This window comes from Ziziphus jujuba, chromosome 4 (assembly GCF_031755915.1).
Source record: "Ziziphus jujuba cultivar Dongzao chromosome 4, ASM3175591v1".
Lineage (NCBI taxonomy): Eukaryota > Viridiplantae > Streptophyta > Magnoliopsida > Rosales > Rhamnaceae > Ziziphus > Ziziphus jujuba.
This window is the reverse complement of record NC_083382.1, coordinates 8,618,233-8,690,321: the sequence shown is the minus strand read 5'-3', so window position 1 is coordinate 8,690,321 and position 72,089 is coordinate 8,618,233. Positions and strand designations below refer to the sequence as shown.

Here is a 72,089-nt window from a genome sequence, read left to right as displayed (position 1 = left end):
GTGAAGCGAAGAAATGTCCAAGGTCCAAAAGGAGTTTCACTCGATGCCCCTTTGTAGATTTATTCGCCTGACATTGAGCATTTTCATTTCGATGGCATCAGCAACCACCTCGACCTCCACACAAAGGGTTTCATTCCCTATGCTTCATTTTCTTCTATTGGATTTAAAGCTTTTTCCAATTTCTCTTTTCTATTAACCTCCACACAAAGGGTTTCAATCCCTATGCTCCATTTTCTTCTATTGGATATGAAGTTTTTTCCAATTTCTCTTTTCTATTTTTGTAATTTCTTTTGATATGAGGTTAGGATTTGAGGTTGCTTTGTTTGCTTTAAATTGTTTATAATTTATTGATTTTAGTATTCATTCATAAACTTCTTTAACTGAGTATTTTTTGGAGTAAGAGAGTAAACTAGTTTCCTTGTCTATTTAAAGTGTGGTATCTTGGGGACGATAAGTGGATTGGTGTACATGATGGTAATCTTACACGACTAATGATGATGTTGGTACAGCAACCCTTTTGAATTAAAAGTACCTCTTTTCTTTTCAAGTTCAAAAGTGCCCTTTTGACGGTTTTGTTGGTTGTATAGTATATTTTTGCTATCAAAATTTGATAGGTAAGGTATATTGAATTTAAAATTTAATATATTTAAAATAAGTTATAAATTTTAAAAGATTTAATAATTTTTGGTAAAATTTTATAAATTTAATAAAATTTTTAAAATTAATATTGAATTCTATATTAATAATTTTTTTTTTTAATTTTATTATTGAAACCGTTTCAAATCTATTAAAAATTCATTATTTTTAAAAATTTTTTAAAATTATGATTTTTTAAATATCATTAGATTTTAAAAAAATTCTACAAAATCTTAATTAATGATTCATTTGATATAACGGATGAAAATAAAATTTTAATCTATAGAATTTTACATAATAGATTTTTTTTTAAAATAACTTTTATTAAAAAATTAATTAGTATTTAGTTATAAATAAAAAAAATTACATTAAATGCTCAATAAAGTTCTACATAAACTAAAAAATAACATTAAATACTTATTTAGTTTCCATATAAATTAAAAATAAAAACTTTTTTAAAAAAGCACAAAACTTTAGATTCTTCTAAATCAATTTAAAAAAACTGGTTTTTTTATCAACTTAATTTTTATCAAATATTTTTATTTTTTAACAAAATATTTTTGGTCTCCAAATAGAATTTTTAACCTAAAAAAAAACTCAGTCAAGTAGACACTAAATATACTTATAGGTTTTAATAAATTTTTATAAAATTCACTAAAATTTAAATTAAATATCATTAAATTTATATATATATATTTTTTTAAATCTAAATTCAATACCTCTAAATTTATAAATACCTTTAATTCTAAACTAAATACATCTTCTTTATTTTTTTATTTTTTTATTTTTTTAAAAAGATAAAATATCATGCACTTTATTATCTTTTTTCGTCAGAGAATACACAAATAAACTTGAAAGACCCATTTAGGGATCAAAATACCAAAACATTCAAAAATTAAAATACCCATATATGCATAGCTAGAAGGAAAATACGCCAATTATCCGTTACACATAGATTCAGAGCCTATCTATTATCTTATGAAGGCTACATCCATATGCAGTATAGAAGGCCGCTTTGATTTTCTTCTTGTTCTTCTTTTCTTTTCTTTTTTTTTTTTTGGTTTTTTGTTTTCTGGATGCTTCCCATGCCCTTCGTTGGAAAATGTTGAAACGTTTATTACGATGACAAACTTTGGCTATCAAGTTTAGTTTCGATAAGGATTCTTTTAGTCTTTTTCTTTATTTATTCATTTATTTATTTGTTAATCTTTTTGAATATCCATTTCCATACTCAACCCACACCGGACCCCTTACAATTTCATCGAGAAGTTGTTGAAAAATACTGGTCGTCTCTTTCGATCAGATAGGGAGGTGCTATAGTGAGTGTTTGGGGCCTTCTGTTGTGGGTCGAACACTCAGGAGAGCAGGGGGAAGTGCTATAGTTTGTGGTAAGGCATCCATACATTTTATTTTTATTTTTCTGGGTGGATTCACTGTGTTTTTACTATTGATTGGTTTGAAATCATTATCTTTTTCTGATTTTTTTTTATTTATTTTAAATCTTCGTTTTTGGTGTGGTGGATTCCTGTGGAGGAGAACAAAATTTGAAGTAATAGATGGCTAATATCATATAATAACTGTTGAAAAACTTTTGTTTGGTGGGTTAGTTGATCTGAAAATGAGTCCAGTAGGTTTTAATTTGTTAAAACGATGGATATAATTGATGATGGAGTAGAAGATTTGTTGCAGATATACTGTATAATTTTGCTTTCTGGGTGTATAGAGGTTAAGGAAGAGATTTTAGGTTAGTTTTCTTAATAAAAAATTTAAAAAAAAAAAAAAAAAAAGTGTTCGATGGTTGAGATTGGGTTTCTTATTTGGTTAGGTTAGTAAAAAACTTTTATGCCTTATCTTCTGATTGAAGTAAAAAAGTGTTAAATCTTTTGCTTCTTTTATTTGAATTTTCATAATTTCTTTTGGATGTGTTTTGATTTTGCTTATCTCATTTTTTCCAGTTAAAGCCCCAATTTTCCATTTGCTTCAAGCAACCACAATCTAGGAACCATCTTTACTGTGTCACTCTGTGTATCCGGAACAATGGAACTAGCTGATCAACTCAACAGAGTCCAAGGCATAGTCCAAGCTGGCCTCACCCAAGTCCCTCCCCAGTACATCCAACCCCCCCAAAACCGACCCATCCGTGCTCCTCTATCACCATCCATAACTGTTCCTGCAATTGACCTTTTCGGTTTTGACCCGGACCGTAGGGATTCAGTTCGAGAATCTATTGGGCATGCTTGCAGAGAATGGGGTGCCTTCCATGTCACTGGCCATGGAATCCCCATTGAGTTGCTTAGGCGCGTTAAGGAAATAGGCCTCACCTTCTTTAACAACAGCTCCATTGCCGAGAAGCTCAAGTATGCTTGCGAGCCCAACTCTGCAGCCTCTGAGGGCTACGGAAGCCAAATGCTGGAGCGTGATGACACCATTCTTGACTGGAGGGACTATTTTGATCATCATACCCTGCCTCTTTCTCGTCGCAACCCTTCAAGGTGGCCCCACTCACCAGCAGATTACCGGCAGGTGATCGCCGAGTACAGTGATCGAATGGGCTCACTGGCAAAAGACATTCTGGGGTTGGTTTCGGAGAGCCTAGGGCTTCAAACTCGGTGCATTGAGGATGCGGTTGGAGAGTTCTATCAGAACATTACTACTAGCTACTACCCACCTTGCCCTCAGCCAGAGCTTACAGTGGGTTTGCAAGCGCATTCGGATTTCGGTGCAATTACTTTGTTGATCCAGGATGATGTAGGGGGCCTTGAGGTTCTGAAGGATGGAGAATGGGTGCTTGTGCAGCCATTAGGTGATGATGCCATTGTTGTTCTTTTGGCTGATCAAACCGAGGTATTTTTTATTTTCTCACTACAATGGTTTATATATTAGCATCTCTCTGATTTTATTCTCTTTTGTTGTGTGCATTGTACAAAGCCATTGAATTATATGAAATACGAAACAGAGGGAGATGAGGATTGTAAAGAAAGTGTGAGGTTGAGATGTTAAATTTCTAGTATTTCACATGGCTAAAATTATGAAATCATCATATTTACTGGTGCCTATCTTCTTTTGAAACATGATCTGGTTTTAAAAGATATTCTCAAATAAGTGATGGGAAAATTCTTTGATCAGCTGAATTTTCTCTCTGTTAATCTGAACTTGTTTTAACTAAGAAATAGATTACTAGTGACCCCAATAGAACTGTGTTTTGTTAAGACTAGTTACATGTATTAGGTGACCAATTGGATAATAATGATAAGCATAAATTCCAGAACTTTATTTGTCTTCGGCTCTCAGTGATGTTAATATGGTAAGTTAGCTACATTATTTATTCCTGGAATATCATACCTCTGTCCGGCATGTTGTGCCTCTGTTGGTGGTAGCTGGGCTTTAGAAGATTTTGTTTCCAATTTGCTAGTTATTTAAATTATGGCATATGAGAAGATTAAGCAATTTGACCATATTTGCACTGGTTAGGTATTTAATTAGTGTCGGTGCAATTGATCTTGAGATCTTAAAACCAATTGCTTTTTGACGTCTTACTCTGTTTGTGTTGGGACGTATTGCACTATGCTTGCCTGTATGATTTATGTCATGTGTTAGGCCATTGGTTCACAAAGAATATTATCTCTTATACCACCAAGCCAGTAAGCGGTCAATTGTTTGATGCCATTGATGACCACCATTAGTAGAAACTTTCTACCATATAAGGGGCTTTACCCATCTTGTGTTCTGCTGCCGACATTTTTTTGTTCTCATGATTTAATTGATGACTGATTAAATACGATATCTACAATCATGGTAAAATATGAACTAAGCAGCATGATTGATTGCACTGCACAAGTAGTTTCCTTATATTACATCACATTACTGATTGGGTGATTCTGAGGGCTGGTATGATATTTAATTCATCTACTATGAAATCTTCTTTCTTTTCAATCCTGAACTTGAGCAACCTATATGATCATCATAGGTTTTTGGTCTTTTTGTAGTTTCATTTGTATTTCTCTCCTGAGAATTGTTTGATAAATGTAGCTTACATTGGAACAATCAGAGTCTATGATATGATTTTCCTTGTTGTCAAATAACCGATTATCATATTTTCCTTCAGATACTAACCAATGGGAAGTACCGGAGTGCTCAACATAGGGCCGTGACAAATTCCACTCGAGCACGGCTTTCTGTGGCTACTTTTCATGACCCAGCAAAGACAAGGAGAGTATCTCCATGTTCGGATCTTATTGATGATTCTTCTCCTTGTATGTACCGTGAGGTTTTATATGGGGACTATGTATCCTCATGGTATACAAAGGGTCCAGAAGGAAAACGCAACATTGATGCACTTTTGCTCCAGCCTTAGATTGTTCAAAATCTCCAGTCCTATCTTTCTTGGGTTATTCTAATTTTTCTTCACCATCAAATTTTTTTCCAATGGAATCACAGAGCTTTTTCTGGACTCTGTGTGAGAGACTATAGTTTCAACTCTCCTATCCATACTTCTTCCTTTCTCTAGAGGCAGTGGACAAACAAGTCTGATTCTTTTAACAAATTAATTCACAGTGGTGTAGATGAATTTATTTAATTTTCTTTATTTTTTTGGGTAAATAAATTTATATATTTTTCTTGCTTCACTTTTTTCTAGACCAATTCAGATTTCAGATCAGCTGGTAGTGGTTGACGTGATGTAACATCTGGCTACTCTGTGCCAACCTAGCCTTGTCATTGGCATGATTTACATCCATTGGAATGCTTTACTGTTTTGGTGTTTATGTATGTGAGATTGAACGTGCAATTTCTTAGCTGTGGTGTGATATTGTGGAGTCACTGAGAGAATTTTTTACAGATTTTCATGAAATTATGTAGAGATTTGTTCATGATATTATATGTTTGCGGTTTTCCATTAATTAGTAAATCGCTCCAAATAATTCTACCATTTCAACCTCTTTTTTATTACCCAAAAAAAAAAAAAAAAAAAAAAAGGGAGAAGAAGTTATTTTTCTCATTTTCTACTAAATGATGTTCGCGGCGCCAACATCGTATGACTCGTTATCGTGGTGGACTAGGCAATATGTAATCTACTCCAATCCTTCCAAAACTATCTAAATAAATCAATGCTTTTTTCTTTTGTGGTCTTTAAAAACCTTGCTAGTTGAATAATTTAGATTATTTAATTTTAAAGTAAATTTCCAAAAGATAAAAACCTTCTTATTTTCCAATTAATTTTCATTTTACCTATAGGTTGGTGGATTAATAGAAACAAAAAGTTGAATGGGGTAGAGCAGGGGAAAAATGTCTGTAATAATTGGAATATTGACCATACCATTTTATAGAAATATTGGCGGAGATCTTGATAAATCCAGAAAATCTGGAAAAATTAAGAGGACAACATATATTTTATAAAATTACTAATTACAACCTTTTAAAAATGCTAGAACAGTCCCCTTTTTTCTTTTTTTTCTTTTTAGTTTTGCCAAAAAAATGATAAAATAGTTGATAATGCATCATTTCAATTATAGTTTATATATAAAGAACATATACATTACTAATCTATAAAAATTTTGGCTCATTTAGCTGTAGACTCTGAAATTGTTTATTATAAGTATTTTTGAACATGTTTTTATCCAAAAGTTTCCTAATCTATATGTATGATTTGGGTTAATGAATATTTATCTATTTCTAATATATCAGAAACCGTCCCGAGCCAAAAAAAAGTCTGGTCAACCCATCAGAGACCAGAACATGGCCCAAGACGAGCTCAACAAAGTCCCTCCTCGGTACAGCACCGACCCAACTGTTCTCCTTCAGCACCACCATCCAAAACCGTTCTGTTAATTGACTTATTGGATTTGGACCCGAACCATCGAGATTCGGTTCGAGAAGCTATCGGGCTTGCTTGCAGAGACTGGAGAGCATTCCATGTCACCGGCCATGGAGTCCCGGTGGAGTTGCTTCGGCGAATCAAGGAAATGGGCCTCACGTTTTTCAAAGATAGAGCCCAATGGCTGACAAGCTCACGTACTCTTGCAATCCCCAGTCAGCGTCCTCAGAGGGCTATGGAAGCTGAATGCTAGAGCGGGATGACAGCGTTCTCGACTGGAGGGACTATTTTTACCGCCACACTCTTTCCCTCTCTCGCCGCGATCCTTCCAGGTGGCCCCACTTCCCGGCGGATTACCGGCAGGTGGTGGCTGAGTACAGTGATCGGATTGGATCACTGTCTAGAGATGTTTTGGGTTTGGTGTCTGAGAGCCTGGGTCTTCCCACTATCTGCATTGAGGAGGCTGTTGGGGAGTTGTACCAGAATATAACCACTAGTTACTCTCCTCCCTGCCTGCAGCCAGAGCTTACGCTGGGTCTGCAACCCAAAAATTCGGATGTTGGTGTCATTACTCTGTTGCTCCAAGAAGACGTTGGGGGTTCTTTTGGCTGATCAAATTGAGTTTTTTTTTTTTTTTTTTTTTGTCGATTTATTTATAAGTGACTCTGCTTTTATTCATCATATTCACTTTTGGATATCTTCTAATGAAACACGATTTGGGTTTAAAAGAACATCCTCGATTTGAGCGAGCAAAATCAACATTGAGCTGAATGTTGTTTCTGTTGCTTCGGACTTGTTTCAATAAAGAAATAAATCGCTAAATGGCCTTAATAAAGCTTGTGTTTTGTTAAGACTGATTACTTGTATAAGAAGATTCCATTGGATGAATCGTGATAAGCATATTTCCTTGAGTCATATTCCTCTTAGGCTCTCATGATGTTAATATATACTAAAGTAGCTACATTATAGTATCAAGTCCTGGGATTTCAAGCCTTGTTTGACCAGTTGTGCCTCTGTTGGCAGTAGTTGGGCTTTAGTATATCCCTTTCCTATCTGCTAGTTGTGCGAATTGTGGATATGGTTGTTAAGGAGCTTAAAATTTGTGGTGGGGGATAAGAAGATTAAGCAATTTGACTGCAGTTGCTTTGGCTAGGTATTCTTTTATTACCGGTGCAATTAGTTTTTGGGTTTACTGTTTGGGTAAGCCGACCATCTTAAAACAAACTGCTTTAATAGTATCTTTTTTTCTCATTGTTTGACTAAGAATATTCTCTCTTTTTTGCCAATGAGTAGCAACCAATTGTGTGATGCCATTCATGAACACTATTACTAAAAACTTTCACCTATCTGTCGTATAAGTGGGGTTTTACTGATCTTGTGTTCAGCTGCCAATATTTCTTTGTTCTCGTTATTTGATTGGTAAGTATCTACAATTTAAGGTAGCATATGAGCTAGGCAGTGTCATTTTTTAAACTGCGAAAGTATTGTTGCCTTATTTGCATCACATTACTGAATGGCATATCTGAAGGCTAGATGATTTTGAATTCATCTACCATGAAATCCTTTTACTTTCCTTCAAACAGATAGGAAAAATGCATTCCTGAACTTGAACCATCGATAAGATCTTCATAGGTTCTTGGTCATTTTATAGTTTCATTTGCAGTTCTCTCCTGAAAATTGTCTCATTGATTGTTGTTATATTATTTAACATGTTCTCTAATAATAGATTGTTATATCTTCATTTATTAGATTATAACCAATGGGAAGTACAGGAGTTCTCAACATAGGGCTCTAACAAATTCCTCTCGAGCCCGACTTTCCATGGCTACATTTCCTGATCCAGCCAAGGCAAGGAGAGTATCACCCTGTTCACAACCTATCAATGATTCATCTCCTTCTAGATACCGTGAAGCTGTTTATGGAGAATATCTAACTTAACGGCATAAGGGCCCAGAGGGAAAGGGTAGTATTAATGCACTCTTCCTTTCTGGTATTATCCTAAATTCTAATGTACTAACTTTTTTTGTGTTAAACGGAAGCACAAAGCTTTTTCTGGAGATGGTTTGTGGGAGACTACAGTTTCACCTCTCTTATCCATACTTACTTTTTTTTGAGACAGTGGATGCACAAATCTGATCCTTTTACCAAAAATATTTGTTTTTCCTTACTTTACACATTTTTTAACACCATTCGGATTCTTGATCAACGACTTAATATTTTGGATTAGAGCACAAATTTGTGGAAAGGTATTAGTTGTTGACTTGATGTTTTGCATGTGGCTATATTATGTGCTAACACAGCCTTGTCATTGGGAAAGACATACATATTTTGGTCGTTATGTACATGTGAGATTGAAACTGAAGATTTATTCGTTGGCATTATATCCATATTTTGGTAGTTTGGTGTTGTGATTTGGATTTCAGAAAGATAAATCTTCACAGATTGTCATGAAACTGTGTAAATATTTACAATGGTTTCAGGATTTTCATGAAATCTTTATTATTATGCCGTTAATTTATAAATCAACTCCAAATAAGTACCACTTACTTGTAGGGCTTGAGGATGACCGAAATTGGTTGGGAATGTTCTGATCACTGGTTAAGACATGAGACAGGTTTCCAATTATGTAAGTTCAACAAGTTGCCTTCAAAGTTCAAAGTAGAGAGTTCAAAGATAACATATAATTACTCCCTTTAATTTTTTTTTTTAAAAGTTTAATATTCTTTTATGTTTACAATAACCTATACACAAAAAAACAGATTCTTAATCCCCCCTTTAATTTTTGTTAAAAAGTTGGAATATTCTTTTATGTTTACAATAACCTATACACAGATAAACAGATTCTTGATATATTTTATAAATTATCTTTAAAAATATGTATATATAATTTATAAATTGTTTGATATAGTTTGTCTTCAATGCCTTTATTTTTACGTGGTGATAGATTCCAGATAGAAAGTCTAAATTTTTTGTCCTAACTAGGTGCATTAAATAAGTTATCTTTCTTATTTTAATATTTATAAATTAGAGAAAATATATCATTGTTTAACAATGATTAAATAGTTTTTTTTTTTTCTTTTTGGGTAAAAATGATTAAAATGGTAGTTCTATACATTACAATTTGTTGAACCCAAAAAAATCTGACATATTTTATGAGACATAAAATTTGAGTTATATACTTTCTATGGCACTCATGCAAAATGATAATATTTTTAAAATTTAATTTTGATTTTTCTTCTTCTAAGTTTGTAAGTAACAAGTAATTTGATATAAGCCTCTGAGGCACAAATTAATCGACCTTAACTAATAAATTTGAGGTGTACAAATAATATTAAAGGTATCAATTTGTTTATCAACATTTGGATGCTGAAAGTTACTTATCCATATTTAATTTATTTAGCTTTTCAACTGTTCATATATTACAGCATTAATTGGTAAACAATCTTAGTGTTTATAGTATCAGCATTACTCTTATCCTCGGTAAAATTCTTGCCCAACAGAAAAGAGAGAATTTTAAATACTTTTATTTTATTATCAAATTTTTGTTTATATAAAACAAAAATGTCCTGATCATGTTGTTAGTTTGAATTGCATTATGTTTTGACATTTGTCATTTTATTAGTTTGAATTGCATTATGTTTTGACATTTGGAATTGAATTGTAAAGAAGGCCCTAAGCATTTGGTTGTCGTTTCTTATATTTGTCTTGCTCTGCTTGCCCTCTACCGCTACCTTATGCATTCATTTCATCTTTTTCTTTCCGACTTTTAATCTCATATGAATTATGGGTTTTGGGATATTCTTTGTTTGTTCTTTTTCTGTTTTATATCATTTTTATTCATTTTACAACCAAGAATTAAAAAAATAAAAATAAAAAGACTGCTGATTATGGAATTTTTGTTTGCAAGTAACATGTTAAACAAATTGAATAGAAAAGAAATAATAATATTAGATTTTTATCAAATTCATTTATCAAAGACTAAATAATCAGACAAAAGTTTGATATGATATTTTTCCATACTCCACTTGTTTTTTTCATGAAATTCATCTATCTTGAGCAACTAGCATATCCTTTCATTGCATATATATATATATATATATATAAATTTTATATTTTTTTTAATTATTCCAGAATTGTTAAAGGAAGATTTCTCTTGCTACTCCATGTAGGTTCACTTTAATTTAGTATTTAAATTTTCAAGGTATAAAACTTCATAGGTAAAAATATCTTCTTTTCTTTTTCTTTTTTTTTTTTTTTTGGGGGGGGAATCAAAGGTAAAGATATCTAGGTGTACCAACTAATAGCTAGAATATATATTTCAAATGCTAATATATAATAGCTAAGAGTTAGTAGTAATAGTAGCAGCAGCAGCAACTGAAAATCGTGGTACAGACAGTATCAAATTCTTCAACAAAACATTAAACAATTGAAGCAAATTGCAAATCTTTTGGTCTCTACTATTTTACATAGTTTTGTTGGTTAAAAACCAGCAACTTACAAGTTTCGCCCTTCTTTATTCTCCATACTGTTCGGCCTCTCATATGATTGGTTGAGATAGAAATCGAATAAGTGCAATTATACATACCAAATTTGACCATTAAATTTGAAGTTTTTTGTTTTTGTGTTTTTTTTTTTTTTTTTTTTTTGGTGGATTGGATGGAAGACCCTTTAAATTTGAAGTTGATAATTGTATGATATGTGCTGATAACATATGTATATATATATATATATATATAGATATATATACAAGAAATTTACACGAAATCAAACAGCAGATGATGGATGATTAGTAGAAAAACCGTATATTTGACTGAATATATTTTTTCAAGTTCAACTGTTTAAACCAATTTTTATAATATTCAACCACAAAATTATTTTATAATTTGGACAAAGCTTATAATTAAATTATAGGTAAGAATTTTCCATACTACTAATTCAATAATATTTATGCCAAGTAATATGGTATTCAAAGTGCAACGTGTATTTAACTAAAAATATTTATATATTATAATCCTTTCTTTCTTTCTTTTTAATCAAATTCCAAAGATAGAAATACAGAACATTGTTTAATTGCAAATTTCAATGCTTTTACCAACTAAAACATGACGTTTCCCTAAATTGATACACACAATAAAAGAAAAGAAAAATGAAAATTGACGTCAGTAGTAGAAAGTTTCGTCCATGATTTTTTTTTTTTTTCTTTTTAAGTTTGGTTACTTATGTTCCATATTAAGGCCGATGTATAAAAAATATTTTTAAAATCACCAATCAAAGAACTTAAATAAAAGATAGGGTTTGATAACTATGGAAAAATAAAAATAAATAAATTAAAAAAAAAATCAAATCGGAAAGACCATTGCAATGATCTTGGCAAAAATAAAAAAATAAAAAAATAAAAAAATAATCCATAAAATTCAGAAGAAGAGAGTCCAAATACAACCTTTAGTATTTGGCCCATTAGCCGTCACGAATCCCAAATAGTTTCGCTGCCCCCAAAAATAATTAAAAAAAATAATATTTGAAAATTATAAATAAAAAATCTGAAACGCAGTGAAGTGGATTTCGTTTTTCATTTTCAACGTAGAAAAATACTGTATCTGACTCTCTCTCTCTCTCTCTCTCCTCAGCTGTTACTCTTTCTTTCTCTCTCATTGGCTTCTTCCATTTCAATCATCACCATCAATTTTCGGTTTCTGATACACAGAAAAAAGAACCAAAAATACGTAGATACGCTGTCGGATTGGTGGGAATACATATATATATAGATATATCATTTTTTGGCAAACAGTCTTCTCTCAGTCTGATTTGGCGTCCAATTAGATACAGAGAGTGATGAAGAGGTACAGAAATGGCGAAATCTGGGATTTCGAGCACGAAATGCCGGTGGTGGCCGTAGGCAGCAGGGATGTCATTTTGGGATTGGATGGTGGAACAACCTCCACCGTCTGCATTTGCATGCCAATGATCCCCTTTTCCGACCCTCTTCCCGAGCCCCCTCCGGTTCTCGCTCGTGCTGTCGCCGGTTGTTCCAACCACAATAGCGTCGGCGGTAATTTTTTCTGTTTTTTTTTTTTTTTTTTTTAAATCAAAGTTCGAATTTTTGGCATCCTCTTGCTAGTTTGAGTATTCGTTTGGTTATTTCATTCTTTGTGGGCAAAATGGAAATCATAAGCAAAGAAACTATGCACTAGAAACCGCTGAAGGAAAACTGGAAAATTGTTTTAATTACTTGTAATTATGTAATCTTTTGTTGGTATTTAAGTGTTTGCAGTGTTATATATAGAGTGGGTTTCTTTTCTTATTTGTGATTGCGGTGTTATATATATAGTTGGTTTCTTTTCTTAATAGTTTGCTTTTGTAAAGCTGACACCTACTTGGAATTTTTTTTTTTTTTTTGGGTGGTTATTTTCATGAAATTTCAGAATTATTGATTTGTTATCTTTAATTTTTACGTTTTTGATGAACCTATTGTCTTCCTTGATATTTATGTCTGTTGGTTGGTGGGTAAAAAGACTTTGGATACCCTTAAAAATCTTTGCAACTTTGATATAAATCTAGCTTTCAGGTACATTTTCTATCTGGATCATTTAGACCTTTTGAAATGTTAGTGCTTTTAAGTTAGCATCTGAACGGTTGATATCTTTTTCGTATTTTCAATTTTTTCTCTTAAAAATTAATTTCCTCAATGAAAGATGATGTGATTTATTCTTCTTACAGCAGTATATTTTAGGAAAATTATCAAAACTCAAAAGCACGTGAAGTTAGTAATTCTGAAATGATGGTGTCATTTTTCCTCTCAATGTAGAAGCTGCTGCTAGGGAAACATTGGAGCTAGTTATGGCAGATGCGCTTTCAAAATCAGGTTCAAACCGATATGCAGTTCGAGCTGTTTGTCTAGCTGTATCTGGAGTTAACCATCCAACGGATCAACAGAGAATATTAAATTGGCTTAGGTACTATATTTGCTTTTATATTGATGCTTACTATGTGTGTGTGTGTGTGTATTTATCTTTTTCAATAAGATACCTACTTACATTGGCTTCTCAAAATCAAATATGTAAAAGTAAAGTGTTCTCCTTGAATTTCAATTTTTTTTTTTTTTTTTTTTGACAAATTGCTTCTTTTGGTACTTTACTCGAATATAAGGAGACTTTTGGATAAAGAAATTACATGTGTCCGTTCTTTATTACTTTCTAGAGTTGTTCACACGCATTCTTGATATGGTGGATGATTCTATTTATAAATTAGTTTTAATGCTTGTAGATTGATAATGCACTGATCTTACTTGTATTTCTCAATTGTTCAAAGTTCATGATTGGATGTCTTTTGAATTTTTTCTTGTGATCGTGTCGCTTAATTTTTAACCCCAAGTTATTCAAATGTCAAATCAAGAACACGACGTGTAACATAAAAAAATATAAAACAAGAAGGTGTCACAAGGGTGACAAGGTTGTCTATAAGCTTATGGAAATAAGTGTTGTAATGATCTTTGATCTTTCTAAGTTATGCAATGAAGTTGGAAGTACAAGAATGTCTTATTAAGTGGTTTTTGTGCTTTGGCTATCATCAAGTGGAAATAAGGAAGCTCTCAAAATGGACTGTTAAGCAGGGGTTAAAATTTACCACTTGCTAAACCTTAGTTATAGAAAACTAGAAATTTCAAGATAATTGTATCCTTGCTCGTATTATAACATCTTCTGAATTTGTTTGCTTCTTTAGTTCAGTGAATGTGGTTTTAGAGTCAATAATGGCATGGAAAAAAAGTACATGACCACCTTTTTTCTGTTCAGCAATATATAGTCAATATTTAGTTATATATGTTCTCCCTTGATATTAACAGGGATATATTCCCCAGCCACGTAGGGCTATATGTTCAAAATGATGCTGTGGCAGCTCTAGCAAGTGGGACTTTGGGAAAGCTTCACGGATGTGTTTTAATTGCTGGCACAGGGACTATTGCATATGGATTCACAGAAGATGGTAGAGAAGCAAGGGCTGCTGGTGCAGGGCCTGTCTTAGGTGACTGGGGAAGGTACTGGGTTATAATCTTGCGTTTTAGCTTTTATTATATCTTAATTATGCCAAAATATGTAATTAAGGTTGATTGTATTTACTTGGTATGCTACTAGTATATCGAGCAACTCTTGCAACATAAAAAAATTTCGGTGATGCAAATTTGTGATGAGTGGAATCATCTTACAAAGATGCATAAATGGAATGGAAAAGAATCTGACTGGATTCTCATAAAATATTATAATATTATTTTGTTTGCTGAAAAAAATATTTTAATGGAAATTCTTGGGGCTAATAAAACATTTTGGTTTAATTTCAAAGGAATTCCTACTGGTTCAGCACGCAAAGCATTGATTTTTTCCGTGACCTTTTGGGTTTTTATATGAAACCATTCATGATAAAAGTTTTGTTGATCTGCTTATCAGGGATTGAGATTATTTTTTCCTATTTCTGGATGTTTTGAATGAAGGGATGTTTCTTACTTGCAGTGGATATGGAATAGCAGCTCAGGCATTAACTGCAGTGATAAAGGCCTATGATGGTCGTGGTCCACTTACGCTACTTACATCTAGTATTTTAAAAAGGCTTGGCCTGTCTTCTCCAGATGAACTCATCGGGTATATATATCTGAAACTTATATTGTCATCATCACTTATGTGGGTGAAGTTACTAGTTGTCAGTTTGGCATCTTACAGTTGCAGCCAAACTTTATGCAGTTTTTGGAGAGAATAAATGACAAGGTTTGTTCCATTGATCAATCCCTTGGATGTCCTTGGTTAAGGAATGCAGATGTGATTGAAAATTGTATAATAATTAAGAGATTAGATAGAGTAGTCTGCTTCTTGTTGTTCTAATTTTATTATATTTCTGATTAATATCATGAATGTAATGTATTTATGAAAGCACATCCTGAAAGTGGAAGTACTCCTTATCTGGTATTATATTTATCCAAGTCTGCTGAGAATTGAAATCCATGTATTTTCCTTATATTAACATTTGCATGTCTTTTTGTCATTTGATATTTGAAATATGATTTTATCTAGAGTGAGTTTGTGTTGTTTTTTGTTTTTGAGGAATATTCTTGAGGAACTTTATATGAGAGCCTGGTGATCTGTACTTTTGAACAATGATTTACATGATGAGTTAGCTTTGATAAGAGATTTATGGATGTCATACTTGGTTACTGAGTCAGTCATATTTGGTTACTGAGTCTGTACTTCTTTTTGTATAGGTGGACCTATGCTGATCCATCTTGGGCTCGCATTGCAGCACTTGTCCCAGTCGTCATATCTTGTGCAGAGGCTGGTGATGAGGTTGCAAACAGGATTTTGTATGATTCAGTCCTGGAGTTGGCTTCAAGTGTGAAAGCTGTTGTTCAAAGACTTGGCTTGTGTGGTGAAGGTGTGGCATACATCTAGCATGAAAAATACGCTGAGCTTTCCTTGTTGCATTTGTTACAAATTTTTATGGCTAAGAAACAGTGTTTTTTTCTGCAAAAAAGTATAAACAAAATGTTGAATAAAAGAAAATAAAATGCTTGCTAAAAACAAAAATGAAAAGTACTATAGTTTTGTAGGTGCAGTTCAGTGTGCATGTATAATTCTCTGAGATTATGTGTGCAGGGCTGTCACACTCTTCATTCAATTAAATTGAGTTTTAAGTCATGATATTTATGGCTTTTTGTTTCCTTTGCCTGTAACTAACAAATACGAATGGATGGATTAAGGTGAAAGTGCATTTTAAGTGATCATACAACATAACCATGTAAAGACATGGTGTATATAGAATGGTTATATATTTTGCCTACCCACTCTTGGATTCCATTATTGTTTGTGTCATGAATCTGAATAAGTTCTAATGTTTTATTGCAATAAAGAAAATTCTACCCTGGAGTTTATACTTTCAAATGTACCACAATTTGTGTTGAATACGCCTTTATTTTGATCATTATATGGATTCTTTCTTTTTGCAGATGGAAATGGTAAATTTCCCCTTGTCATGGTTGGTGGTGTTCTTGAAGCAAATAGGAGGTGGGATATTGGTAAAGAAGTAATAAAGTGCATCTCCAAGGACTACCCTGGGGCACTTGCAATCCGACCTAAGGTAAACATATTTCATTTTGGTGGAGTAATATTTATCTTAATTAACGAGTAATGACCATGTTGTATTTCTAGTGGCAACTGCTTGTATTAACACTTAAATTCTATTTCATTTAGCATGGTTGGCAACATGAGCTGAAGAAAAAGAAAGCTAGGAATGTTTTAAACTACCTTTAGCTGCATATTTGATGATACTTGGTTTAATGTTACCTAGTGGTATAGGTGGCATAACAAGAATACTTTAATTGGGAACATTGATTATTCCCCACTCAAAGACCATGAAGGATCTAATCCTTTTCCATGAAATGTTTTTGAAAAATTTTCAAAAAAGCATTTGATTTGTTGTTTGAATATTTTTTAATGGAGAATCTTCTTTTAAATTTAGCATTTTCATCATTTTTCTTTAAAATAATTGTAATATTCTGTTAAATTCTGTATAAACAGAAAATACAATGTTTCACACGCGTAACCCTTCCCACGGCTCAACAAAGATATTTGACAAAGGTTGCTTTAACAAGTAATTTTAGTTCCCGTAGATTCCAATAACGTTGAATTATTCATGTACCATTGGATAGACCAGTAAAATTTTAAGGGCAGATTATTTTTCAAAAAACGTTTTGTGAACACACACATTCAGCACTAATGTTTGTTTTAAAGGTCATATTTATCTCTAGCTATGCATGTATTATACGTATGATATCATTTTGTGTATTGTATTGATTACAACTTCTGTATATTGGTTTTCTTGAATCAACAACAGGTGGAGCCTGCAGTGGGGGCAGCATTGTTAGCTTGGAATTTTTTCATGAAAGAATCTCTCAAGAAAGCTTTAAAAAGCTGACCATTCTTCTATAAATTTCATCAACTGTATAGCAGACAACCAACAAAGCGAAAGGGAAACAAGCAGGTTGAAATTAAAAGTAATTATCAATATTCTTATTCACATAATATTAGGTAATTGTTCTATGTGAGTGCTTGTTAGGCTCATTTTTTCAGATGACTTTAGTAGTTGATTTCAAAATGCTGTGTTAGCTTCACGTCGTAAAAGGTCTTCTTGTTCATAGTGATGTGAATGACACGGTTTGGTATTATGATAAAAGCCCCCACACCCCCCCCCCCCCCCCCCCCCCCCCCCCCCCAAACTCCTTCTGGTGTGGTTGCATAGGTTAATAAAAATATATCTTGCTACCGATCTGTGAGTTAAAAATAAATATTAAAAAAAGAAAAGGAAAAAAAGAGAAGTGGTGTAGGTTTCATGGCCTAGTGCCAATGTCTCAAAAGTAAATCTTTTGCTTAATAGCTTGAGTTGCGAAAAGTTGGTACGGTTTCTGCTTTTGCGCTTATTGAGGAAGTCACTTTTGGTTGATTTTGGTTATAAGTGTTTCTTTGATCTGTAGGTTAAAAACATTTCCTGAAAATGATTCAAACACTATCGGAATCAGCTTTTGAGTTCAAAAGCCATGCCAGCCTAACAATGTTTAGCATAAGCCGAAAGTGCTTCCAAATCTAAAAATTATTTATCCCACCAAATGAATAAAAAAATAATAATAGTAATAAATAAATAAATAAAACATCAAATAAAAGGAGCATTCATTACCAAATACACAAAGACAAATTAAATTTATCAAAATTTGGGTATTATTTTTCCATTCAAATTTAATTTGAAAATTCCTTTTGAGACAATCCAGATGAAATTGACCATTGATGTTTAATACCATGTCCATAAAAACAACAAATTGTTTTCTCAATTTTATGGATACGTACTCACTAACATGTTATATTTTACTTCTTTGCAAAACATATATTTTATTAATTTGTTCTACGCTAATTTCACTCCATGATCACATTCTTTTTCAATAAACAGTTTATAACTTGTATCTAAAATTTGTTGGCTTCGAGAGTCTGCCTTATTGCAAAACTGATATGGTTCTGTGGTATGCTAAACATATAATAGCAAAGTGAAGGAACATAAACATTCATATACATTATTCACAGGGTCAGTTTGTCCCATACCTTTATCACTTGAACCCTCTAAAGGACAATTAACATTAGAAAGAAATATTACGATTGCACCTCAAACTTCTCGAAAAACACGGAAACCAAAGCATATTGCCAAGAAACTTTCCTTTATCAAATTGTCATGTTGTAGAACCGAAAGCTTTTCTACTAGAAACAAGCACAAAACCATACTTAGGAAAAAGGTTTAGATAGAGATGGTGTACAAATTCTGTTAAAACTTTCTATTTATGGTTAGCAGGCTGACATTTGAAGCAGAAGCCTTGTAACCGCTGCTCACAAGAATAATCCATCACCATTTTTGTACATTTTCCCCTGTTACCAACTATAAGAAGCCCCTCTCAGTCCCACCCTTTCCATCACACCATAACCAAAACAACCTCATACAGAAACTGAAGCTCAGCAAGCAGTTGAAATTCTCCAACTGATATCGAAGATGAAGAACGTTGCCATAGCCGTGTTTGTAGCTCTAGCCATGGTTGCTTTCATGGTTGAACCGGGACAAGCCATTCCTTGCCCTCAGGTGGAATCCTACCTCTCTCCTTGCGTTCCATACCTCACTAATGGTGGAACACCAACACAAGCATGTTGCACCGGTGTTTCCAACATCCAAAAGAACACTCCAACTGTGGCTGACAGGCAAGGAGCTTGCCAATGTATCAAAGACGCTGCTTCTCGTCTACCTAAGATTGATGAAGCTGCGGCCACCAATCTCCCAACTGCTTGTAATGTCAAAATCGGTGTTCCCATCTCCAAGAGCATCAATTGCAAAGAGTAAGCTAGTTACTTTATGCTTTTTTAGAGTTTTTCATTTGAATTGCTTGCTTTTCTTTCTTTCTTTCTTTTATTTTTTTTATTTTTTATTTTAATAATCTTATTGAATTCTGGTTTGGTTTTGGATCAGTGTGAAATGAAAGATGAGCAATTAATGGAGCAAAGGAATAAAGGGAGGAGAAGAGGGTGTGTTGCTATATGATCTCCTCGGCGGCTATGTCTACCTTGAGAGTCAATTAGTGTATTGGTTCTCCTGTGAGAGAACCATCATATATTCTGAGTCTCGGTTCACCCTGTATTCTCTGCTATCATTTTGTCTTTAATAAAATAAGAGCTTCGTATATTAAGTATTTTCTAGTTACTTGGTTTTCTTCATCATTCTGAAAACATGGTTCAGAAATATGATTGAGGAAGAAATTTCTAAATTTGAGTTTTAATCAAATGGTGGTACTTTTAATCCACAAGGACGTGAAGAATTCCAACAATATTCTCGCTAGGTAGCAAAATGATAAAATAAATAGTAGACAGTGGAAGAGTAAGCGAGCTCTTGAAACAAAAAAATAAATAAATAAATAAAAAGGATTAAAAAAAAAAAAAAAAAGTAAGCAGAATTGAAAGCATTAAGGTAACACTTGAATTTAAAAGAAGATGTTAAAATTACTGGAATTGGATTGTAAACCAGTTTGGAATTAAGCAATGATGATGAAATGTAAAGTGAGAAGAGCACTATAAAACAACATACAGAACAAAATTGAGTGTTGTGAAGTTCAAAAGAAACTTCAAAACTGAGAGTTATTTTGCCAAAATTGGCTTTTGAAAATTAAAAATAAATAAATGAATAAAATAAAATAGGGAAATGTATCAAATCATATCTGTTTTTGGTTTCAATAAAAAAAATAAAAATGATAAACACAAAGTTGATGGCATTATCAAAAGCGCTTTAATCTTTATTATTAGAAGAATTTTAAAAGTATGTTTAATTTATGAAATAAATATAAAAGTAAAATATTTATTGCATAGATTTAATTTTTTTTTATATTTGATAAATGATTAAATTTGACAATATCTATAGGAATAAATATATTTATATTTAAAAAATAATAATTTAATTTTTTTAAATTTTAATTTGGATAAATTTTTAAATATTCTTATCATATTTAAATTTATATTTATTAATCACATACTAAAAATATATAAACAAATATAAAATTTAATTTTTAATTAATTTTGATCAAATTTGAACAATTTTGAAAAAAAAAATTCATAAAGATTAAATTTTGATTTTAAATTAATATTTTTATCAAATATATAAATAAAAATTATTATATTTTTTCTAATTTTTTATTTTTATAAATAATTATTCTTATTTTTCGAGAAATTATTATTCATATACCAAACAAACAAAGCGTAAAACATTTCATTATATACGTTGGTCATTAATCAAACTTGACATATAAAATTCTGGAATTTACATATTTATGCGAGCATAACTCCTTTCTTTCACAAATAAGTGGGAACCACATAGAGGGTTCAGGAAAATTTGCTCAGATTGTTCGTGATTAATACTCATTCATAAAAATTAAAAATTAAAAATTAAAAAAAATTTGGCCCTTTCTTATTTGCTCATGCTTATTCCCTTGGCTTGGGTGGGACTCATGATTCATTGATCGGTCAATTGGCATAATCATTACAGCTTTCTTTGTATTCGGTCATATTATTCTCATGTTCTTTTTTTTTTTTTTTTTTTTTTTTTTCGCCTCTCTGAAATGACCTTACTTACTTGTTGGACCATAATGTATCTGAAATATCTTTTTGGTTTTAGCTTTTGACTTTTCTTCATCTTACAATAGTTAATTACACAATTAATTTTATATTTAGGCACTTAATCTTATCCATTCACCTTTGAAGTGAAGAGACCTATTTCTTGATTAGCAATATTCTCTCGGGCCACGTAATTACATATCTATCTTGAAAAGGATAGGGATGTAAATCAATTTCAACAATTTTTTTTCTTTTTTTTTGGTTCAAAGATAGACATATTATTATCTACAGTACCCTAAAATTCACACTTAGAAGGATATAACTATATATATATATATGAATTTTGAAAAAATTTAAACTATACATTTATATAGGACTTTAAGTTCAATAACTTTTTAATATAAACTTTGTAATGTAATTAGGTTTAATCAATTCTTTTCACAAATAGTACAGTGATAAAATTATTAACTCTTTATGCAAACATTTGTATAAATTGATTTTTATCATAATGAATTTTAATGAAATTATACAATTTAAAGAAAAAATGTTTCTTTTGTATATGATATGTCACACATTCTCAATTCATATGATTAAGATGGTGAAAAGTTTAGTTCAATTTGATTAACAAAGAATACAAAAATAATAATAATAATAATTTGATTAACAAATATTGTATGTTATATACTATATGCATTATAAAGACATGTTTACTAAATTAGAATGGCATGGAATAGATTTAAATTGAGAGTTTGTTTTTCTTTCTTTCTTTCTTTCTTCATTATTATTATTATTATTATTATTATTATTGGTAATTTTTCTGTCCTTATTTGTTTCTTTTCGACTTCAGGGTGGTGAATTCGAACTCTCTATATGTTTTTTAAAAGAACAGTCCGTATGGAAACATGAATAAATTGAAGTTATGCTATAATAGCCAATTAAATTACTAAATTTTTGATAATTGTAGTGGTTCTCATTAAATGCTCTAAATAATAATTGTGATTCGAATTCTAATAAATAAATTCTGCCATACCTGCTGTTCAATAAATAATGGAAGAGTACTGGAGGTTTTTTGTCAGCAAATTGTACTACCTGGAGTTATTATTATTATTATTATTATTATTATTTTGTTTTTTTGGGGCTGACTATCTGGCGTTTTATTTTTTTAATTTTTTTTGGGGGTAAAACTGACCATCTGGAGTTATTATACGTAGTACGTACACTGGCCATGATGACTATTACATTTACTTTCATTTAATTTCACACATCACTTTTATCTCAAAGTTTATAAAAACTGAGTTTTCAAGGCTGCAAAATTAAAAAAATACAAACAAAAGCTGTCAATGGAGAGATTAATTAATCAATTAATATTAGTTCACCCCCACAACTTTAATATTGCAGCCCTTAAAATATTCTAGAAAAGAACTAATCCATGATTAGTCCAACTCAAATTAATCAAAACACACATAAGAAAACCATTTGCAGTCAAAAATTATTTTATTTATTTGTAATATTAATTGTTATTTTCTTATATATATAGAAATTTTATGGTGTGGACGGTCCGTATAAAAACTGTAGTATTAGTGATGATTTTTTATAATATTAACGATGATTTTTTAAAAAATTGTCACCAATACTATGAAAACTGTCAACAATATCCGCATGAGTATCGTCCGCACTATATACGGACTATATATATATATATATGAACACACACTTGCAATTCTTTAAGGCAAAAAAGTTGTAACGCCTTTGACATCATCTACCTGGTACAAACAAAGCACAACAAGGGCCATCACAAGAGGATCAAACCGATTAGGAAATGGCATGATAGGGATATATACAAAAGCTGTTATTCCCTTTAACATTTCTGGTAGCTGAATGGCATTAATTTTGAAGATAAAAACCCAAAACCTTTTGTAACAATAATCCCATCACCATTTTTGGACATATTTCATATTCGCAACTCTAAAGACATCTTAATATCCATTCCTTCCAAACCACAAAATAAAAAACACAAGCTCATCAACAAGCAGGAAATACCCCGACTAGCTAACTTAAACAATTAAACATGAAGTGTGTTTTCATGGCGGTAATTATGGGTTTAGCATGGTGGCTTTCATGGATGAACCGGGCGACCCATTCCATGCACCGAGGTGAACTCGTTCCTTGCACCCTGAGTTCCATACCTCACCCGCACAAGAATGTTGCACTGGGGTTTCCAACCTCCTAAAGAACACTCCCACTGCCAGTGATAGACAAGGAGCTTGGCTATGTATCAAGGATGCTGCTTCTTATCTAACAAAGATTAATGAAACTGCAACTTCTAATCTTGCAGTTGCTTGTAAGCTCCAGATCAATGTTCCCATCTCTAAGAAAACCAGTTGTTCTTCTTCGTTTCTCTTCCTTTAATTTTTTTTCTTTTTTTTTTTTTTTTTTGGGGAACACATTTTGACTTCTTTTTGTTATTTTTCTTATTTGGAGCAGTGTGACATGAAATAAAGGGAATTTGGAGAAACGAATAAAGGGAGGGAGGAGATGATATGGTGCTTGCTAACTCCTTAGCAACTATGTTTATGTAGCTTATACTTGAAAGGTCTTTTTTAGTACTATCTATATCATATATTTGGTGTCTATTCACCTACTTTTTTCATCATTTGGCATTCAATAAAATTAGAGTTTGTTATATTATCTATATGCTGGTTTTGTTAATTTCTCTTCACCACCCATGCTCTGCTTTGGGTTTTGTTCTCACTTCTCTACCTATATTTTGGTAAATATTACATTATAGTTGTATATATCTAGAAATTAATTACTCTATATAGTTACAAGTTCATTCAACCAATTAACATAAGTTTATAAGTAAATAGTTAGAGAGAACACTCTTTTTAACACCGATTGCTAGAAAGTATTGTTTTTGACATGAAAAATTATAAGATAATATGATTGATATAGATTTATTGAATCTTATAACTTTTCTATTACTTATACCTTTTTGAAACAAAAATGATATAGAGCTTTAGTAACCGCAAGTCTTGTGTTTGAAATTTGATAGCCCCTATTTCCTTTTGCTTTTGCTTCCATAAAACTTATGCAATGGAAGAAGCTTTTCAATTTTCATCATCTTCAAAGTAGAGCCATTAAAAAAGGTCTGGCCATCTTTTTTTTTTTTTAACTGAAAATGATACCATGACAAATACATAATATTTGTAATTAATTATAAGATTTATTGTAGTGGTATGATTATTTTCGAAGAAAATTAAATTTTACTTGTCAATGGGGAAGAAAAAAAGAAGAAATTTATACAATTTAAAGCTGATGGGCAGTAAACGAATTATCTAATTCATAGTGAAAATTTTGGTATGTAAATTTGACACTGTACTTTAGGGCTCAATAATTGCTGGACGCATTCTTCAATGTCTATCTCTCTGCTCTTCACTGTCTCTAAAAGTGTAAAATCAAAACAGAACCCCAAAAAAACAAAAAAAGGTAATTACATGATTAACATTTGGGGTTTAGGAATTAACTAGTATTTTTAATTTCTACATGGTTACGTATAAATATTTTATCTCCCTCCTCTTCCTGTCTCCTAGCAACTTCTATAGTGCTTATGATAGGTATTTATCTTTTTTGATTTTATTTTTATTTTCTAATTTTTTTAAGAATAAACACCATAGGTTGCATCATGAGTGGTGTGATATCATTTTCACTCTTAGATTTGCTTGATATATATATATATATATATATATATTTATAATTTATTTATTTGATTTTTTTGAACCTTTAAATATTTATTGTTTTAAAAAATGAAATTAAAACAAATATTTTATTAAAAAATCATAGAATAAATTTTTATTAGATTTTTTAAGAAACTGTAGAAAACAAATGAAGAAACAAAAAATGTTACCAAAACCACCACTAAAAAATAAAAATTGCAACAACATTTCCCACAAATTTTTCAGAGGATAAATGTCTAACAAAGGTAAAACACACACACACACCCAAAAAAAATAAAATTGACACTTCAATCAGATTCATTTTTGGTAAGAATAATAAGGAAAAGAAAAAGACATTGAGACAATTAAAGCGCTAGACAAGGAAAGAAAGAATTTAGTATGGATAATTACAGAAGTCAGGTAGATAATAAAAGCACAAATTTAGGGCAAAAAAGATGTCCTAGATTATAATTGAAGCTTTTTTTATTTTTTATTTTTAAATTTATATAATAATTTATTTAAATTTAATTTTTTATTGGTGATTCTGACAGCCATCCCCCTAAGAAGAATACCCCACACCTCAGCCTTTCCTCTCCATCTCTTACTAAAAATAAATTAAATAAAATAATAAATAAAATAATAAAAAAAGGCCAACCCTGCAATAATTACCACTCTATTAATTGACGGTGGACCAAACAGACCCTTCGACGAAGACCAATAGAATCTCTCTCTCTCTCTCTCTCTCTCCTTCTACATTTCTCTTTCTCACACGCACACGCACACACACACACACACACACATACACACACTCTTTGAGCTCAGCTCCGCAAGCAAAGCTCCATTACCCATTACCATAGCAGTCAAATCCCCAAAACCCACAAAGACTACCTTCCAAAAAAAATGTCACTTTCTATTCACTGAGCTAAGCTTCACTTTGTTCTCTCTCTCTCTCTCTCTCTCTCTCTCTCTCTCTCTTTCTTTCTCTCTTTCTCAAATTTGCTTCTGCAGCTACTGTTCCTTGGTAAAGGGTTTCTGTGTTTGAGATCTGGGATTCTAGGGTTTCTTATTTGAAGCTTTTGGAGTGAATATTGGAGTTTTTGGAACTTCAAGTTTGGATTTTTTTTTTTTTTTTGGAGGGTAAAGTTTGGTTTTAGGGTTTGAATGTGGTTTGTTCTTGATGGGATTTAGGGTTGGGTTGAAGAGGATCTGGTTCGTATGAGGGTTAGAGGGGTTGTTTTCTGTATTGGTACTGGTTTTGGATGATTTTCTCCGAGGGTGTGGCGGATATTTCTGGTTTTTGAGCTGGGGGGGGGTGGGTGGGTTGGCTTGCTTTCTACGGCATTTGATGGTACGGAGAAGACTGGTGAATAATGGACGGTGTGATTTTGATCAATGTGGTTTGAGGAGTAGGGAGAGGCTCTTTTTATTCGAATCTTTTGTGTGGAGTTGATTGTTGAGCTCGGGCGGATTTCAGTAGCTGTTGAAATTTGTTTGGTATTTTTTTTTCTTTCTTTTTAAAGAATGAGACTCTCGTCTTCGTCGTCCTCATCGGGGTTTAATCATCAGCCTCAGGAAGGTAAGGTCTTTGTTGTCCCACATTTGATTCAACTTTGACTTAAATTGGTATTTTTATGTGAGGCATTGGGTAGTCGTCTTTGGTTCTTATGTGGGTTTCTCGAAAGCAATTTTATCTTTTTAAGTGTGCAAGTTTGCGTGCGTTTTGTGATGGGTTATTTAAAGCATTTGGTGTTAAGGTGACTAAACTGTCATTTTGCATTTCCATTTCTTGTTTGGGTTTGTGGTTTTATGTACGTTCAAGGAGTTCGTTTAATGTAAGTTCGAGTGATATTTTATGCAACTGCTATGCATGCGGGCGCATCTGTGTTATTAGGCCAAAGTTTGGAATGATTGAACCCATTTTCTGTTTATTCAAAATGATTGGGAATTTTGAGGTAGTTGAACCTAGAGTATAAATATTTCAGGCATTTATTATTTCACTCTACTTTGTGGCGTGAATTTTGTTGACGAGTTATATCTCCTTCTGATGAATACAAGTCTGATGCTGTGATTGTTTTATGTAATCTTATTAATGCAATCATGGGAACTATTTCAGGGGAGAAGAAATGTTTAAATTCCGAGTTGTGGCATGCATGTGCGGGCCCTCTTGTGTCTCTGCCTCCTGTTGGAAGTCGTGTTGTCTACTTTCCTCAGGGTCACAGTGAGCAGGTTAGTACAACTGGATGATTATGGCTCTGGTTTTTGGAGTTATAATTTGTTGCTCAATACTACTAGGAGAGAATATATGTATAAAGGCCTGTAGATAATAGAATTGGAATGTCATGCTTTTGTTCTAAAGGATAGTTCGCCACATGGTCATCTACTTGTTAATGTGATTTATGGTTATACATAGCCTAACTTTATCTTGTAGACTACTAGGAGCAGCTAGAATCTGGACAGCATAATGTATGAACTTTTCTTATTGAATAAAACTTTAGTGTCCTTGCAGTAGTACTTGTTTATTTTGCAAAGAAGTTCGTAGAATTATAGATTTTACTAAATACTTATCTGGGTATAGACCATCTTCAAAGAATTGTTAACAAGCATTTTCTCCATTCCATAAACGGCTTACTCCTCGAACATGATTAGGTAGATTAGGCATGCAAACTTAATATCTCATAAATTTGTTCTCAAAGTGTTAATTTGGTGCTTCTAGTATTGTGTACAACCATGAAAGCAAATGTTCTTGATTGGACGGTTGAAGCTCCTAATATGTAGATTTTCCATTAGGCTGGGCCATATTTTCTGATATGGCTAATTCTTATATACTTTTAGTGATTGTTATTTCCCGTGCAGGTTGCTGCTTCAACCAACAAGGAAGTAGATGCTCATATTCCAAATTACCCAAACTTGCCCCCACAGCTTATATGCCAGCTTCACAATGTCACTATGCATGTGAGTCTGATTCATTTTGCATCTGCTTTGAGCTTTTTGTGGGCTCCTATGACTTTTAGTTCTGTAATAAACAGGCAGACGTGGAGACAGATGAAGTATATGCTCAAATGACCCTTCAGCCACTGAGTCCGGTAAATAATTTTGCTTTGCTTGGTATCATGAGTTCACTTGTAGTTCTTCATGTCTTGACAGTATTTTCCTTTTAGCAAGAGCAAAAGGATGTATACCTCCTCCCTGCAGAATTGGGTACTCCCAGCAAGCAGCCAACCAATTATTTCTGCAAAACATTGACTGCAAGTGATACTAGCACTCATGGAGGATTCTCTGTTCCTCGCCGTGCAGCTGAAAAAGTCTTTCCACCTCTTGTAGGTCACATTTTGAATTGTGTCATAGTGTTCTGTGAGCTACAAACAAACTTGGTTTCACTCATCACACTTTATTTTCATCCTTCATTCAGGATTACACAATGCAGCCCCCAGCTCAGGAGCTAATTGCAAGAGATCTTCATGATAATGAATGGAAATTCAGACATATATTTCGAGGTGGATTTATTGTTGAGCAAATTTATTCATTTGCCCCTTTTCGGTGACTACGCTTTACCATACATTTTTACCTTGTGGATTTAGTTATTTGCAAAAATTTGAAATGAGATTGCTGTTGCAATTTGAAATGAGATTGCTGCGACAGCTTGATGCTTAGCTTAACTTTGAGAATTGTGGTCTTGCTTCACACAATTACTCAGTCTATTTTTGTTGGAAGCTCGGCTTCAATCTCATTTCTATTATAACTATGTATTTTTGGTTTGAATTACAAATTACAAATTAGTGAAAGATTTTATCAGCATCCTTGTTGTTTCATGTGCCATTTTTGGAAAGTCTGGCTGCACTGGGCTTTAATATAATAGGTCAAGTTTGTCTTTCTGTGTCCTTCTCAGCATCACAACTAACATGTTGGGTCTATGAAGTCTTTATGCTACTGTTCTTTTGCATTCCTATCCAACCTAGGTCTTAGCTAGAATTAGAATTGCATTTAGTGTGAAGATCGTCCCAGTAAAGTAACGGGAAAAGTGATATGCTTTCCTAGAAAACAGATGGACCAGAAGCAGCAGTAGTGAGCTCTGTAATGGGAAACAAGTCCAAAAATTTCTTCTTCCCCACTCCTTTTGAATTGTCTTCTTGCTTCAATATCCTATTACATTGTTCCTTCCTTGCACTCTTTCTCTCTACTGCTCATTTTTTCTAGTCTAGTTATTATAACTGACTTAAATATTCTATTTGCACATGCCTGTGCTAGCTAAAGGGATTAGAAAAAGGTAGCTGTTCAGTTGCCAAAATGAAAAGGTAGAAAGATAGATTGAAGGCAGAGAATATGAGTGATAAACCTAACAGATGGAAGAGAATGTGAGTGATAAACCAAACAGATAGAAAACAATTAATGAACCTTCTTTTTGTACTCTGCTTTGCTTCTTTATTTCTTACACATAAGAGTGGTCCGTTTTTATGTAGTTTCTGATGGTAGAAGACCTCCAGTTGATCAAATGCTTGTTTATTTGTTAATTTAATATCCTATTGGTCCTTTCCTTATCATAGTAAAAGGTAAAAAACCTTTGTGTGATGATGTTGGTTATATTCTTAATTATTTTTATGTATGAATGAACCTTAATTATTAGTGGATTGTCATGTACGTATATCTCTTAGCTTTATTCTTTACCTTGACTTATTAGACAATGTGTCTAAAGCTAAATAATCTTATAGATCAACCTAGGTGAAACAAGGGAAGTTAGCAGTTTTATTTTATATCAGTGTTTCCAGCTTTTTTTTTTTTTTTATTGTTTTATTTTGTTTTAAATAAACAGGACAGCCCAAGAGGCATCTTCTTACAACAGGATGGAGTGTGTTTGTTAGTGCGAAAAGACTTGTTGCTGGTGATTCGGTCCTTTTTATCTGGTATTAATTTTAACTGCCTATTCAATTGTATCTCCTGATATGTATATAACTAATTCAAGCAACATGAGGCAAGTTAAGACGTCTAGTATCATCGCCAATGTCCTTCATAATTTCTGAATTCATCATTATTGTCAAATTTATATTCTTGATGAACCATGGACACATATTACAGCATTTAAGCTAAAATGTTTCATTCGGTTGTGTACAATTTGGCTAGATTTTTTCTTTTCCATAATATATCTTTTCAATGGACTTCTGAGTAAACTTCTAAGTAGCAAATATAGGCTATGTTTAGTGTGACCGATGTGTTTAACAAGCAACTTTCCTTTCATCTGTCTCTAATCTGTCAATTATAAACAATGATCGTAAGATATTATAACCTGTTATAATGATTCCTTATTTCCCCTCTAAATGGATTCTATTCAATCAGGAATGAAAAGAATCAGCTGCTATTGGGTATCCGACGGGCAAATCGTCCACAGACTGTCATGCCTTCATCAGTTTTATCAAGTGACAGCATGCACATTGGTCTTCTTGCTGCTGCAGCTCATGCAGCTGCCACAAATAGTCGCTTTACTATTTTTTATAATCCTAGGTCAGTATCTGCTAGTCCTACAGATTGGAACTTTCTGTTGTATGTTATTTATTATTATTTTTTTCTTTCTTCAAATTGCCTCTGCTGCAGGGCTAGTCCTTCAGAATTTGTCATACCCTTGGCCAAGTATGTTAAAGCTGTCTATCATACACGGGTTTCTGTGGGCATGCGATTTAGAATGCTGTTTGAGACTGAAGAATCTAGTGTCCGTCGGTAGGTGTAGATTCTCTTCATAGTTTTATTTATGTTCACTTAAGTCAGTATAGTTTTAAAAAGATTTAATACTCTCTGGTTTCTTTAAGCATTTTAAGGCGGTCATATCTTTTAACTGTTTTTCCAGTTTTTTATTGGACTGCTTGGTTGTATCTTGTTTTTAAAATTATGATCACAGAGTCTTTTGTTGCTCCTATGGGCCCGTGGCGACCTTTTCCTTCTATGTGATAAAATTAAAATAAGGAGATGCATGATGATGTCTTAGGTCGATGTCTTTTGTTACTGGTTGGGAACCTTAGAGCCAGTGATTGAGATACAGAGTTCCCTTTCATTTGGATAATCTATTGCTGCTGTATTCAGAATGTTCAGAACTAATCTGGAAATCTGGTCCACATTGTTCATATGTATAAGCTGCTATTTTGTAAACTTTGTTGTTAAAGCTTTAGTAGTTACTGGCTTAGGCCCACACACATATATAGTTTTTAATGGTCCTTTAGGTATTCCGTTGTAGGTCGAGACATTTATCTTTCAATATGAGTTTCATATGCCTGTCAATGGAATGAGGGAGTGATTGTTTTCTCAAACATAAAGTTGATAATTTTCCCACTGATCGACGTAATAGGTCCGAACCTAACATATGTGCTTAATGGTACTCTGTTTTATGTTTGTAATTTTTTTTAAGATTACATTATGTATTTGCCAATGTAATGCAGTTCCGGTGATTTTGATCAGGTATCAGTTTGTCTCTCTTGTGCATTTCGTAGGTTACATCTTTTGTGTATTGTAATTAGATGTTGCTGGATTTTGTCGCAATTTACTACATTTTCTCTTTCTGTACTGTGTCCCCTTGTTGTTTTTCTTGTAATTTTAATGTACTGGTAAATACTTTTGCTTGCTGTGCTGTTCTTAATTATATTTTAGTGATTATAATTGCTCTCTCTCTCTCTCTCTCTCTATATATATATATATATATGTATGTATCTATACAGTTTTGCTATAGTGGGCTTGCATGCTCATGTTGCGGTGGGCATCTGAAGCATCTCCATGTGTGGAGAGGCATAGAAAATAAAATCATATGCCTCTCCATAAGGTGAGCATGCAAGCCCACTATAGCAAAAGTATATATCTATATGTATGTATTTATGTGTTTATGAGCAAGTACTCGAGTATATATGCAAATACATACTACTTGCATACTCACTTGTGCCCATAAAATAAATTTACTTGTAAATTGCATATCCATATGTACTATGCTGCAATCGATATCTGTACTTTAATATTAAATGCAAATACAACTGCAAGATACCCTCTGCTGACTTGGTTATGTTTGGCCAGATACATGGGTACAATAACTGGAATTAGTGATTTAGATCCAGTTCGCTGGTCAAGTTCACATTGGCGCTCTGTGAAGGTTTGTTGTGAGCATTGATGATGTGGATACTTATCAGTACTTTAAAGTACTTCAAATTAAAATCATTAAAAAGTGTTTTCTTAAAAGTGTGGACCAGTTTTTTGGTTTCATTATGTATAACTGATTATTTTCTGTTGATGATGTAGGTTGGCTGGGATGAATCTACAGCCGGGGAGAGGCAGCCAAGGGTTTCATTGTGGGAAATTGAGCCATTAACAACCTTCCCAATGTATCCATCTCCATTTCCCCTTAGACTGAAGCGACCTTGGCCATCAGGACTACCCAGTTTCCACGGTATGGTTGTTTTCTTGCTTGTGACTGGGAAGACACTTGATTTTTTTCTTGAACTATGTCTCAAATTCAACTTATTCTTCTTTGATTTTTCTGATGCAAATAATTCAGCACTCAAAGATGGTGATATGAGCATTAATTCTCCACTGATGTGGCTCCAAGGTGGGGTTGGAGATCAGGGAATGCAATCTTTGAATTTCCAGGGATTTGGGGTTACACCGTGGGTGCAGCCAAGGCTTGATGCTTCACTGCCAGGTTTACAACCTGATTTATACCAAGCTATGGCAGCTGCTGCACTTCAGGAAATGAGGGCAGTAGATCCTACAAAATGTTCATCGCAGTCTCTTCTGCCATTCCAACAATCTCAAAATGTTTCCAATGGACCTGCTGGTTTGATTCAACGACAGATGTTACCACAATCCCAATCGCAAAGTACTTTTCTTCAAAGCTTTCAAGAAAACCAGGCTCCTGCACAGGCTCAGCTTCTCCAACAACAGATTCAACGTTACCATCCCTATAGTGATCAGCGGCAACAACAGCATCAACAGCAGCAGCAGCCACAACTTCAACAGTCACAGCAATTGCATCAGTTGTCTGTTCAGCAACATATTCCGAATGTCATTTCTTCTCTATCAAATTTTGCATCTGTTACTCAGTCCCACTCTCCATCTCTGCAGGCAATCCCTTCGCAATGCCAGCAGCAGACCTTTACTGACCCTGTCACAAATCCTATTTCCTCATCTGATGTTTCCCCTATGCATAGTATACTAGGTTCGCTATCCCAGGATGGAGGGTCCCACTTACTAAACTTGAATGGATCAAACTCTGTAATCTCTTCTTCTTCCTTGTTATCTAAACAAATCACAGTTGAGCCACAGCTTCCATCTGGAACTGCTCAATGTGTACTGCCCCAGGTGGAACAGTTGGGAACACCACAATCATCAAATGTTTCTGAGCTCGCTAGTTTGCCTCCATTTCCTGGGAGAGAGTACTCTTCATACCAAGGTGCTACAGATCCGCAGAGCAATCTTTTGTTTGGAGTTAACATTGATTCTTCATCTCTTATGCTGCAGAATGGGATGTCAAATCTGAGGAACATTGGAAGTGAAAATGATTCATTGTCTATGCCATTTGGTTCTTCAAATTATTCAAGTGCTGCAGGCACTGATTTTCCACTTAATTCGGACATGACCACTTCAAGTTGTGTAGATGAATCAGGATTCTTGCAGTCTTCCGAAAATGTGGACCAAGCAAATCCACCAACTAGAACCTTTGTGAAGGTAATGAGATTTTTAAATGCTTCCTCCCCACTTTTTTTTTTTTTTTTTCAATATTTCTTTTCAACAAGTTGTTCAAATGTATAAACAATCATAGATGGTCTAAACTAAGGTTTCTACCTCAAAAAATCTTTTGGACAAATAAATCATGCAGCTATATTCTCTTGGCTTGTTGCTTAGTTTAAAGGTATTCTAGTTAGAACCGAGTCTCCAATCAACTGACTTAACTTCTGCTTATGAAGTTACTTTCAGATATAATATTTGTTCTTTCTGCACCACCTACTTCATTACTTCTCTTTGAGATGCTATCTCAGAGGCATTTAAGATGCATTGTCTAATACTTGCTAGGGGTTAGATATATATTTTTTAATCTTTAATGAATTATTTTTAAAGAATCAAGTTATCCCACCTTTTGTCAATTGTAATGTTTACTTTTTCATTTTTACATCTGCTTGAACTGCAATTATGAGGAAGAGAGAGAAGAAAAGTTAATACCTAATGTACATATCGAACTTATGAACTGATGATTATGTTCTGTTTTTGTGCGCTTCATGATCATGTGAGTTCCTGGTTGAGATTCATTGACTGTTAACTATAATGTGGCAATTCTGACAGGTTCACAAGGCAGGGTCCTTTGGGAGATCACTGGATATTTCTAAGTTCAGCAGCTATGATGAGCTGCGCAGTGAGCTCGCACGCATGTTTGGTCTTGAAGGCCAACTACAGGACCCTCAGAGATCAGGCTGGCAGCTTGTATTTGTTGACCGGGAGAATGATGTTCTTCTCCTTGGTGATGACCCTTGGCAGTAAGTCTTAAATTTCTCTGAATTATTCTTATTCTTGTTGACATTTCTGTGGCCTTTACTCGGTAACCACTCAACTTCATAAAATATTTCATCCCTGATCCTAAAAGTATTATGTTATGTGACACATACCGTATTCAATATGTTTGATGGTGTCAAATAAGCAATGGTTAGGATGCAATAAGATGTGCGCAGGTGCACACACACATACACACAGTATGATGAATAACTTATATACACTTTGTTTGTCAGAACTGAAAGGCATGTGTGGCATCTGCATTTTATTGCCCAAGCTTTCTCTTAGAAAATGTTACTCTGCATTTACAGTATTGAAATTTTTTGCCCAATATAAGCATCATCCAAATTTACTGACAAGCATGACATATTTCCTCCCAGGTGAGAGAAGTCTTGGTTTGTACTCAATAATTTGTACATAAGCATCATAGACCTGGAATTCCTTTTACTTTGCCTTTTGAGTTACTGCTTTTGATGGCCAGAACTGTTTATGATTTAGCAACCGTTTAATTTGTGCGGTTTCAACTATTTGTAACAACATGCCTCGCATGGACATTAATATTGCACTTTTTTTTCAGGGAGTTTGTAAACAATGTGTGGTATATCAAGATACTGTCTCCACTAGAAGTGCAAGAGATGGGCAAGAATGGCCTCAATCCAACGAGTTCTGTCCCGAGCCAAAAACTTAGGAACAGCAGCAATACTTGCGATGACTTTGTTGGCCGACAGGAGTTGAGAAATTCGAGCAATGGGATTGCATCTATGGGATCTCTCGACTACTAAAGGCAAGTGCTTTTGAAAATGGAAAACTGAGTTGGCTGTTGCCGTTCAGTGTCTAGCTATGCTAGTTCTTTTTCATAGTAATGTACGGCTTCAAAATTCTTTTACCCTTTAATGGTCGATGAGATCTGGTGGTTGGGGAAAGTCTATTTAAAGTTTGCATGTCAGCTTATTACTGTAAATTATAATAGGAGACTTTGTTTTTCTCAAACTACCACTATAGCACTTAGAACAACACGTAATTCCCTTCAAGAGGACGACATCTTGATGGCATTTTGTTTGCTATCTAGTCTTGTAATTTATAAGATGAATTTAATTACTTTTCATCACATTTGAACTGAACTATATTTTTTATGTGTAGCCTCTGGATTTTCCATATCTCTTTAAATGTTTCAACTTAAAAAGGAAAAAAAAAAAAACAAATAAGGAAAAAAATTAAACACCCAATTTACTGCATTATGTACTATATGTTTCGTAGTCCATTTGTTCAAGAATTTCATCCTTTTTTAAGGAGTAGAAACATGTTTCTGGTTCCAATTGTATATATATATATACATATACATATATACATATATACATATATGAGGAGTAATTTTGGAATCCTGGATGAGATATATAAATATGGAGTAATATTGGAATGTGGATGAATTTTTATTGGGAGAACGCGTAACCAAGCATGGAAAATATACATATAACTAATTTAGGTTATGTGTTGTTTTAGATGAAAATTTGTCGACTAGAGAATAATTCTAGTATTATGTATATAAATACTTTAAATGATATAACTTTTTAATTGGATGTGTGTTGAATTATTATTCTTTGCCCGTATTATGTCTCTCTATGTAATAGAAACTCTCTCTTCTTTGTGACGTGCCTTGTTTATTAGTTATTTGACATTAGTATTTGATCAATCAAATGATGTTAATATAAGTGAATAAACTTGTGCAATTTATCATGCAAATGACTTTTGCATATGGTATGCAACACAACTGTATTTGTCTGCTGGGTGTTATGCCTTTGGACGAGCTGTTCTCTTTTGTGGTTGTACCATGTTATTAATTGGCCTCTTACATTATTACAACCTAGTGGAGTTAGAAGAGTGAGGATTTTCCAGCAGTATGCTTTCACACCTATGTTTTTGGTTTCGAGTATATTTCCCCTTCATTAGAAATCATTATAATTATGTTCTTGTCCTTCAAAAAAAAAAAAAAAAAAAGAAAAAAAAAAAACTTACCAAGTAAAGATCCAAGTCAAATTCCCACTTCAAGTATGATAGAAAATCAGTGGCCAAGGTTAATTTCACATGAAGAAAAGCATAAACGTTTATTTCATTCTGCTTTTCGTACCATAATTAATACGCTGGACTGGTACGCTAGTGTTCAACTTTTAGACAAATTTCAAAATTTTTGCTTTGCTCCAATGGGCTTATAATTCAATATCCTCTTTTATTTTTCTTTGGTAGTACAAAAGAAAACTTATTAATTTCCAATTTCCATTTTTCCTTGGCTTTTATTTTTGATCATCAGGACTTTTTTAAGTTGGACGATGACAAGTCAATGTCTGTCCAGCCAGTATCAATTAATTAAGATACTGTATGCATATGGGTTGTTTGCAGAACATATATATATATATATATATATATATATATATATATATATATATTTGGTAATTATATGCAGAACATATATGTTTACATACAATAGTTTTCAAATGATGAATGACTTCCCATATGCTTATGTAAAAAGTGCTAATAATTATCATATTTTATTTAGATTTAAATTTAAATAACAATTGATAATATAACTCACATATAAATATTTGCTATATGAAAAATCTTCTATTTAGCTAAATCATGGTAACAAGTTGCATGCCACGCACACAATATAATATAACTCATCAGAAACTTCTCCTTGTAATACGATGTGTGTTTTTTTTTTTTTTTTTTTTTTTTTTGGGGGTTATTTTAGAGGAAATTATTGATGATCTAATCAGATTTAATGGGGATTGGAAAGGTGCAAGTTATGAAGCCAAAACAAGTACATTGAGAAGTGTAAATCATATTCATATCCATCAAAGATTCCAACTTAAGACCCATGAGAAAGAAAAATAAAAATAAAGCATATATATTATACTAAACCATTAGAGCATACTATTGTCCAAACACAATCTATTGCAAACTTTATATTGATGGAAAGCCCATGAGACGAGGAATAGATTGGTATACTCATCTTGATTCAAAAGTCTCATCAGTGGCCAAAAAACAAGTTGAAAAATCTGATCAATCTTAATATTGATGGATCTATCAAACCATGAAGAATTTTGACAAACAGAGGTTGGATTTGAGCTTGAAATGTTTTAAAATGGTGGAAAAGGTATATTGGTCAAGCTTGAATGGCTGAAAAATGTCAAAATCTCAGGTGATCCATCAAATCATTACCATCTACTTCACCAGATTGATTTGGGAGCATTAGGTGGCAATTCAACAAAGATTTGAAGGTTGTGGTCGCCAAATGATAAACAACAAGCCTACCTGGCGAATGGTCATGGAAGGTGGCTAGAGATAGAGAAAAATGGCTTGACCTAACTGGTAGAGGGAAATAGGTTGCGGTTACCCAGCAGCAGAACAGGGTCATGGAAGGCTTTTTTAGAGATTTAGGGGCAACGTGGGCATTTCTCTTTTTATTTACTATCGGCAAGCTCTTTAAGGTATATATAAGGCCTTGGATTACTAACAGATAGAAATCCAAGATTAGTTTAGATAGTAATATATTACTAATATTTAAAAACTTCCCAGAACTATAATTTTTTAACTGTATTTAGAGTTACACATGCTGTTAGTCTATAAATTCTTATTGACAAATTCTATACTATGATATATTAGTCAAATAAAAATTCTTAATCATTTAAAAAGTCAAACTTGAGATCCATATATAGTCCGCCTAACCAATCTTAGTCAAAAATTTAAAGTCTAGATGTTTTTGAGAGATAGATTGTTACAAAAAGTTCTTAGTGGTTATCACTGCTAGATTCTAGGAAGCACACCATCAATTTGATGGTATTAAGTATATGTAATCATATTGTAGATTTAGTGGTATTAAGTATATGTGGTCATGATCATGCCATGTATCTTTGAAAGAGTTTTACCCACATTAGTTATAATGAGATTTATTTTCATAATCAGTTTAAAATGGTTTTCAATTCAGTACATATATATAAATTTTGTATCTGGTTTCTTAATCTTGTAGTTAGGTAACAAGTTGAAAACAAATTTTACACAAACTAAATCAAAATCTTTTTTTTAAAAAAAAAAAAGAAAAAAAAAGAAAAAAAAGAAAAAAGAAAAAATTACTAAGCGTGCGCGCATATATTTATTTGTTAGCTAGTCTTCTTTTTGGCTAAAAGTTGCTTAATAACCCATAGAAATATTGTTTGATTCAGAAAGAACATTAAAAATCATTTGTTGTTTGATTTGACAATATTGTAGGTATCAGTATCGTATCGGGAGTGATATTTCTACACTTTGTTTTATGGTTTTTATATAAAGTGGCAAAGAAAAGAAGGAAAATTCAACGCAAGCAAAAGTTCTTCAAACTAAATGGTGGTTTATTGTTACAACAACAATTATGTTCAAGTGAAGTCAATGTAGACACAGTCAAGCTGTTCAATTCAAAAGAGCTACAGAAGGCGACCAATCGGTTTCATGTAGATAGAATTCTTGGTCATGGGGGTCAAGGTACCGTTTACAAAGGTATGTTGACCGATGGAAGGATTGTTGCTGTTAAAAAATCCAAAATAGTGGACGAGAGCAAAATTGCAGAATTCATCAATGAGGTTGTCATTCTTTCTCAAGTTAATCACAGAAATGTGGTTAAATTGCTTGGATGCTGCTTAGAAACTGAAGTCCCTCTTCTAGTTTATGAATTCATACCAAATGGAACTCTTTCACAATATATCCATAACCAGAACGAGGAGTTTCCGCTTACATGGGAAATGCGGCTGCGCATTGCCATAGAAATTGCAGGAGCTCTTTCTTACCTGCATTCTGCTGCTTCCTTTCCCATATATCACCGCGACATAAAGTCTACAAACATCCTCTTAGATGAGAAGTACAGAGCAAAAATAGCAGATTTTGGAACTTCAAGATCAATTTCCATTGAGCAAACTCACATCACGACTCTTGTACATGGCACATTGGGTTACTTGGATCCTGAATATTTCCAATCAAACCAGTTCACTGAGAAGAGTGACGTTTATAGCTTTGGAGTGGTCCTTCTTGAGCTGTTGACCGGAGAAAAAGCAATTTCTATGAGATCAGAAGAAGTAGGAAGAAGTCTAGCCACGCATTTCATTGTCTCAATGCAGGAAGGTCGTCTATTCGACATTCTTGATGGTCATGTATTAAAGGGTCCGAAAGAAGGTGTAATGGTGGTTGCTAATCTTGCCAAGAGATGCCTGAATTTGAATGGAAGGAAACGACCTACCATGAAAGAAGTGACAATGGAGTTAGAGGGGATTCAAATGTTAGGGAAAGCGACTACTTCTATTAATGTTCCACAAAATCATGAAGAAGTTGAATGTGTCAGAACTCAAGTTATTGAACCATGGGATGTTACTTCCATTTCAACTGGCTCAGCTTATGATACTGGTCGTGATTCATCCTTGCATGAATTACCTTTATTGTCTTTTAGCTCGTAGGTTTATGATTTGGGACTCCAGCTAATTTAGTATGTGTTGCATTTCACTTATTGTTGCCTGATAAATATGAGTCCATATCAATGTCGACCTTGTCCATTACTTTATGGAAAGTAATGAGACTTGATGTGGCAGACTATAATTGCAAATTCCATCGAGTCAATAGTAAAAAACAATTTGTTTTTGGGTCAAAATAGTTAAAAAAACAACAATAAAACGAAAAAGTGGAGAATAAATATTATTGGGCTTGTCAGGAGAAGAATTATTAATTGAACCCTTCAAGATTGAAATGTAATTCAACCTCCCATTTGAAAAGAGACGATACCACTTCATCAATATTCAATTGTCCAAGGATTTATTGTTACTGCCAAAAGGGTTTTGAAGGAAATCCTTTTCTTGTTTATGGATGCCAAGGTGAAATCCATTCCCTTGTTCAACTTTCCAATTCTCTCTTTCTTTGAATTAATTTTTTGAAATTCTTTCCAAGCCAATTTGCAGACGTTGGAAAAGTAGTATTATATATGGCAGATAAAAATGAATGTGAAAATCCTCCTGATGATTGCGAGGACCACTTGTCTGAATCTGCGGGTGGATATGTATGCCATAAGAAGGAGAGAAAACCCAACAACCAAGAACGTGCTTCAGGGTATGCTTCCATTTCCCCTCCATTAATTTTAGAAAAAAAAAAAAGAAAAAAAAAGGGGGGTGTTTTCCCAACAAAAATAATGAGCACCAACAGCAAATTAGGTATTACTCCAACTTTACTAATATTTATTTGATTTATGAAAATTACATACCTGGGTTTAACTTAACAGTAAAACATATCCCTTATATTCGTTTATTTAGGTTGAATATTAATTCTGTTTTTTGTTATTTGTTTAGTTTATATTTTTAATGGAATTTTTCTTTCAAAATTTATTGGATATTCAGATTGGGCCTAAATGTCAAGTCCAAACTGAGACACGCTTGGTTTGACTTTTGCAAGGTGGACTCACTCATACCATCTTTTCATTCTCTGATCCCGTTGGGCCCATCCTATCTGTTGTTGGTTTGACAAGTCTATTTATATTTTATTTTATTTTTAAAAAGTATCTTTAATTTTAAATTTGAAATTTTTTAGAAAAATTTAAAAATATATCTATATTTAATTTAAATTTTAAAAAAAATTATATAAATTTAATAATATTCAATTTAAATTCTAATAGATTTTATAAAAATTCATTAAAATCTAAATATATTCAATTAGAGCTTTATAAATTTTTTTAAAAATTTAGGTATTCAAAAAGTTATTAATTTTAAAAAAAATAGATTTTAATGGATTTAAAATAATTTTAACAATAAAATTATGAAAAAAATTATTAATATAAAATTTAACTTTAAATTTAAAAATTTTGTTGAATTTTTATAAATTTTTTATGAAATTTCATAACAATTTATCAAATTTTTTAAACTCTATAACTTATTTTAAATACATTAAATTTTAATTTGAATACACCTTCTTAATAGAATCTACAAAAATAAAATGCTTGCAACATGTAAAAATTAAAATAAAAAAGGTAAAACTTTTAGTTTTATTTTTGAAATTTTATCTCCAATCTTTTCTACTTTGAAAGAGACTTGCTTTATAGAAAATAAATAAATAAATAAATAAATTATTTTAGTTGATTAAGACTTTTTGAAGATAGTAGATTGAGATTGGAGAGGAGGAAAACTTTTTCTTCCCTTATTTTATTATTACGATATTTTTATATTTTTTTCTTACATCGAGATGGGAGTGGCAAATAGGATCATTATATGAACAATCAATGATTTATAGTTGTTCCATTGGGCAGGGCTTCCCTGCGGCTTCTTCAATTGATCTCTCTTTTTTTTTTTTTTTTTTTGTGTTTTTTTAAGGTGAATTTTATTTACTTTGATTTTTTTTTTCTACTTTAGGAGGACTTTTTTTCTTATGGCTATTTATTGGTGATTTTAATAATTCCATTATAATAAGAAAATTTTTCTTTGGCTATTAAGGATTTTCTTTATATTATTATTTAAATATTAAAAAGACTTATTTTAATTTATTAAGAAATTTTTTTCTTTTAAACTTAATACTCAAATTTAAGATCTTTTTTGTCTTAAATGAGAAAGACAAATTTTAGCATTAATATTATGTCTTAAATGAAAAAGACAATTTTAGCATTAATCTTTGTTTCCTATCCAAAACATTATTATGTTTTTTAACACTGTCCCCACATTTCATACCGAACACAAAAACTTGTGATTGCTTCCGGTATTGAATGGTATCGGAATTGTGGATTGCTCGAATGACAATAGGATCCGATATCGCCTAAACATGATAGCTAAGTGAATAAGAACCCTGCAACATCAGCCCCAAAACGCGCAACACAAATTCCACAAATTAGAAAATGCTGATGTGACTTAAATTAGTAAAACGCTGCATTTTAAATGTTTGGAATTAATTCTGCAGATTTTTGTGCAAAGTATTCTTCTTTGGAACAAAAACTTCAACAATCTCCACCTTGATTCAAAGAGGATACATGAGCCAGGATCACTTTTTCTACACGCTCACTTTTGTCCTGAATCTTTCAACCTGTGTTAATTCTGAGTAACCTTTTTGCAAGATTCAAACTTACTCACTGGCGAAACCTATAGTTCCAATATCAGCACGCTTAGGTTTAGTTGAAATTCTCTCCAAATTCACAACTCCTAGCTCAGCCACGTCCCTGCAAAAATTGTAGAACCCCAGATTTGGCTGGTGCCACCAAGGTTAAAGTTTCAAATTAACCATATACCATCCTAATATGGTATATAAATGTCGGCTTAAGATCCCAAAAGCAATTTAGCTAGATTTTTGGAATAGGCTCAATCGGTCAGCTGGTGGGCCATTGCAAAATGGTATCCAAGCAAGGGAAAAAAATTCAAGTACTCCCGGAGTATTGTACAGCTGGATACTCCTGCCATTGGTTTAGTGACGTTTGGATATATTTGCCACACCAACTATCTCGTCAAACCTCTGTCGGACTCGTTAGTCGTCATGCCCCGTCCATCTAAACCGTAGTGTTGAGTTTATTGAAAATCTCAAGTCTTCAGTACCATGAAAAATGTAGTACCATGATAAATGAAGAGAGAGGATGATGCAGAGATCGAGGACACTGAGAACAGAGGAATTAGAAGGAAGAAGGCAACGTTTCCACAGAGGTTTGGTTAGATAGGTGATGTGGCAAACTTGGCGAGATGTCATTTAAACAATCACAGGAGTATCCAGGTGTACAGTACTCCGCAAGTACTTGAATTTTTTCCCCAAGCAAGGTTGGCATCTTTCTGGATAGGCCAACCTCAAACATGTATATGGGTAAGAAGTCCACATTGGTAAATACACCAACTTACAAAACCAAATTTACTTTTTTTAAATCCTATCTACTGTACAAAGCTGTCAAACCTCCTTATACGCTTCAAACCATAAAGAGATATATGTAGAAGGTAAACAAGTTTTCTTCCCTTGAATTTTTCATTTCAAAACCTTCTAGTTGTCTCATAAAAATGGTTTCATTTACCATGTAGAATTGTAGTTTGCGCATACAACTGCTCCAATTCTCGGTCAAAGTGTGAAGACGAGATTATTCTTATTGTAGTATACTTTATCACGGGAAACAAGATTTCACTATAGTCAATCCCTTCAACGTGTGTAAATCCCCTTCAACTAGCGTTAACTAAATTCAACTTGATTTTCACTTGTCATTCCTTCCTTTCCTTGATTTTGTAAATCCACTTGCAATCAACAATTTTCGAACTAGAAGGCTTGGGAGTAAGTATCCAAGAATTATATTTATTCAAAGAATACATTTCTTCTAACATGGCATTTTGCCACTGTTTCGAACGAGTGCTTTTCATACTTCTGAGTATGTCTTAGGCTCATTTCCAAAAGAGTTCCTGAAAGGAAACTGAGGCAAACATGTCGTGGTTAGTAGGATTAAATCTAGCAGGACTTCTTACCTCTCTCTTTTGTCTGTCTTTAGCCAACTGGTAGTTTTGAAGTGGATTGAGTTGTTGAGAAATCACTGATATCTAAATTTGATGTGGTGAATGTTCATCTTGCTGAGTTTCTGGTTCCTCTTGATGCACTTGTTGCTGAATTAATTGGTACAATTTTAGCTTCTTTTTGTGGCACCTTTTTATATTCTGATTGATCAAAAGGCTCCACCTCAAACTGAACTTTCCTATCTTTTGGTGATTGATTTGAATCTGCAAGCTTATCATTCAAACAAGGCATATTGTTTTCATCAAACATAACATATCTACTTGTTATAGTTTTAAACCCCTGGGAAGATCTAACCCAAAGTCTGTATCCTTTAGTACCTTCACGACATATAACCCAATAACACACACTTTTGGACCTAGGTACATGTTTTCCTTTCGTTAGGTGAACATAGGCTGCACAACCACACACTCTTAGCCAAAAATAATATGCCGCTGTACCACTTCATTTTTCTTCTCTTGAGCAGTAGAAGAACATCTATTTACTATATAAGCAGAAAAAACTTGGGCAAGCCAAAACTCACTAACATGCACCTGATCTTTTCTAACAAGGTCCTATTCATCCTCCGTTTTGATGATGGGTAACAGTTTTATGCCTTAGAACTACAAGTTTCTTTGTTTTTTGATTTTTGATATTTATTTATCTAAAATGTTTGTTCATATTAGTTAAAGTATATATATATATATATATATTTAAATGAAAATGTTAGTTGGAGTATGTTAAAATGTCAAAGGATAAACAACCACCAAAAAAAAAAAAAAAAAAAAAAAAGAAAAAAAAGAAAAAAAAGCAAAAAGACCAATATAATTTGGAATTATATTCAATTTAGTGTTTATGTTTTTTCTTTGTCTCTTAAAACAAAATTGTAATTTATTGAAATAAGTAACAAACTATAACACCAACTACTACTAAAAACATTGAGGTAAGTACTAAATTGCACTCAATTAAATTTGTTTTGTTTTTTTTTTTTTTTTTTTAACATTACACACAATCAAAGTTAGAAAAAAAAGTGGGGAAAAAAGGGACAAACCGAACTATTATAAAAGAATGGATTTCTCTACCAACTTAGTTATTAATTGCACAAAATTTAATTCCTTTGTGCTTTTTCGTCAATTTCACATTTCAAAGAAAAATGTGTATGTCCTTTAGGTCTGGTAATGTGTCGTATTAAATCGTGTTCGTGTCGTATTATATCGTATTCGTATGGAATTAAGTTAGCCCAAATACGACTCATTAAGCTTTTGTCTGAAAATAGATAAACCCAAACCCATTCGATAAATTATCGTGTAACCCATCACCCAACCCGTTAATCCATTAATGATAAATACAAAGTTGAAAATTTTAATTTTATTTAAGTTTTGAAATAATAAAATAATATTTTTTTTTATAAAAATTATAAAAATTCTTGTTTGTTTTTAGATTTTTTAAAAATTAAACTAAAAAAACAAATTAATACATATTTAACAATAAGTTAAGTAATTTTAATATTATAAAACTTATGTAATTATCAAAATACTCTTTTTCAATGGGTTTATCGTGTTTATTGTGTTTCACTCATTAAAATCCTTTAATTTTTTGGATCTTATTGGATGATATTAGTACGGATCCAATATGATATCGTTAACCAAAATCCGTAAATTATCATGTGAGATTTTGTCAGACCTAATTTCTTTATTTCATTGGGAAGAATGTGAGAGTTGGATTAATGGCCAGAATATTGGAAAATTGATGCAGAAACATGATCTATATCTTTTTGGGTACAACATTGTTTAAACATTGTGTCGTTCATGTGACTGCTCATAAAATAAAACATTCTTTTTGGGTGCAGCGTTGTTTAAGCATGAAGTCTAAATGAAGAACTATTGGTCAGATAATATACGACATAGTCTAAGCACGAAGTTGCGGAGAAATTTCAATACATTTATGTTTCTTTTTGGATCGAATTATATGTATATATACTGATTAAGAACTATAACGAGGAAAACAACCAAAAACAAAGAAAAAGAAAAAAATGGTGGGAAAATAATTTCCATTTTATCTTCTTCTGTTGTTTTCATGGCTTATGATCAATCAAGTCATATCAGATATACCAGCAGGCAAGTATGGCTGTGATTCACATTGTGGAAATGTTAGCATCCCATTCCCTTTGGGATCAAACAGGGCTGTTTCCTTAACGAATGGTTCGAAATCATTTACCAAAACCATAACTCATCGAACACCATTCCGAAACCCGTTTTGAACATAACAAAACTAGAAGTGATTGAAATCTCTGTCGAAGGCACTCTTCAGGTGAGGAACCCAATCACCTTCTTGAATTGCAGCGATAAGTGTAAAGTCCAGTCGCACCACATCGCACCGACAGTGTGAAACTAGCCTCACTGCCACAAGCTTACATTGTTGACAATGTTTGCTGCAATTAACACCGAAAAACAACTTGCTCAACAATTGTGGGCAACTGTCAGAACCGGTTGAAGATGGTGGCCATTCAACCAACCTTGTGAGCCTATAAATAGGCTCCATCTTGTTACATGCAAGGCATCCTAATCCAAGCAAGCTCAATATCATCCTTAGTGAGGAGTATTGAGAGTAAACTCCGAGAGAGAGTGTTGAAGTCTCCAGAGAGAGCTTGAGAGAAAAGTAATCAAATTCCAGTTAGAATTTGATAAAATAGAGAGAGATTCCATGTGAGAATCGGAGAGAGAAGTTTTTGTGTTTTGTATTCTATTTCCAAGAGAGTAATAGAATTCTTTTCATTTTTCTTCCCATATTGCTTTTCTACAGTGGTCAGAGAACCACAACAAGTGGTATCAGAGCTCCAGGCTGAGAGCTTGGGTTCCAAATTCGAAGAAATAGAGCCTATGTTCTTCAAGTTGGTGTTTCAAAAAGTTCCTCAAATCAACGATTTAAGGATACCAGGTGAAATTACTCGACGAGAAGAGAAAAACCAAGTTTGTCGGAAAGAAACACGACGCCGCACTTGCGTACACACACCGCCCAAACTTTGTTGCAACCAATCACGCTCCACACGCGCCATCTGGAGGTTAAGACGACCACCTCAGCAGCCACATCATCTGCCACATCATCGAAAGTAGCCACGTCATCCCCCATGCAACCCAACATGTCATCTGCCATGCAAGCGACACATCAACTGCCACATGTGGACACATCATCACACTCTGCCACATCAGCAAAAGTTTCTAAAATTATGGAATAGCCCTTGTATTTTTGAAAATTACACATTGTCCCTGTAGTTTCTGTATTTATAGTTTGACTTCAAAATTTTAGGAAATTGCATTTTGCCCTAAATTTTTTGGTAATTATATTTTGACCCTAGAAGAGTCAATTCCACCATTTTCGGCCATTTCGGATGCAACATTTAACTCTGTTTTGCCAAATTCAGCTTCGTTTTTTTGGTCAAGCCATTATGTCAATGGAAGAATCATCTTCGGGAGCTATGGTTAAGCTAACTGCCATAAATTATATACTTTTGAGACCTCAGATGGAAGATCTCCTCAATTGTAAGAATTTATTTGATCTTATAGAAGCTAAAGGAGTAAACCTCAATCCCAGCAAAGAAACAGAATGGAAGAAATTAAACAATAAAACAATCGGTCAGATCAAGCAATGGATTGACCACAATGTCTTCCATCATGTTGCTAAGGAAACAAATGCATATATCCTTTGAAAGAAATTTGAGGACATGTACCAAGCCAAGACTGCTCGGAACAAAGCCTTGTTGCTTAAATGATTGGTAAATCTAAAATTACAGAGTGGAACTTCTGTAGCCGAGCATACCAGTGAGTTCCAAAGCTTGGTAAATCAACTATCTGCTGTGGATTACCAACTAAGGGATGAGGATAAGGCTCTCCTACTTTTAAGCTCTCTTCCAAACAGTTGGGAGACATTGATAGTCTCTCTTGGTAATTCGGTTCCAAATGGTAAGCTTACTATGTCTATGGTCAAGAATGCCCTATTCAATGAAGAGGCCAGAAGAAAGGACATTAGCATGGACCAATCACATGCCCTTGTCACAAAAAGAGGAAAGACAGCAAAGAGATGGTCGAGATAGGGGGAGAGGCAGAGCAAGAGCAGAGGTAGATTTACAGATGGCAGGAAATCATCATATAAATGCTATTATTGTGGCCTGGAGGGTCACTTGAAAAGGAACTGTAGAAAGTTGTTGAGAGAGCGGAGACTCCAAGGTAATTAGCTGAAGAAGGATGGAGAGACACTAGTCACTGTTATAGGAGAAGTGGCACTCTACTCTACCTAAGAAGAGGCATGCCTTCATATATCAACCTAAGAGGTTGAGTGGGTAGTCGATACTACAGCATCCTACCATGTCACTCCACATAGAAATTCCTTCAAAACATACAAAGTAGGAGACTTTGGTACGGTAAAGATGGAAAATTCTAGTTTCGCAAAGATTATGGGAACTGGTGATATTCAAATGAAAATGAATGTTGCTTGTACAATAACATTGAAGGATGTCCGTCATGTTCCAGACCTTCGGCTTAATCTACTTTCGGGAGCAGCATTAGACAAGCAAGCCTATGACAATCATTTCAGTAAAGGCACGTGGAGAATGATAAAAGGTGCCATAGTTGTTGCTCGAGGACATATTTGTTGAATGTTGTATAAGATTCATGTGAAGATATGTGCAGATAGCCTCAACATTGCAGAAGGAGAGGCATCTCAAAATCTGTGGCACCAGAGACTCGGTCACATGAGTGAAAAATGATTGTCTACTTTGGCAAAGAAGAAGCTTATCACTGTTTGCAAGGATGTTGCGCTAGATCCTTGTAGCCATTGCTTGTTTGGTAAGCAACATAGAATCTCTTTTAGTTCCTCTACATCAAGAAGATCAGAGTTGCTTAGTCTGGTGCACTCTAATGTTTGTGGTCCCATGGAGGTGGAATCATTTGGTGGCAACAAATATTTCCTAATCTTCATTGATGATGCTTCTCAGAAGGTGTGGGTATATTTCTTGAAGACCAAGGACCAAGTATTGGATTACTTCAAACTATTTCATACCATGGTAGAGCGTGAAACAAGAAAGAAGTTGAAATGTCTCCGCTCAGATAATGGAGGCGAGTATACTTCCAAGGAGTTCGATGCTTACTGCAGAAGACACGGTATTCAACATGGGAAGACGGTTTCTTGCATCCCACAATATAACGAAGTAGCAGAGAGAATGAACCGGACAATTATGGAAAATGTCAGAAGTATGATCAGTATGGCTAAGCTGCCAAAGCCATTCTGGGGAGAAGCTGTTCATGCTGCCTATTATTTAATCAACAGATCACCTTCAGTAATGTTGAATTTTGAAATTCCGGAGAAAGTGTGGTCGGGTAAGATTTCCTCCTTGTGAAGTCCCATATCAGTTGGAAAGGGGAACGAAGCACGCCTTATAAGGTGGTGTAGATACCTTCCTTTGCGACGCATTTTGACAAAACTATGTGGGCTGGGCCTAAAGCGGACAATATCGCATGTGGATAGTCTGGGCTGTTACACTCCTACTCTCACTTAAGAGTATTTGGTTGTTTAGCTTATGCACATGTATCCAAAGAGCTCAGACAGAAGCTCGATGCAAGATCTACTCCATGCATCCTTATAGAATATGGAGATGAAGAATTTGGATACATGTTATGGGACCTGAAAACAAAAAAAGTTATTAGAAGTAGAGACGTAGTGTTCGATGGAAAGTAGACAATAGAAGACATCAAAAAGCCCAGAATGTCTCCTAATCGTAGTTCTAGTGCCGAAGATTTTGGTCATAATCCAGCACCAACATAAATAGGCATAGAAGATAACGAGGTGCATGAAGATATGCCAGAAGCAAACGAGGAGGAAGAAGGGGATATTAAGCAGGGGGAGACTCAATCCTCTCAAGAAGTTGCAGGACTATCACCACTGTCAGATGATGGTACACCTTTTAAAACCTATGGATTACAAGTTCGGAGATCTGAACAAGGGTGATTCCATTAAAGAGATTTCTAGAATCTGAGTATATTCTGTTTACTGAAAAGGGGGAGCCAGAGAATTTCTAGGAATCTATTTCTCATAAAGACAAAGAAAAATGGTTGCAAAGAATGCAAGATGAGTGGGAATCTTTGGAGAAAAATCATAATTATGAGTTGGTTAAGCTTCCAACAGGAAAGAAGGCACTAAAGAAAAAATGGGTGTTCAAGCTCAAGAAACAAAGCCCGATTGGTGGTTAAGGCATTTCTTCAGAAGAAAGGAATCGACTTCAACGAGATTTTTCACCAGTGGTAAAAATGACTTCAATTCGAGTCATTTTTGGTTTAGTAGCAAGTTTAAATCTAGAGCTTGAACAGATGGATGTGAAGAGAACATTTCTTTACGGTGATTTACATGAGAAAATCTACATGGAGCAGCCAGAAGGATTTAAGGTTTTAAGGAAAGAAAACCTCGTTTGCAAGCTGAAGAAGACCTTGTATGGCCTCAAGCAAGCACCAAAACAATGGTACAAGAAGTTTAACTCATTTATGGTGAGTCAAGGCTATAAGAGGACTGTAGCAGACTAGTATGTTTATATTCAAAAATTTTCAGATGGAAACTTCATTGAACTTTTGCTATATGTAGACGACATGTTGATCGTTGGACAAGATGCAATGAAAATTAGTCAGCTGAAAAAGGAATTGTCTAAATCCTTTGATATGAAAGACTTAGGATTAGCTCAACAAATTTTGGGAATACAGATAATTCGAGACAGGAAGAATAGAAGGTTACGGCTATCTCAGGAGAAATAGGTTGGACGAGTGATAAAGAGGTTTAATATGGATAAAGCCAAACCAGTCAACATTCCACTTGCAAATCATTTCAAGTTGAGTAAGAAGTCGTGCCCCTCATCCAAAGAGGAGATAGAGGAGATGGCATCAATACCATATTCTTCATCATTAGGAAATCTGATGTATGCAATGGTATGTACCAAACTAGATATTACTCATGCAGTAGGTGTTGTGAGCAGATTTCTTTTAAATCCTGGAAAGAAACACTGGGAAGCAGGCAAGTGGATTCTCAGGTATCTTAAAGGTACATCAAAGCTATGTTTGTGCTACGGGGGAGGTGATCCAATCTTAGAAGGCTATATAGATGCAGATATGATCGAAGATCCTGATAGTAGAAAGTTTACGTCAGGTTATCTCTACACTTTTACAGGGGGAGCTGTCTCATGGCAGTCAAAATTGCAGAAGTGTGTTGCTTTATCCACTACTGAAGTAGAGTACATTGTCGTAGCGGAAGCGGGTAAGGAAATGTTATGGTTAAAGTGTTTTCTCACAGAACTGGGCATCAAGTAAGAAGACTACAAAATACATTGTGATAATCAAAGTGAGCAAGAACTCAATGTATCATTCCTATACAAAGCACATTGACATTCGCTATCATTGGATACGCGAAGTAATAGATCAGCAATTGCTGAAACTAGTAAAGATCCACACAAAGGAGAATCCAACAGACATGTTAACAAAATTCGGTGTTCAAGAGAAGCTGAAGCTGTGCAGAGACATAACTAGAATGGATGGCCGATGACCATCAATTTTAAATGCGGCTGGAGGGGGAGAATTGTAAAGTATAGCCACACCACACCACACCGACCGTGTAAAACCAACCGCACTACCACAAGCTTACCATTGTTGACAATGTTTGCTGCAATTAACACCGAAAAACAACTTGCTCAACAATTGTGGGCAACTATCAGAACCAGTTGAAGATGGTGGCCATGCAACCGACCTTATGAGCCTATAAATAGGCTCCATCTCGTTGCATGCAAGGCATCCCAATCCAAGCAAGCTCAATATCATCCCAAGTTAGGAGTATTGAGAGTAAACTCCGAGAGAGAGTGTTTAAGTCTCCAGAGAGAGCTTGAGAGAAGAGTGATCAAATTCCAGAGAGAATTTGATAGAATAGAGAGAGATTCCACGTGAGAATAGGAGAGATAAGTTTTTGTGTTTTGTATTCTATTTCCAAGAGAGTAATAGAATTCTTTTCATTTTTCTTCCCATATTTCTTCTCTACAGTGGTCAGAGAACCACAACAATAAGCAAATCCGCGAAAGCACCAACTCAGAAGGAAGCCCTTTTAAGTACTCTCAAAACAACAAGTTCATAGCTGTTGGTTTCAGAGCCATTGCTTTGATGAATTTTGGTGAAGCATCCATTGGTGGATGCTCCTCCATTTGTAATAACACGACTTATGTTAACGACTTATGGTAATAACTGCAATGGTAAAACTTGCTACCAGACAACCATACCATCAAATCTCAAATCATTCAACACTAGTTTTCACAACCTTCTGGGTGAGGGTCGTGGAAATCAATGTAAGTTTGCATTCATGGCAGACCAATGGTGGTTGGAATCCAGTTCGACGAATATTTCTGCAATCCAAGACATGGCTGATGTTTTTGTGGAGCTTAACTGGGAGCTGTATAATTATTCGACCTATGATATATTTGGAACTTTTGTGGAGACCAATAGCTCTGGTTCTACATAATACAATTGCTCTATGGACATTGCAACCCCCGAATATGGTTGTCATGCAAATTCATCTTGCGATGTTTACTTTGTAAATGTAAATTAGCAAAGGCTTCAGTGCACATGCGTGTCTCCATGGAGTTTCGAAGGAAACCCGTATCTTCTTGAAGGATGTAAAGGTAAAATATTATAAAACTCTTTCTCTTACCTAAACATAGAACTCGATTTGGAAAAAATTACATACATGAAAAATGTATCATTTTTTATGAGTTTCAATTTTAATTTACCACACAATCAAACGACTATACTTTAGGTTAAACTAAATTTCTTATTTCAGTGCAAGGCATTATTTTTTCAAACATATAATATATATATATATATATAAATTAAAATTTTTATTATCATTATTATTATGTGAAATGTACATTGATTTTGACTATCAATATCATGTGTAATGATAAACCCTCCATTTTAAGCTTTGGTAATAGTTTTACAAGATGTTGAACCAATTTGTTTTGCAAATTGATGTGATAAAACAACAAATCATTATTATTATTTTTTGTTTCACAATGTCTGATTTAAAATTTTCACATATTTCAGTCCTTTTTTTTTTTTTTGTGGAAGTTTTTTAGTTTTTCAGATGCTTATTTGTGGATGCGTTTCAGATATTGATCATTGCAAGGAAGATCCTAATTATTGTGGCGAAGGCTATATTTGTACTGACTATCCTGGACGTGCTGGTTGCAGCCTTCTGTACGCAAAAAGTTTCCACTGAAGAGATTTTAATTGGTATGCTCTAATTAATGAATTACTAATTAATTCAACTAGTATATATATAAAATAAAAAAACAAAAAAGCTATGAATGACGTCTGGATTTGAGTGCAAAAGTTTACATATTGAGCAAACTAACAACTTCCTTTATTGCCTTTTCTTTTCTCAATGCATCACAAAAAATCATCCTTCTTGTTCCATCCAATAATTGTGTCATACAGGTCTTGGAAGCGGTCTTGGACCATTGTTTCTACTCGTAGGTTCACGCTTCTTGTACATGAACATAAAGAAGAGAAAAGGAATCAAACAGAAGGAAAATTTCTTCAAACAATAATTACAAGAGAAAAAATCTTTAGGTGAAGTAAATATTAATCAGAAAACAATGTTGTTCAAAGCAAAAGAGTTAGACAAGGCTACCAACCATTTTAATGTAAATAGAATTCTTGGCCAGGGCGGTCAAGGAACTGTTTATAAAGGAATGTTGGAAGATGGAAATATTGTCGCGGTAAAGAAATCCAAAGTAGTTGACAACGAAAATTTGTAGAATTCATCAATGAAATTGTCATTCTCTCACAACTCAACCACAGGAATGTGGTTAAATTATTGGGGTGTTGTATAGAGACCGAGTCCCCTCTTCTAGTTTATGAATGTGGTTAAATGGAACGCTTTCTCACTACATCCATGAACGAAACGATGAATTTCCATTTATGTGGGAAATGTGCTTAAGAATTGCCACAGAAATCCCAGCAGCCATTTCTTGCTTGCACCATGCAGCTTCCTGTCCTATTTACCATCGAGACATTAAGTCTACAAACATACTTTTGGATGAGAAGTACAGAGCAAAAGTTGCTGATTTTGGAACTTCAAGATCAGTGTCTATCGATCAAACTCACTTGACAACACTAGTACACGGTACATTTGGATATTTGGATCCAGAGTACTTCCAATCAAGCCAATTCACAGAGAAGAGCGATGTTTATAGGTTTGGTGTTGTTCTTGTTGAGCTTTTGACCGGACAAAAGGCAATTTCTGTAGCGAGGTCGGAAGAAGGCAGAAACTTAGCCACATATTTTATGTTCTCAATGCAGGAAAATGTTTTGTTTGATATTCTTGATGCTCAAGTTCTAGTTGGTAGGAAAGAAGATATTATGGTTGTTGCTGATCTTGCAAGGAGATGTTTGAATTTGAATGGAAAGCTGAGGCCTAATATGAAACAGGTTTTAATGGAGTTGGAAGGGATTCATGAGTTAGAAAAAGCTGCAGGTACTAATGACGTTCCAAAACATTTTGAGGAAGTCCAAGATTTCATAAATGGATTAGAAACTGATGAGGTATTCAATCACTACAACATATATGAGATTTTATAGCTTACGATTATAGCATTTTAAAAAAATGCTATTACTAATATAAAACAATAGCATTTTTAATCAATTTTTTACATGTTAAAATGTTTTGGATAAAATTGTACTTTTCAATAACATTTTCAAATGCTATGGAAATCTATGGAATTTTCAAATGCTATGAATATACTTAAACAACAGTTTTAAATGCTATCAAATATACTTAACATATCATTTATAATTGCTATTAAATTGATTACTATACAAGAAAATCCTAATACAATAACACTTATTTTAGCATCAATTTAATCCAAAATGTCACGAATTAAATATTAATAACTAAGGTGAATAAGCCATAAGAAAATACAAATGAGTCCACACTAATTTTAAAATTTCATAACTGATAATAATTTATCCTTTCTATATTGGTTTCAGCATGAAGTAAAAAATTAATATGGAGTAATATCACTAAGGAGGAGAATAAAATGAGTACAAATATATATAGAATAAATAATAAATATAATATTTGGTTTGTAATTTGAGCTCTAATAAAACAATATAAGAACCTATATACTTTATTCATATTCTTTGTAACAAGCACTTTACATATTTTACCTCTACTTTAATATCTTCTCCTATACTCTTTAAAGATTCAAATTTCTTTTTCAATTTGTCTATCTATTCATCAACCCTTTGGTTTATTTTATTTTTTTAAATATGTTCATTAATCCTTTAGTTGCATTATATTCATGTTATTTCTATAAGTGTCACTAATTTATTAAATGTCATTAAATAAATTATTTTATAGCTTGCCATCCCCAGCTGAGTATTTCAAAATTCCATAAAAATAAAAATTAAAAATAGAAACATAATAATTATATATATATTCACAATTTTCTTTAGAATTTTGAAAAATAAAAAATAAAAAAAATCCAAGTAAGAAGTTTATTTAAGAAACGAGTACCAAGAGAACCATAGTTTAAGCCAACAACGGCAGTGGTAGAATAGAAATGACATTGTTTTTAAAATTTTGGGAAGAGTTTTGTTTAAATAGGAAAGAATTTTGGAAAAAAAATTTAAATTTTTTGTTTTGGATAATTAACAACTCAATTGATATTATTTTTCTTTTTATACATCTAACAAGATTGAAAAGAAAAACTTTGTTTCAAAAATAATAATCCAATGACACTTTAAAATGAAAATAGTTATAAATGTTTTGTTATGGCATTTAATATGCTATATTAAGTATATTTTATAGCATTTAAAAATGCTATTTTAAATAGATTTCATTGCATTCGGAAATCCTATGTCACAATAACCAAAAAAAAAAAAAAAAATTTATGACATTTTAAAATGTTATTAAAATTATACTAGAGTAACATTTAATTAGCTAATGATAATCATTACAAATATCACTAAACATTATAGTGACAATTAAAAATATCTCTAAAAGGACATTTGAAAATATTAGAAAAATAATTAATGATATTAAATTGAATTTTAAATATTAATTTTAATATAAAAATTTTAAAATACCAAAAAATATGATTATGCTCGTTCTCAAATGTTACTAAAAAAAATATAATAATAATAATAATAATTTAAATCATTTTAACTAAAAATTAATTTCATTATCTATAAGAGGATTTCAAATTTTAATTTTAATAATACTTTTATTATGTTTTATGAGTTTGATCGATAGCACCTGGTTTTTTTTTTTTTTTTTTTTTTGGTGAAAGTTATTTTAAATTTAAAGTTGATAATAATAAAAAATAATAATTATAAAAAAAGATAAACAAATAATAAAAATTTATAATTGATTTCTTTAATAGATTGTTATCAACCATTCAAAAGATAAACAAAAGTACATATGATAATCCAAATTAACTACATATATGAGAGAAAAAAAAAAAAAAAAAGATTTACACAACCAAGTTTCTTTCCTACATCTGCAACAATTACAAAATGATCTTTCAATCTTGATCTAGGAACCCAAATGACAGCAACAATTGCAAAAAGATAATCATCATTAATGATTCCATCTTTTATTGCTTTTCTTAAAAAACCTGCAAGTAACAAAAAAACAAAAGCTGTCCTATAAGCTTTAGAATTGGAGAGGCAGAGAAATACAGAGGTAAAACCAGAGAAGACAGCAAGAGGCAGAGAAATACATAGGTAAAAGCAAAGCAGAGCAAATAAATAGAACAATCCACGAACCCTGCATATGTATAACATATGCTACTTCTTGGCACCAAAAGCTTTCCCACATAATGTTTCCAAAGATATGATATTTCAAAAATGCTATTACAAAGTTGAATTTTTTATAACATGGGCTATCATGACATTTCTAAAAATACAATTATATGTCTTTTATAGCATTTTTGACATGCTATAATAATAATATTTGTTGTAGTGAATGCTATTTCAATGTCGATGGAGTCTAATTTGGATGCTGGTTCTGCTTCAACATCCCATGCATTACCACTGTTGACTTCCAAATTATCAAAACATTACTCGTAATTATTATTATTTTTTGTTGCTTAATTAGTATTCATGTTTTATTTGTATGCTACAGATAGAATTTATGCATGTAAATTTGGGCAATTTGGGGGCTTATACAATACATTTTAACCGATGTTAACCCTTTTAAACTATTATGGATTGTAATAGAGATGCTCATAGAACATGTTTTCACCTACTAGAATGCTTGTTTCTTGCTGGAGTAGTCTTTTCTTTCAAGTTGATGTGAACTAATTAAATTCTGTACATGACACCGTTAGACTTTTTGGTAATTCTTGAACCAATTATTCGATGATACTTATTACCAATTTTTATAAGGCCTACGTCCAGACTCTTAAGAGTCCACAAATTTTTTTTTTTTTTTGTTTTTTGTTTTTGTTTTTGTTTTGTTTTTTTGGTAATAATGGCCTTATATCCAGAAGAAAACATGCAATCAATTGCATGAAAAAGAAGAAAACCGACCAACACGACGAAAAGTATTTTGATAAAGTAGAGAAAACTAGTCAAGTCAAGCACTACTAATTGATCTTTTTCTCCTTTTTCTCAAGGTGATAATAAACTCACCCTATTACATACATATAAACTCTAGAAAATTCAAGATTACACCCTAAAAAAAAATAAAAATGGAAACAACAACAATCTAGAAAACGCTTCAGATCAGGAATTTTATTTATTTATTATTTCCAATTAAATGATGGACCAACAACATTATCGTGCAGTCTACTTTTTGGATTCTGGATGAACCGCAGTGTGAAAAGTCAACAAATAAGGTTTTTATTTATTTTTGTTTTTATTTTTTTTCTAACGCTAATTTTTTTTCCTTTTGTCCTTGGCGGCCATGAATCTTCTTATCTCCTTGAATACTTGGTCAACTATATGCATACATGAAACATACATGACAGCTAACTATATAATTTATGTACACACTAGTCCATTTAAAGAGCTAGGAAGTTTCCCTGGCCCAAAAAATGGAAACATGTGATATGGACAAACATTAATAATTGGGTGCCCATGATGATGATGATTTTCTCCATACAACTTCAGAAGAAGCAAGTTAATTTCATAAGGAGGGGAATTGGAAAAAGAAATGTGGGTGCCATTATCAGTGCTTCATAGGGTAAGAATGTTATTTTTAACCCTTAGATTTCCAATAGAAATATCATCAGAGCCATCATCAATTGGTCATTCTGGTTATCAAACACACTTGTGGAAACGTGAGCATCCCATACCCTTTTGGGATAGGAGACTCGAGGTGTTACTTTGATGAATGGTATCAAACCGAGTACATAAACATATCAATGAACAAGCTGGAAGACATACCTTTCCTGAAGAAAAACAAGCTGGAAATGGTGGAAATTTCTGCTTCTCAAGGCAAGCTTAGAGTCAAACATCCCATTCGCTTTATGAATTACCCAGGAAAGCAATCCTGTGAGGCTGAGTCGTGTTTTTACTCATATAATAGGAGAATAATTACAACAGGGTGGAGTCGTGTAAATATGCCTTCCTGGTAGACGAAGAGTGGTTCGAATCACGTTCGAAAGAGATAAGTGGATTTCCTTCTCAACAACACGGACTAGTCTCTTCCTGTGTTGCTAGAATGGAACTTATTTTACATTCATTTGGGAGTGAAAAAAATTTGGAAAGAGGACTAGTAATTCAAACTCATATTGCAAAAGGGACAATGCCACCTATTCATTATTCGATTACCGAGGATTCAATGTTATTGCGAACAGGGTTTCGGATGAAATCCATATCTATTTATGGAGGTCAAGGTTATTAATAAACCTCCATCTTCCCCATATTCAACATTCCAATTTTACTCTTCAATTTGTTAGAATTGATTTCTTTTTTATGTTGAAGTGTGGCAATTTTGCCACTTGATGGTGTATGACACCGGCTAGCATGCACACCTTGGTATCACCTCCTTTCCTTTTATGAGTTTATATTTTTTGTATGTTTTTAATTGATTCAAGGTATATTTTGATAATGTTTTGTACCTAAGTTATGTATGCAAAAGCATAGGCAAAATTATGCACAAAAGAGTAGGAACATTATACTTGAAATGCCTATGGTGCTGGATTCATAATTTCCAGCAACATAGGTCCACTGTTTATCTTATATCTCAGGTTACAAATGAATTTTTGGGCTGAAATTTTGAGGGATGTCTACAGACATATATAGAAGACTATGGTTCCAATTTCAGGTCACAATGACATGGTAAAGTCCATTTTCTATTCCAAACAAATTGCTATATCTTATGGGCCCAGTATGCAGAGTATGGGTCAGTTTTGGAGCTGTTTGGCCTATGATGCGGTTCCAAAACTTTCCTAGCTCTTGGAAAAATATTTATTGATGACCAAGGATGCTTCAAACCAAGTTTCATAAGCAGATACAAAGGGAAACTAAGTAGGTGAAACTAGTTTGGTTGTTTACCCAAACTAGTTAAACAATAGGAACTTAGTTCAAACCATGTGCCACTTTTTACTATATTTGGAATAGACATGTTGCAGTTGGTTTTTACCTCTTTTGTGTATGAAAATTTAGGTGTTGACCATTTTAATTTTTAAATTTCAAATACTTTACAAATTTTGTAAGCTCACATGCTTGGCATGTGTGAACTAGTTATAATTTCAAGCTTCTATTGTTAAATGAATGAGATGGCTACACATCCAAGCCTCATTTTCAAAAACCAACGTGGTCCCCTTCTTCTCATCTCTTTTTCAATACCTTAGAACACTCTAGAAACCTTAAAAACCAGAAAACACCATAACCAAAACCTAAAAACACAACTCACACACAACCATTCCCAAGAGAATCACCAAAAGCTTGCTTATTGCTAACACTTCAAGCTAGCTTGCTTTTGGTCATAACATTCTCAACCTAACAAAGTGGTATTAGAGCAAGGCACATTTTTGTGAGATTTGTGAGGTTTTTGGGCTGGTTCGTTCCTTGAGAGTGAAGAGATACTTGAAAGCACAAATATAATTTCATATTCCTTCATACCCGAAAGCAACATTCACATGGCTTATGGTCTTTGGGAGGTCACCATAAAGCCCCAAGAATCCGAGCTTTTGAGACAATGGGCAACGGTCAACCAAATTAAGCACCATTAGGAGGAATTGGCTAAAGGTTTCAAGGCTATCACCGCCATTCATTCTTGTATTAGTGATACCATTTTCACAAGGATAATGGCATGTGAGAGTGCCAAAAAAGCTTGGGACAAACTTCAACATGAGTTCCAAGGGAGTACAAGGACAAGGCAAATGCAAATCCTTAACCTAAGGAGGGAGTTTGAGACTATCAAGATGAAAGACAAAGAAACGGTTAAGGAGTTCACTACAAGGCTTCTTAATGTGGTGAATCAAATTAGGGTGCTAGGTGAAAGATTAAGTGACCAAAGGATTGTGGAGAAGGTGTTGGTCTCCCTGCCCGAGAGGTTTGAAGCTAAGATATCTTCATTGGAGGAGTCAAGGAACCTAAATGAAATTTCCTTGACCAAGTTGGTGAATGCCTTGCAAGCTACGGAGCAAAGGAGGAGGATTAGACATGAAGAATCAATGGAGGCTGCATTTGTGTCTAAACAACATCAAAAGACACAAAATCAAAAGACGAACAAGCTTAAGGTCATAATGGAGAAAGGTGAAACTAGCAAACCCGAGAGGAAGTCCTATGAACCTTGTCACCATTGCAAGAAGAAAGGTCATCATCCAAGAAGGTGTTGGTGGAGGCCGGATGCAGTTTGCCATAAATGCCAACAAAAGGGTCATGTGGAGAGAGTATGTAAGGCTAACAAGAAAGATAAGCAACAAGCAAATGTTGCTAAAGATAATGCAAGTGATAGTGAATCCGAAGAGTTGTTTGTTGCTACTTGTTTTAGTAGCATCAGGAATGATGAAGGATGGATCATTGATAGTGGAGCAACACACCATATGTCTCACAAGCATGAGTGGTTCATAAACTTAGATAGGAGCAGCCACAACAAAGTTAAAATTGAAAATGGAGCCTCGATGGAAGTGAAAGGCAAAGGAGATGTGGTGATACACACCACCAAAGGTATCAAAACTATCCATAATGTTCTCTATGTACATTCTTTATGTGAGAACTTACTTAGTGTAGGTCAAATGCTTGAGAACAAATATGCATTACACTTCTCAAACATGACATGCACTATAGTTGATCCACATGGAAATGAATTAATGTGTGTTGGAATGAAGAACAAGAATTTTAGGTTGAATATGGATGAAAATGGTGCATCGGTTACATTGAACACCAAAGTTGAGAACACCTCTCAACTTTATCATAAACGACTAGGCCATGCTAGCTTTAAGTCATTGGTAGGCACACATGAACTTGTTAGAGACATGCCATTGATGGAGAAGCAAGAACATGTGTGTGAAGTGTATCAAAAAGGAAAGCATACTAGGCTAGCATTTCAATCTTGTTCTTGGAGATCAAAGGAGAAGCTAGGACTTATACATTCGGATATTTGTGGTCCTATGAGTGTTCCATCCTTAAATGGCAGCAAGTATTTCATAACTTTCATTGATGATTACTCAAGAATATGTTGGGTGTATTTCCTTGAAAGAAAATGACAAGCTTTGGAGAAGTTTGTAGAATTTATGAAGTTAGTTCAAAATCAATCTGATTGCACTATAAAGGTGTTAAGGATGGACAATGGTGGGGAATACACAAGTGAGGGTTTCAAACAACTTTGTAAGGATCATGGTATAGTTCATCAATTCACTACACCATACACACCACAACAAAATGGTGTATGTGAAAGGAAGAATCGTACCATCATGGAGATGGCTAGATGTTTGTTGTTTGAAAGTGGCTTGCCAAAGAAGTTTTGGGCCGAAGGAGTTAATACATCCATCTACATCCAAAATAGGCTTTACTCCAAGTCTTTGAGGATTAAAATCCCATTTTAGCTTTGGTTTGGATATAAGCCTTCTCTTGATCATCTAAGGGTATTTGGAAGCATTTGTTACATCCTAGTACCACAAGAGAAGAGAGGAAAGCTTGATGAAAGGTCACAAGTTGGTGTCTTGGTTGGCTATAGTGATGTGACCAAGGAATATAGGGTGTATAACTTGGAAACCGAGAAACTTGTGATAAGTAGAGATGTGAAAGTTGATGAGGAAGCTAAATGGGTTTGTAGTAAGGAGGAGTTGGCTAGTATGGATGAAGACAATTGGCTTGAAGCTCATGATAATGATGAGGAACAAGGAAATGATGAAGGTGCTGCCCATGATGATGAATATGATGAGAATGAGCTAGAAATCTCCATAGGGGTTGATTTGGAGATTGATGATGGTGTGAGAGGCACAAGACCTCTTAATGAGATTTATGAAAGGTGTAATGTGGCATTGAGTGATCCAATCAATGTCCATAAGGCTATGGCAAGAAAAGAGTGGAGACAAGCCATGCAAGATGAAATCGATGTGATAAACAAGAATGACACTTGGAACTTGGTAACAAAACTGAAGGGAAAGAATGCTATTGGGGTGAAGTGGATCTTTAGGACCAAGTACAGTCCAGATAGGTCCATAAATAAGCATAAGGCAAGGTTTGTTGTCAAAGGATATGCACAACAAGCTGGTGTGGATTATGGAGAGACTTTTGCACCGGTTGCAAGGATGGAAACCATAAGATTTCTCCTTGCAATTTCGGCACAAAAGTCTTGGAAAGTATATCACCTTGATGTGAAGTCAGCCTTCTTGAATGGAGTATTGAAGGAGGAGGTCTATGTTATGCAACTAGAAGGTTTTGTGAAGAAAGGAAGTGAAGAGAAGGTATACAAGCTACACAAAGCCTTGTATGGCCTTAAACAAGCTCGTAAGGCATGGTATGCCAAGATAGATGGTTTTTTGACAAAGCATGGATTTAGGAGGAGTCCTAATGAGCCTACATTGTATATTAGGACTTATGGTTGCATGGTGTTGGTGTGTCTCTTTATGTTGATGACCTTATAGTGACCAGTGGTAATGAGAAAAAAGTGAGCAATTTCAAAAGTGAGCTAGAATTGAACTTTGAGATGTCGAGTCTTAGAGAGATGAAATACTTTCTTGGAATTGAAGTTGTCCAATCATCCAAGGGCATCTTCATATCTCAAGAAAGCTATGTAAAGGAGTTGCTCAAGAAGTTTGACATGGAGGATTGTAATAGCATTGCCACACTTATGAATGAAGGCACCAAGTTGGTGAAGGATAATGATTCTCTAAAGGTAAATCCTTCCATCTATACAAGTTTAATTGGTAGCCTTTTATATGTATGCTGTACTAGACTGGATATCATGTTTAGTGTGGCTGTTTTGTCAAGATTTATGCATAGTCCATCACAAAATCATCTTAATTGTGCAAAAAGAATCCTAAGGTATTTTGAAAGGTACTAGCGATTTTGGTGTATGGTACAAGGATGGCATGAATGAAGCTTTGCTTGGTTATAGTGATAGTGATTGGGCTGGTTCTTTGGATGATAGCAAGAGCACATCGAGCTACATTTACACTTTTGGAAATGGTCTTTTTTCATGGAATTCCAAGAAGCAACAAATCGTTGCACAAAGCACTGCGGAAGCTGAGTATATTGCTTGCTTAAGTTGTGCTAATCAAGGTATTTGGCTTAGGAAATTATTGGAGGACTTGAGCTTGAAGCAAGAGGAAGCCATGGTAATATTGTATGACAATACTTCAGCAATAGCAATTGCACAAAATCCAGTCCAACATGGGAGGACCAAGCACATACCGGTCAAGTATCATTCTTTAAGGGAATTTAAAGCAAGTGGTGAAGTGAAGTTGGAGTATGTGACTTTCGAGGAGAACTTGGCGGATATCTTCACCAAGCCATTGGAAAAGAAGATATTTGAGATATTGAGAGGAATTCTCAATGTCTCATACAAAATTGCTAAGGAGGAGTGTTGAAGTGTGGCAATTTTGCCACTTGATGGTGCATGTCACCGGCTAGCATGCACACTTTGGTATCACCTCCTTTCCTTTTATGAGTTTATATTTTTTGTATGTTTTTAATTGATTCACGGTATATTTTGATAATGTTTTGTGCCTAAGTTATGTATGCAAAAGCATAGGCAAAACTATGCACAAAAGAGTAGGAATATTATGCTTGAAATGCCTATGGTGCTGGATTCATAATTTCCAGCAACATAGGTCCACTGTTTATCTTATATCTCAGGTTTCAAATGGTGTTTTGAGCTGAAATTTTGAGGGATGTCTACAGAAAGATATATAAGACTATGGTTCAAATTTCAAATCAAAATGATATGGGAAAGTCCATTTTATATTCCAAACAGATTGCTATATCTGATGGGCCCAGTATGCAGAGTATGGGTTAGTTTTGGAGCTATTTGGCCCATGCTCCGGTTCCAAAACTTTCCTAGCTCTTGGAAAAATATTTATTGATGACCAAGAATGCTTCAAACCAAGTTTTATAAGCAGATACAAAGGGGAACTAAGTAGGTGAAGCTAGTTTTGTTGTTTACCCAAACTAGTTAAACAATAGGAACTTAGTTCAAACCATGTGCCACTTTTTACTATATTTGGAATAGACATGTTGCAGCTGGTTTTTACCTTTTTTGTGTATGAAAAGTTAGGTGTTGACCATTTTACTTTTTAAATTTTAAATACTTTACTCATTTTGTAAGCCCACATGCTTGGCATGTGTGAACTAGTTATAATTTCAAGCTTATATTGTTAAATGAATGAGATGGCTACACATCCAAGCCTCATTTTCAAAAACCAATGTGGTCTCCTTCTTCTCATTTCTTCTTCAACACCTTAGAACACTTTAGAAACCCTAAAAACCAGAAAACACCATAACCAAAACCTAAAAATACAACTCACACACAACCATTCCCAAGAGAATCACCAAAAGCATGCTTGTTGCTAACACTTCAAGCTAGCTTGCTCTTGGTCATAACCTTCTCACCCCAACATTTTAAGCCACTTTATAAACTTTAGGAAAAACAATTTAATTCGTAGGTCGCTAATAAATGGCTTAAGTTATATATATATATATATGAAACTGTTGGCACTTTTTTCAACTGCAATGTGAGATAGTGAATAATGTACCCCTTTTTTTATTTTTATTTTTTTAAATATGGCAGATATTGATGAATGTGAGAAACAACCTCTAGTTTGCAATCACGACACTTGTAAGAACAATCTTTGGTGATTTGTATAAGAAAAGAAAGCGAGAAAAAATGTAACATCCAAGAGTGCGTTTCAGGCCGTTCATGGTATGGCCATTCAGGGTATGCTTCTATCTATAATCTATTTCCCACGTTTGGGCAGAATATTGTTTTTGCTAGTAAACCAGAATTTGATTATGATCTTTTATCCCCTTTTAACTTTTTCCTTCTTTGTTATGTTTACCAATTTATTTTATTTAAAATCGTTAATAAAGAAATAAAAATAAAATTAAATACAAAAATAACTATTTTTTTAAAATGAAATGATATTTTATCATTAATCGATAAACACAAAAAAAATAAAATAAAATAAAATTATTGAATACTAGCAGCAATTCATACTCCAAATTAATCAATATTTGTATGGTTTGTTTAAAATACAAATTTGTGTTTGACATAGTACTAAACATGAGTAATGTATTTATATTTGTTTGTTGTTCTGTCTTGTTATCTTCTTCTTGTTTGATTTGTTTTTCTCTTTTCTTTTTATTTGTTCTGTTGAATTATTATGAATTTTTTGTTTATTTTATATTATATTTTTTTATTGGATTCTTGTTTTAAATTTACTGGATAGTTGTATTGGGCCCAAATACATCTGAAATTCGGTTCAGGTTCAGGCACATTATTGTTTTCAGATGTACTAAATTGGATCATGAAGAGGTTGAATACTTGAGAACACAGGCTTTTGAGCCTTGGGATGTTGTTTCCTTGTCAACTGGTCCAGTTTCGGATATTGGTCCGGCTTTATTGTCCTATGAACTACCGCTATTACCTTTCACAGCATGATGAATACATGTTTTGATTTTTATTCTGTAGGTTTTAGGATTTTTATTTATTTATTTTTTAAACAAATTGGTTGGTTAATTGCACTTATATATCCTGTATATGAGTCCATATCATGGTCTACCTTTTCCATTAATTACTAGTATACACAACATAACAATTTTAAAATAATCTCTTATTCACATATACTAAAGATGGATCAAGTATAACCAACCGCAATTTTTTTTTTTTTAAATTACTGTCTACCTTTTCTTTTCACAACGTTTATTTCCAAGTAAATTATAAAAGAAAATTATAATTGTTAGAGCTTCCTTATAGTGGGCTTCTTATGGATCAGCTTCAAAAGCTTATCCTTAAAAAGGATGATTTCTCTTTTGTTTAGTCTTTGTATTTTTTTTGTTTGCTTTTAATGAGGTGTTTGGTAAAAGGAAAAGTATTGAAAGAAACTGATTTTTGGGAATCAGTTTTTTGGGATTCAGTTTTCTGAGAATGAGTTTTTTTGGAATTCTTTTTACAATGTTTGGTTAATTATAGAGGAAAATAGGACTTATAAGTAATTAAATAAATTTATACATTAAAATTAAAAGATAAACTTGTATTTAAAAAAATACGTAATATTAGTTTCTCAGATAATTTTAGAATGACACCTCTTTAGTAGGATTCACTTTCCTTGTAAGTTTTCCATATTACGAGATTTATTTTTCAATAGAATCCACAAATTTTTTCTCTTAAAAAATTATCCAAACAGGAGAAAATTTCACTTTCCTAAAGAATTTTAGATTTCTGTTAACTTTATCACTACCCAAACATCCTATAAAATTATTATTCATCTTTTATTAAACACACTACAAGAAATTAGGTTTATTATGGCATTGGGAAAAATGACAATTGGCATAAAGCCATATTTGAAAAATTTTTAATGTTAGAGGTTGTCTTCATGTTGAATGGAATAATAGAGCAAGGATGAAAAAATACAAATAAAAAACATTAGAGAAATCATGGTTTATTTTTCTTTTTAATTTTATCTATTTATTTATTTTTAAGTTAAATGACAATTGAAGCTCTCGATAAACATCTGAAACCATCCATAAAAAACCCTATAGCAAAACTCGTTATTGCTATTTTAAAAAAAAAAAGTTTTAACAATGTAAAAATAAAATAATAAATAGATTGTATATATAGATAAGTAACAAGCTTAAAAGTATTATTATAAGCCAAGTATGTTTCTTAGTTATTCATTTATTTTTGTTGATACTAGAGGTGAAAAACTAAAAGTTCAGACATTTGATTGAAGAAATAATCACTTTACCACTACGTTGCCCAAAGAGGACTAACTAATAGTTTGACTACATTAAGGGAAGCTAAAGTGAAATAATAATTGTAAATACAAGGGGTTAATAGTAAATTATTACAGTTTAACACCAATAGCATGAAAGAGTAATTAAAATATAATCAAAAGTCATACAATGTCTAAATTGCAATAAATTGAAAAAATCAATAGGCTAAATTGCTGAGTCAAAGACTAAGAAAAATTGCAAAACTTTGAAAATTAAAGATACCAAAATGCAATTATCCCTTTCTTAAATGACCATGCCAGATTTTAGTGATTTTTAAAAAACTACACTCTAAATTCATAGAAACGGAATTCAATAATGTCCAATTACATGATTTGGTGAACAAATTTTGTCGCACTAGCATTATTGTTAGTTTAATTTTCTCTTTAAACTGTAAATTGCTATTTATAAAAAGCTCATCCAAAAAAACCTTTTACCATTATTTTATTATTATTTATTTTGAAAGGAAGTGTTTACCAACTTAGAAATTAGAAACCGGGTTGACCGCTTTGCTCCAAATTGTCTATGTATAAGGGGTGCTTCGAGATAACTTAAAAAAAAATAAAAAAACCTCTTCTTAATTTCTAAACCGACCAAGTTAATTGGACTGGTTGTCTCCTTTGTTGTTTAATGATAATTGAGGAAGTCTATGCCTGCTTGATAAATTTTATTACTCACAATTTAAATTCCAGTTGCCATGAATTTTTTTATGGCTGTAAGGGGACAATTAGCACTGATAGGAAGATAAAATAAAATAAAAAAATAAATTCTAGAATAATTTAAGATTATTATAATCATTATTATTATTATTAAAAAGCTAGGAAAGAGGACTTGTAAAGTCATGCGTTTGACTTTTTCTCCCTTTCTAAAAACTTAACCTATTATGTTATTTATATAATCATATTTGATTCTTTGGAAGTTATCTTTCAACTTATAGTGAAAAATATGATAATATGACAATGATATATATCTACCTGAAGTAAATATTGATTAGAAAATCAGCATTTTCAAGGCAAAAGAGTTGGATAAGGCTACAATCAATTTAATATAAACAAAATTCTTGGCCAAGAAGATCAAGGTACCGTTTACATAGGAATGTTTGAAGATGGAAACTTTGTTGCTGTAAAAAGGTCCAAAATAATCGATGAAAAAAACTGTACATAATTCATCAATGGAGTTTATTAATTATACTAGGGTAAGTATGGGTGGATACGAGACACTAATAGGATACTTTATTGGCAAAGACCACCTGGTGTTCAATTCCACATTACTCGAATGTGGAACAATGATGACTCAAATACAAAATAGACATTCTCTTAACAATCAAGGCATTTTCAGATTAGTTGGCTGCAAAGTTCGAAAAACCTTAGGGGGTTAAACAAAATCCAATTGGAGCAATTTTAGGATGGATGATCTCTTGGAAAATTTGAACAAAAATCCTATACCGGCTGGAGGTTGAAAGTGTTCTAGCAAGGATGTTAGGCCCCAAAAGGAATATTGTAAATAGTATTGTAAGACCTGTAAACCTTGAGCGATGCAAGACAAAAATTAGTGGATTGTAATGACTAGGGGTGAATTAGTGTGATGTTGCCATCAACGTAATCCTCTCATGATAAGTCTTGGGAAGTTTGAACAAAAATCCCATACCATCTGGAGTACAGTGGATAAATTGGGTAAAACATCAGTGGACTAAGAGAGTGGCGCTCTACACTTGACCACATTCATACTTGGCAAATTTATATTTGGATCCAAAGTACCTCCAATTGAGCCAATTTGTAGAGAAGAGCTACATTTGTAGCTTTGAAGTTGCTTTTATTGAGCTTTTGACTGGATAAAAGATAATTTCTATACCAAGGTTGGAAGAAGGCAGAAACTTCGCCATATATTTGCTGTTCTGAATGCAGGAAAATGTTCCGTTTGATGTTGTTGATGCTCGAGTTCTGGCTGTTAGGAAAGAGGAGACTATGGCTGTTGCTGATCTTGCAAGGAGATGTTTGAATTTGAATAGAAAGCAAAGGCCTAATGTGATACAGGTTTTAATGGAGTTGACTGGAATTCATAAGTTAGATAAAGCTGCAAGTTCTAATAATGTTCCAAGATATTTTGAGAAGGTCGAAGATTTTGTAAATGGATTAGAAATTTATGAGCTTCTCGATACTATTTCTATGTTGTTGGAATCTACTTTGGATGCTGGTTCTGCTTCATCGTCGCATGAATTACCACTATTGACTTCCAAATTATCAAAACATTACTCATAATTATTATTATTTTTTGTTGCTTCACTGGTATATATTTTTCATTTGTTTGCTACATATAGAGTTTATATATGTAATTTTGGGCTATTTGGGCTTATGTAGTACATTATATATATATATATATATACATATTTATATTTTATCGGAAATTCTATGGTGAGGACGGTCCGCATAAGGACTGCAGTATTAGTGACGGTTTTTCATAGTATTAACGACGGTTTCTTAAAAAATCATCACTAATACTATGAAAAACCATCACAAATATTATGGTCCGCATGAGGACCGTCCCCATTATAGACGGACTGTATATTTTATATATATATATCATTGTCTTGCTGCCATTGCCAATACATAACATGTTTAGCTTCTCTGCCTATTTACTAAAACATACCTCTTCATTTAAAAGGAAATTCGGTAAGATATTTGTAAGTTTCGGAACTATATACAAGCATAAAAGAGGATGAAAAAAATTGAACCACATTTGATAAAAACATGCCCTACCCTGAATATGAATATTTGGAAGAAAGTTGGGTATCAATTGAGAAAAGTGCATTTTTCTATCAGTCGTTTAGACTCACACAAGCAATCCTTCGAAAAGTCTCAACTATTGAGATGCATAGCAACTAGTTCCACCGATCACATGATCAGACTTGAGAGTATAGTTAAAGGGGGTCTCAAAAAATTATAATATTAAAGCCAGAGGTTTTTAAATTGGACTGAATTGCATTTTAGTGATATTGGTAACGTGGGACGGATTGATTAACCACTATTAACCGAAAAATCTAATTGAGTGCAAATTGCAATAAATCAAAATTTAAGAGCTTAAATTGAAATGTTATAAATTTGAGTGTTCAAAGTTTAACTACTACAAACTTAAGGGTTAAAATACAATAGTCTCTATTTTTCTTTACCACGCAGTAAGTACCAAACTACCGTATAAGTTCCATAACTATATGGGTGGTTCCCTTAACGAAACCTTTTGAATACTCACCCATCTTGAAATGAAATACCTACCAGATGGGTGTGTGCTATAATCTAGGCTGCAGTACCCTTGAATTGTGATGCTCTTTATTCAACAAAAACGAAATCATTTAAACTACTATAGATGCTAATTAATTATAGAGGTGCTCCTAAAACATGCTTTCGCCTACTACGAATGCTTGTCGCTCGCTTGAGTAGTTTTTTTTTTTCCATATTGATGTGGTAGATATATCTAAATTGATACTTATTATGAAAACTAAGTTTGACTCATTGGTAGCCCTTTATGCTCAATCCCGTTGTCATCAAATATTTCAAGCAAATATTGGGTAGATATATCTAAATTGATACTTATTATGAAAACTAAGTTTGACTCATTGGTAGCCCTTTATGCTCAATCCCGTTGTCATAAAATATTTCAAGCAAATATTGGGTAGTTTCGGGACTTGATGGTCCCTGGATACAACCAAAAAAAAAAAAAAAAAAAAATCACATCATTTGGGTTCCACGTGTGGGCTCCATACATTTTTGTGTCTAGAGACGACCAGGTCTTTTTTGTGTCTAGGGACCATTAGGTCTTGGTATTGGAAAGTTTTCAACTATCTATCATCTCTTAGATATGTGGCCCGCATACCATTTCAAATCTGTTACAGTTCAATGAAAGAAAAATATGTACCAAATAAATAAAAAACTAATTCAGGAGATTGTTATCAATTGTGGAGAACACAATAATTAATAAGTCATGGTTGCCTTTGAATCAAAAAACTTTTACAGATAAAATTTCAACTGAAAACATCTAAGAACATTAGACTAACTTAAGTTGATTCTAAAGAGAATTAACTAGCTAGTCTTTTGTGTTATAGTTGTGTAGATAAAGTGAGGTGAGGTCCTTTTAGATGTTGAAAATGCTTCAATATAGGTGAGGAGCTTCTTAATAAGCTTCTTATGTGACGCCTAGTGTGGACGGATGCCAAATACTAGCAAGTTATCTAATATCCAATTTCATTTTGTCTGGGTGTGTCCATTTCTTGGTGTCCAATCCTATATTATAAAGATATGGATGAGAGAATGATTCAAATATAATAAAAATCACTCTTATAAGGTCGGAATTTTGAAGTTAAGTATATTTGGATAACAATAGTACTTGAATTGGTAACCTTCTAAAAAATTCTGAGCAAAAAATCTCAGACTATTGTATATTATACTTTCGATATGAGACTTTTTTTCACTTTGCATATTTATTTAACAAAATCCCATTTATACTTCAGAAAATCCAAGGCTTTTTTATTTCTAAGCCATGTGGGGAAAAGCATTTTTTACCAATTATCAAAATAATATTTGAATAAACGAATATTAAATTGATAAAAAAATCCAAATTATATTAATGGTCCAAACATTCGGGTCCATGCAATTTTTTGCTAAATATTTCATGCTTCGAGACGAAAAGACTTGTGAAGTCAAGTAGTATTTGAGCTTTTCTCCTTTTCTGAAGGTGATAATAACTCAACCTATTAAAAACATACAATATATCTGAAAAATCTAAGGAAGACTTTTGAGATTTTTTATTT

At 33.2% G+C, this 72,089-nt stretch overlaps 5 protein-coding genes and 2 pseudogenes across 6 annotated transcripts; all 7 read left to right on the top strand.

The window, feature by feature from the left end:
• Positions 1 to 1,498: 1,498 nt before the first annotated feature.
• Positions 1,499 to 5,441, top strand: LOC107416651 (jasmonate-induced oxygenase 4). Its single transcript, XM_016025167.4, has 3 exons — positions 1,499 to 2,024; positions 2,592 to 3,480; positions 4,742 to 5,441. The coding sequence occupies exons 2-3, from the start codon at positions 2,674 to 2,676 to the stop codon at positions 4,988 to 4,990; spliced, it is 1,056 nt and encodes a 351-aa protein (XP_015880653.2). The 5' UTR covers positions 1,499 to 2,024; positions 2,592 to 2,673; the 3' UTR covers positions 4,991 to 5,441.
• Positions 5,442 to 6,198: 757 nt separating this feature from the next.
• On the top strand, positions 6,199 to 9,031 carry LOC107416645 (jasmonate-induced oxygenase 1-like; annotated as a pseudogene).
• A 2,978-nt stretch (positions 9,032 to 12,009) lies between these two features.
• On the top strand, positions 12,010 to 17,621 carry LOC107416657 (uncharacterized). 2 transcript variants are annotated; one of them, XM_060816876.1, is made up of 7 exons: positions 12,010 to 12,497; positions 13,254 to 13,401; positions 14,289 to 14,480; positions 14,950 to 15,078; positions 15,693 to 15,862; positions 16,434 to 16,564; positions 17,005 to 17,152. In XM_060816876.1, exons 1-7 carry the CDS (start codon positions 12,281 to 12,283, stop codon positions 17,104 to 17,106), a joined length of 1,089 nt encoding a protein of 362 aa, XP_060672859.1. In that variant the 5' UTR covers positions 12,010 to 12,280; the 3' UTR covers positions 17,107 to 17,152. The 2 variants fall into 2 exon arrangements, with proteins under 2 accessions (XP_060672859.1, XP_015880663.3); XM_016025177.4 differs by lacking the exon at positions 17,005 to 17,152 and adding an exon at positions 17,321 to 17,621 and having other exon boundaries at positions 12,012 to 12,497.
• A 1,306-nt stretch (positions 17,622 to 18,927) lies between these two features.
• LOC107416647 (non-specific lipid-transfer protein A) lies at positions 18,928 to 19,693 on the top strand. Its single transcript, XM_048471897.2, has 2 exons — positions 18,928 to 19,350; positions 19,481 to 19,693. Exons 1-2 carry the CDS (start codon positions 19,013 to 19,015, stop codon positions 19,488 to 19,490), a joined length of 348 nt encoding a protein of 115 aa, XP_048327854.1. The 5' UTR covers positions 18,928 to 19,012; the 3' UTR covers positions 19,491 to 19,693.
• A 5,891-nt stretch (positions 19,694 to 25,584) lies between these two features.
• Positions 25,585 to 35,449, top strand: LOC107416662 (auxin response factor 6). Its single transcript, XM_016025187.4, has 14 exons — positions 25,585 to 26,400; positions 26,938 to 27,050; positions 27,678 to 27,776; positions 27,851 to 27,907; positions 27,983 to 28,141; positions 28,234 to 28,318; positions 29,632 to 29,722; positions 30,153 to 30,317; positions 30,408 to 30,530; positions 31,866 to 31,941; positions 32,088 to 32,235; positions 32,344 to 33,512; positions 34,125 to 34,315; positions 34,906 to 35,449. Exons 1-14 carry the CDS (start codon positions 26,346 to 26,348, stop codon positions 35,108 to 35,110), a joined length of 2,736 nt encoding a protein of 911 aa, XP_015880673.1. The 5' UTR covers positions 25,585 to 26,345; the 3' UTR covers positions 35,111 to 35,449.
• Positions 35,450 to 38,591: 3,142 nt separating this feature from the next.
• LOC107416643 (wall-associated receptor kinase-like 1) lies at positions 38,592 to 40,094 on the top strand. The gene has a single exon (XM_060816264.1). It carries the CDS (start codon positions 38,858 to 38,860, stop codon positions 39,800 to 39,802), a length of 945 nt encoding a protein of 314 aa, XP_060672247.1. The 5' UTR covers positions 38,592 to 38,857; the 3' UTR covers positions 39,803 to 40,094.
• Positions 40,095 to 53,475: 13,381 nt separating this feature from the next.
• LOC132803522 (wall-associated receptor kinase-like 1) lies at positions 53,476 to 65,957 on the top strand (annotated as a pseudogene).
• Positions 65,958 to 72,089: the final 6,132 nt, after the last annotated feature.

Coding starts and splice junctions, on each gene's coding strand:
- LOC107416647 (XM_048471897.2), top strand. CDS start 19,013: ATGAAGAACGTTGCCATAGCCGTGTTTGTAGCTCTAGCCATGGTTGCT.
- LOC107416662 (XM_016025187.4), top strand. CDS start 26,346: ATGAGACTCTCGTCTTCGTCGTCCTCATCGGGGTTTAATCATCAGCCT. Junction 28,319..29,631: donor ATTCAGACATATATTTCGAG/GTGGATTTATTG, acceptor TTAAATAAACAG/GACAGCCCAAGAGGCATCTT. Junction 32,236..32,343: donor AGGACTACCCAGTTTCCACG/GTATGGTTGTTT, acceptor CAAATAATTCAG/CACTCAAAGATGGTGATATG.
- LOC107416657 (XM_060816876.1), top strand. CDS start 12,281: ATGAAGAGGTACAGAAATGGCGAAATCTGGGATTTCGAGCACGAAATG. Junction 12,498..13,253: donor CAACCACAATAGCGTCGGCG/GTAATTTTTTCT, acceptor CTCTCAATGTAG/AAGCTGCTGCTAGGGAAACA. Junction 14,481..14,949: donor GTCTTAGGTGACTGGGGAAG/GTACTGGGTTAT, acceptor TCTTACTTGCAG/TGGATATGGAATAGCAGCTC.
- LOC107416643 (XM_060816264.1), top strand. CDS start 38,858: ATGTTGACCGATGGAAGGATTGTTGCTGTTAAAAAATCCAAAATAGTG.
- LOC107416651 (XM_016025167.4), top strand. CDS start 2,674: ATGGAACTAGCTGATCAACTCAACAGAGTCCAAGGCATAGTCCAAGCT. Junction 3,481..4,741: donor TTTTGGCTGATCAAACCGAG/GTATTTTTTATT, acceptor ATTTTCCTTCAG/ATACTAACCAATGGGAAGTA.